Source organism: Chaetodon auriga, chromosome 17, assembly GCF_051107435.1.
Source record: "Chaetodon auriga isolate fChaAug3 chromosome 17, fChaAug3.hap1, whole genome shotgun sequence".
Lineage (NCBI taxonomy): Eukaryota > Metazoa > Chordata > Actinopteri > Chaetodontiformes > Chaetodontidae > Chaetodon > Chaetodon auriga.
Window position 1 is genome coordinate 21,595,922 of NC_135090.1, and position 60,735 is coordinate 21,656,656.

The 60,735-nt window shown below is 45.7% G+C and overlaps 3 protein-coding genes across 7 annotated transcripts; 1 reads left to right on the forward strand and 2 right to left on the reverse strand.

Annotated features, from left to right (window-relative positions):
- The first annotated feature begins 7,552 nt into the window (after positions 1-7,552).
- On the forward strand, positions 7,553-34,235 carry chd4a (chromodomain helicase DNA binding protein 4a). 4 transcript variants are annotated; one of them, XM_076753864.1, is made up of 41 exons: positions 7,553-7,818; positions 8,365-8,521; positions 10,992-11,101; positions 11,675-11,917; positions 15,078-15,196; positions 15,414-15,679; positions 15,868-15,998; positions 16,090-16,228; positions 17,270-17,439; positions 18,256-18,489; positions 18,905-19,108; positions 19,190-19,398; positions 19,999-20,130; positions 20,214-20,313; positions 20,407-20,598; positions 21,775-21,975; positions 22,097-22,234; positions 22,397-22,518; positions 22,642-22,815; positions 22,943-23,084; positions 23,324-23,455; positions 23,573-23,690; positions 23,984-24,108; positions 24,300-24,392; positions 24,641-24,779; positions 24,856-25,025; positions 25,204-25,381; positions 26,106-26,195; positions 26,441-26,532; positions 26,643-26,776; positions 27,173-27,317; positions 27,659-27,809; positions 27,983-28,089; positions 28,195-28,447; positions 28,845-28,898; positions 29,015-29,224; positions 29,326-29,434; positions 29,548-29,680; positions 30,039-30,234; positions 30,413-30,603; positions 33,919-34,235. In XM_076753864.1, exons 2-41 carry the CDS (start codon positions 8,461-8,463, stop codon positions 33,931-33,933), a joined length of 5,922 nt encoding a protein of 1,973 aa, XP_076609979.1. In that variant the 5' UTR covers positions 7,553-7,818; positions 8,365-8,460; the 3' UTR covers positions 33,934-34,235. The 4 variants fall into 4 exon arrangements, with proteins under 4 accessions (XP_076609979.1, XP_076609981.1, XP_076609980.1 ...); XM_076753866.1 differs by having other exon boundaries at positions 28,848-28,898; XM_076753865.1 differs by having other exon boundaries at positions 17,273-17,439.
- A 95-nt stretch (positions 34,236-34,330) lies between these two features.
- Positions 34,331-42,571, reverse strand: LOC143334899 (vesicle-associated membrane protein 3-like). Its single transcript, XM_076753890.1, has 5 exons — positions 41,498-42,571; positions 40,278-40,407; positions 39,444-39,602; positions 36,310-36,361; positions 34,331-35,931 (listed from the first exon to the last, which is right to left on the reverse strand). Coding segments are annotated over exons 1-5 (360 nt in total). The 5' UTR covers positions 41,500-42,571; the 3' UTR covers positions 34,331-35,914.
- Positions 42,572-44,018: 1,447 nt separating this feature from the next.
- iffo1a (intermediate filament family orphan 1a) lies at positions 44,019-59,504 on the reverse strand. Of its 2 annotated transcripts, none has more exons than XM_076753869.1 (10): positions 59,388-59,504; positions 57,930-59,059; positions 50,935-50,995; positions 49,996-50,091; positions 49,785-49,925; positions 49,527-49,711; positions 49,282-49,399; positions 48,689-48,781; positions 48,336-48,466; positions 44,019-47,080 (listed from the first exon to the last, which is right to left on the reverse strand). In XM_076753869.1, the coding sequence occupies exons 2-10, from the start codon at positions 58,910-58,912 to the stop codon at positions 46,927-46,929; spliced, it is 1,962 nt and encodes a 653-aa protein (XP_076609984.1). In that variant the 5' UTR covers positions 58,913-59,059; positions 59,388-59,504; the 3' UTR covers positions 44,019-46,926. The 2 variants fall into 2 exon arrangements, with proteins under 2 accessions (XP_076609984.1, XP_076609983.1); XM_076753868.1 differs by having other exon boundaries at positions 48,689-48,778; positions 59,388-59,490.
- Positions 59,505-60,735: the final 1,231 nt, after the last annotated feature.

Below are 60,735 nucleotides of genomic sequence, written 5' to 3' on the forward strand. Positions count from 1 at the left end.
CTCCTCCCAACCGCAGACAATTAACAAGAATTTTCTTGCATTTTTCACCCTCATGAACAAAACTTTTGGTAACTGATAAAAGCTCCTTGTGGTTTCTAGGTTTGATCAATTTTAGCAACCGGAAACAACACAAAACATAGACATTTTGAGTGTGTGTGTTATAGTGCTTCCTATGCAGACAATCACTTCCTGCCCTCCATCTGCAGTTCACGCCACTACAAAAGAGTAACGTGACGTCATGTGCAAACAACCTATTCCACAACAAGGGTTCATGAGTATAACCAGGTCTCAGAGCTTTCATTCAACAATAGAACAATGGTGCTGCAACATGACGCTCTACTGTAGCACTAAAATTCCAACTTCCAGGCTTAAATGCATCTGCTTATTGTAGGTTAACATAAAAACTACAAAATATATTTGAACAACAAGAAGAAGAAGAAGAATCAGGGGGAGACATTCCCCTTTATTGTCACACACGCGCGCACAGCATACGGAGGTGAAATTTGTCTTCCGCTTTTGACCCATCCTGGTCGTCCTTCCTCCGCGGCAGACCAGGAGCGGTGGGCAGCCAGACCGGCGCCCGGGGACCCATTCTTCTGTCACCATTGGTCAGGTGGTGATCTTCTTGCATGTTTTTAGTGGGGGTATATTTTACGGAGGATACCCCAGGTGAACACGGGGAGAACATGCAAACTCCACACAGAAAGGCCCTCCTCGAGCAGCAGGCACCGAAGCATGGTGGAGGACACACCCAGTGCCCGCAGCGAGATTCGAACCCGGGACCTTCTTGCTGTGAGGCGACAGTGTTGCCACTGTGCCACCGTGCCACCCACAAATGGAAAAGCATCACTGAACCCACCAAATCTAGGATTTACTAATCTGAACACAGGGGTTCCCAGCCAGTGTGAGACTCCTGTGGATGTGAGTTGTAAGCAGCTCAACCAAAAAGTGATTTTTCCCTCACAGATTATCTCAACTGAATGATTTTTAGAGGCCTGAAAGGTGCAGATATGCAGTGTTTTGCAAGAATTAAGCAATCCATTCGAGAAAGGTCAAAAATAAACAATCTGTGTAACAGATTTCTATTCTTTCTTCTCCCTTTAATCATCTCGTGACCTCTCAGGTTGATCTTGGGACCTGTAGAGGGTCGACACCAATCCGGGATCGACGCCTTTGGTGACCGTATTAAGTGAATCTGGTGTCCGGTTGGACTTACTAATAACCAAACCATGGAAAATACAACAAGATTAACTCTGCTTGTGGTTCAGAGTGAGTAAACAGGCCATATCTCATATCTATTTGAGAGAGAGAGAGAGCGAGAGAGAGAGAGACCTCTGGGTTGGTGAAGTGCAATGAAGACGTCACAGATAGGAAGGTTGGCTTTTTGAGCCTCTTTAAGTGGCTTCTGTTTGGGGAGACATACTGTACTCGGCACTTCAGGAACCTATAACACAGGAAATGATGGCGGCGGTGGTGCACGCGGGGGGGGGGTGGGGGGGGTGAAAGAGAAAGAGGAGGCGAATTAGAAGTGTGATTATTATGGAGAGGCAGGCCAAGCAGAGAAGAAAGGAGGAGGAGGCGATGATGGGGGGGGGGGGGGGGGGGCACGCACATGATTATTATGGGATGTCTGTGTTGTCAGGTGGGGGGAGGGGCAGAGGCGGTGAAGTAAGGGGGGGGAGTATTATGGTCTGGCCTAGGCCTGTTTTTGTGCGCGGCGGCTCGCCCACCTCCCTCCTCCCAGTCCATACAGGCTTTGTGCATGTGTGTGTGCGTGCACAGCTCGACATGCACAGACTGTGATGTATATCAGGGAAATCGTATCTGTCTTCAGGTGCAGATGACTCACATACAAGAAGGTAGTGAGACCCGGAGACGAGGCAGCACGGTGACACACAGGCAGGATGGCAGCTGGGAATTCATCAAAAAACTTCACCGGCAAACTATGTGAACAGCACACTGAGCACAATACACTCCCTGTCCCCTGTAATGTAAATTATTGAAGCAGCGATGGAGCCATGAATGCGTTTATGTGCGGCGGTTTGCCTTCTTTACCACCCAAACTACTGTAGAGCCTTTGCAGTGTCCTTTTGTGCTGGCAAAAACATCCAGCTTCTCTTGAAATTCATTATATTTGCCGCAGTTAGCCGTGAAATCAGTTTAGATATACAGTACACAAGGGCATTTTTTTGTAACCTGATATGGAAGCTTGACCAACATCGATTCCAAACTGCACAAAAAATGGGTGAAAAATCATTGTTACAGACAACACAACTGGATTTTGGCTTTTGGCCCAGCTGACGGCTGGTCCCACAGTGTCTGCAGTGGGACCAGTCACAGTGGAACTGGGAGGGACAAGGGTGCTTCAGCCATGACAGACAAACATTACAACAGACTGCAATTAAGCAACAAATGCCTGGAGATATTCAGTTTCTAACTATATAAAACAAAGAAAAGCAGCACATTTTTATATCTGAGAAGCTGGAATGAGTGAGTGTTTGGCATTTTCAGCCACAGCACCAGGGTGGCTTCATGACCGTACGGTCACACTTCTCAGTTAGCGCCACCAGCAGGTCGGAGCTTTCACTTCTCCAGTGAAAGATCTCAGCACCCACCAGAGGGATTGGCATAACATTTTCTACAGACATTCAGGACGAATCCTACTGATTTTGGTCATCGGCTGACTTTTCTTCTAGCGCCACCATGCGGTTGGAATATGTGGCTTTAAGCTAAGATAAGATAAGATTAGCCTCACTGATTCCCAGAGGGCACATTCAGGTAAGAACAGATAAGACCGGAGAAAGAGAAAAATAAAATGATAATAATTACATGATGTATAAAAATCAAAAACATCAGACTCTCATTCAGTTTAGTTCACACATTCATGTCGGGATCAACTGAAATAACTGTGGTGACCCCCTGACTTTTCATTGTGCGCCACCTGAAGGTCAAAATATGAATTTGTGCAATACTTTGGTTTAATATTTTGTGTTTAATGCTAACTGCCAAATTTTAGCATGCTAACACGCCAAGCTAAGATGGTGGACATAGTAAACATTATACCTGACAAACATCAGCGTGTTAGCTATGTCACTGTGAGCATGACAACATGCTAAAGTTAGCATCGAGCTAAAAGGACTGCTGTCCCAAAGCACAGCCTCACAGGGCTGCTAGCATTGCTGAAGTCTCTCAAACCGGGCAGACGCTGGGTGGATTAAGCCTAACTTTAACCCAAAACTGCTGGGCCCTGACTAATCTTAGGATGGGTTCAATTTCTGCCTGATTGGTCGTCATTTGACGTGCACAACGCCTGAAATCAACCAATCAACAGTCAGCTGTGACACCATTGGCTGGATTTCTGGTCACAGATTTTGGTGGGCTGTCTTTAGTTTGAGCAGATCTACAGTCAGATGTCTAGCGGCTGTCAGAGATCTGCTTCTTTTACATGTCGCGGCTTCAGTGGACATAAGACTGAACTTCACTGTAGAGCTTTCGTCTTACTTTCTGCTGCTTTGGCAAAGTAACGCTGCCTTTCTCTCTTTTAGTCAAGACTGTTATGGATGCTACTGTCTTGCCTGAATTAACTCTACTGGAATTGCAACAAATTGGACAGAACGACAGTTGATTTGTAGAGTTTAAGCATAGAAATCGCAGATCCATGCAGATCAAGATGTGTTGTGTGGTAGGGTTAATGCAACGTACACGATTAGCAAAAGCGCACCGTGGCTGCGCAGATTAAGTCGTCTTATTATCAGCATTGCCTTTTAGTTTTCGGTGGACTGATTGTTTTATCACTAATCCAGAGATGGTACAGATAAGAAAGGTGACGGACGAAAAGGTCACGACGCAGCAGATTTGAACTCCTCAACATCAGCGGAGCCATGTGGACAACCTCGATGCACCAATCTATTTTCTCCCCCTTCTTTTTTTGGGGTTTTCTCCATCTGTCATCCGCCGCTGTGCGTTATCTCATGTGGCAGACATGTTGGGTCTGATCAAATCCATTTGCACTTTGTTATGTGGTGCAGCGTCAGAGCGTGCACTGTGGGGCAGGATAGGTGGAGCGGAGATGGTGTCTGAGCGGGGGGAGGGGAGGGGGGCAGTCAAGAAGTATTATGGTATGCATTTTGACTTACATGATAATCTGACCCGCCTGTAACCCTCCTCCACCACTGACACCACCACCCCTTTGCTTATCTCCATGGCGACAAGCAGCACAGGAGCACTATTATGGTCTGTAGTCTCCCCCCACCTCCCTCCCCCACCTCCTCCTTTCTTCCTTTTTGCCTCAGAAATGATATTATTATCATTATGTGATATGCAATTCTGCGAGTGTGGTGGGGTGGGAGGGGCGTCGAGAGCCGTGCACGAGGTTTCTATGACAACTGCCCCCAGTATCCTTCTGATTGGTGATTATGGGATGTCCCCCCACCACCACCAACCCCTCATCCTACACCCCCTCCTCCCCTCCACCTCCCCAAATGCACACATGAACACTGTGTCCACAGTCAAGGAAAGGAGAAGTGTGGGGGAGGGGGGCAAAGATGCAAACCGAGGGAGAGAGGAAGAGGAAGAAATGGAGAGAAAAGAAAGACAGAGAAGTTGTTTTCTGAAGTCGCTCTCTGCGAGGAAAGCCGCTCTCGGCGGTGGGACAAAGGAAAGGCCAGAGGAGAAAGAAAAGGTGCGCTGGGTCAGAGCCGACTGGTGATCCACTGGAAGAAAAGAGGCCATGAGGAGAGAGGCCTTTAGCTCCAGCCAGAGGGGAGGGGGACAGCTTGAAGGGGGTTAAAAGCCAAAGTGTCAGGGCACTGCAACAATATGCTGACATGAATAATTTGTTAGTGGATTCATAAATCCTCCGTGGATTAAAACGATCTGAAAACCGGTGCTAATGTCCCAGTTTCGCAGGAAATATGACGTTTGTGCGCATTGCAATGTAATGATTAATCTTTATGTGGCGGTCGCTGCTGGACAAGAGGCTGGTACTTCTTCTGCACAACAAGTCATTCATTATGAGTGAATAATGCACACTCATCTCAGGAAATTACCATCAGCTGTCGTCTTATCTTACAAGTTTCCCTCCAAACCAGATTCTCCGTTATATTCAACAACACACACTATATGGACAAAAGTAAGTGGACACCCTGTGGGTGGATGTCTGAGGCTATTTAGGGAAGGTTCTTTCATGTTTCAACACGACATGACCCACGTGCACAAAGCCAGGTCCATAAAGAGGACGAACTTGACTGGCGTGTACCATCCAGCACCTTTGGGATGAATGAGAATACCAACTGTGAGCCACACCTTATCATCAAACATCAGCAGGCAACTTCATGAATAAGGTCGAGTTTAAACCCACAACAACGCTGTGAGTTAAAAAAAAAAAAAAAAAAAAACCTGCCTCCTTCACTCATGTCACCGTCTGGGTCCTAAAAATGAGGCGCACCTATCCTAATTTTGATAACTAAGCCTGATTAGCATTCAATGCATAGATCTATATCAAACATATCACATGCACTCACTTTCCAGTTAATTAGGAACACCTAACTAAAACTAGTGCAGTCTCATCCAACAGCCCTGCAATGCAATACAGTTCACCAGCACCACAGCCTGCAGTCTCCACGATGATCCACTCTGACACAGTTTCAACAAAACTGGACACTATAACCTTCATAAAGGGAGGATTCAGTGCAGGTCGGTTGTAGACTGTTTTTATTTTCACCTAAGTAGAGCAATTTAATAGGAATGCGAAATTGTTTGCATTTGATTGGGCAGCACAGCATGTTTTCGGGTGACACTGCAGCAAACGCTGAGCTGGGTTCAACGTTTTTACTGGATTGAGTAGTTTTTTTGGATGGAGCCCCTGTGTCGGGACCCCAGTGGTGTGACTGAAATGAATGAAAAAGGCCGTTTTTCCACACAGCGTGGTTGTGGGACTGATAAGATCTGGCTCACAGTCTGCGTTTCAGTTCATCCCAAAGGTGTTGGATGGGGTTGAGATGCAGGCCAGTCACATTCTTCCACACCAAACTGGGAGCAAACTCTTCTTTATGGACCTGGCTTTGTGCACAGGGCACTGACGTGTTGAAACAGTAAAAGTATATCAAAAATACCATGAATACATCGAAAATGTCTTATGAAAGATGTACTGATGTATTACTACCTTTGTGCTCCCACCCCACACTTTGGGATATGTTCTCCTTATTTTGAGATCATGCAGGACGGGTTAGATGGTTAACCACACCTGTCATATTATCTTATCAGCCAATAGGTGTACACAACATATGAGTTTTGACCTGATGAAGAGGCTACTGGAATCATTTGAATCTTTTGGAGTCACTGTGCAGATGTTGCTGTGTCCACATACTTTTGGCTATATAGCGCACTTTGGCTGGCGAGACAGCTGTTGAATTTGGGCCTTTTTGCAGACTTGTGAGTGACATCAGGAGAGTACATGTGTGCAGTGCTACAATAACAATGCATAACTCCTCCTGATGCTTCACAGGCCCCAAATACAGAACTACACCGTGGATTTCCCACGCGGTAAAACACCGTTCAGACACTTCTCTGCCACACTAAACACAAACAGTTCTGCATTTTGCTGCACAGTCTAAATGTACTACAGTCAATGGTGGGAAAAAACTGTCTAGGACCCAGACGTTTTTCCCACCATTGACTGCAATGCATTTCCAGGCAGCCTGTGGAGCAAGTGTGTGTGTGTGAGTGTGTGTGTGTGTGTGTGTGTGTGTGTGTGTGTGTGCAGACAGCTTAACTCAGCTGTTGGTTTGGCTCTTGTACTTCTGGACTCCCTGTTTCTTGTTCTGGGGGGATCTTGAAGCAGCAGACCTGAAGGTTTTTGACTACAGCTTGACCTCTGTGACCTCCTCCCTGGAGGGCCGTGCATGCAGCCTGACTTTTCCACCTCATGCCAACCCGTTCGCAAGACTTTTTATTCCCAAAGTTAACCTATTTTCTCGGGCCCCTTGTGCTGATGAAAACATTGCCTTGATGCTGAGCCACACACATAAAGAAATCATATATTGTGACTCATAATGGCTCATATAGGGGTTACGCCCGGGTCACCCGGTGTCACCCCACTTTTGGTGACCCTAGGGTGCTTTAAAGGTGATTATCGGCCTTGCATTGCATCTATATCCTGTGCAGTCCTTAGCAGCCAGGCTCATATACAGTACAGTGCCTGCGCATACATGCAAACATGCACACTCAAGTTAAGCAGTCATGTGGCACACACAGTTGCCATGTGACGGCTTTTCGTCCCCCCCCCTCCTTTCTCCTATCTCTCTCTTTTTGGAGTTATGCTCATTGAGGGATGTCAGTGACTGCGCTCATTACTATTATGGGATGCCGCACGGGGTGGGAGGGGGGTGAGTGTCTCCATGGTAACCCTGGTTGCTAAGGGGGGGGTGCATGGAGGAATGGGGAAGAGACTGTAGGAGAGGGAGGGGTGAGTTGACTATTATGGTCTGTACGTTGCAAGGTAACTATGCAGAGTGGGGGAGGGGTGACTGAAGTGTGTGTGTGTGTGTGTGTCTCTCTCTCTGTGTGTGTGGATGGGGGGGATATTATGGGATGCCTGCCCCCTGATCTCTTTGTATGTGTGTGCGCGCGCGCGGGGTGTGTGTAGTGTGCGAGGGAGAGAAAGAGGAGACGGCGTCGTGCGCACACGCTGCCACAAAAACACGGAAATATATTTAAATTGTATGTATACCGTTACCTTAACAAAAAGAGCTTCCAAGTATTGACTGATAGACAAAGTGAGCCCGGAGTTACTGTTTTGGAAGCTGTGTGAATCAAGTTGTGAGTATCTCAGTTTTTGATTGTATTGTTTGTAAATTTACTTGAGTCAGGGCAAGATGGTCGGGGTAAGATAGCCTCGGATGCCGGCTTGTTGCGGAGATAATTTGTGATCAACGCTAGATATTAGTGTGTGTGTGAGAGTGTGTGTGTGTGTATGAGTGGTGCGGCTCGTTTCTTTAGTTCGTCTCAAATCTGAACCTGGCCGCCGGTCAAGCTCGGCTAGCACGCATGCTAATGGTACGGAAACTAACGATAGTGGCAAGATGGCATGTCAGCTGAACGCAGAGATGGAATGAGTGAGGGTGCTAATCTTCGTGGGCTGTCCAACTTCATGGACAGATAAAGTTGGATTTATTGTCCAAGAAGAAGTCCATGCGGTGGCTGTTTATGCTGCTCGGTGTTTTACCGGGTGCTGTGTTTTCAAAGCTCTTTGCTGCTAAATATTCACTTCCGTTTTCTTTTTTTGTTCTTATTTCCCTTGTCGAAACCTGGCCGGCTGCCCTCTCCTAACTACACGATACACACCACGACTTGGACCGACGCAAGACTGAGTCAGAACTCTGGATTATCCGACAAACAAATAACTTTATTTAGTTAGCTAAACTGTTAGCTAACTAAATAGAAAGTTTTCTGCTGTCCGCTATGTCTGGAAGCGAGGATGACAGAGATGATTATGGAGCCCCCGACGACCGGTTAATGCACGGTAAGACAAGGCTCATTTGTTAGCTCGGGTTGCTAATGTTCACACTGGTTGTAGGCTAGCATGAGCAGATGTTTTGTGACATTCATATCAATCATGTTTCGTTAGCAAAATGCTCGCTAGTCAATGCTGCTAACTGCCGGGTAGCTAATGCTAGCTGCAATATTAGCAAAGTCGCTCCTTTCCGCGGCTGCACTTTTGATCGACACCTTTAAAAGTCACTCTGCTTCACCCCGACCACAGCCAGGTGCGGCGTGGCTGATAGATGCTTTGTCGTGAAGTCACGCCGACTGACCGGCATGTTCCCGGGGCCTAACGCTAGCCAGCTACCGGTATTTTTTTTACGTGTCGATGACAAGATGGAGGCAGCCAGTTAGCTTGGAAGCTGGCGGATGACGTTCCGAAGCGTTCCCCTCCTCATGGCCGGCGCCTTCGGTTTGAGTGTGGGAAAAAGTAAAAGTAATTCTGTTTAGTAAAAAATCTATATAACATCTTACCTAACCGTTTATCTTCTCTAATATTGAGCTGCTGGTTTAGACAGGCTGCTGCGACCGAAGAACGTTTTGTTTACAGTCGGTATTATTCCGATGAGCACGCGCGTGCACGCTGGAACCATTGAGAACAAATAGTCCTACAAGTAGCCGCAAGTGCTAAAATCGAGTCAAAAGCCGCATTTCCTTCATCAAATAGCGCCTTTTTTAAAAGAATCTGACAAGTGATGCTGTGTAAACAACATGCTGTGCAGTCAGAAACAGAAGCCTGCAGAAAGCTGCGGACGTACTTTACGTTTTCTGATACAAATGCACGTTTTTGCTCTTATGAACAAGCAACTTAAATTTGATTTCGATGCAAGTCGTGTTTGTTTTGTCAGGTTATGATCTCAGACAATGGAAATGCACATGGACTCAGGTAGAAGCCTGCACTGAAGGAAGTTCAAGTCACAAGCTAAAGCTGCAGCTGATTCTGATCATTATTGATGAATCATCGAGGCTATAAATTGTCAGGTTTCCCGGAGTTGATCATGTTTCTGTCAAAGATGATCATTTTACAATCATATAAAAGACTGAACTGAAACCAGAAAATGATTCATGTCTGCTTAAAAAAACTTCACAGATTCTGAAAATAGCTGGATTAATTTTCCGATGCTTCAAATTATAGATTCATTGATATGTTTCAGCTCTCGTTTTCGTAGGCAAATTGCAAATCAGTTGCATGTGTTGACCTTTAAGATTAGCTTTTACTGCTTTTTGAGCAGCGTTGAGTAGTTCCTCATCAGTTCCCCATTAACTTGTTTTCTTTATTGTTCTGAGTCAAAACTTGAGACTTGAATTGATTTATTTTATTTTAAGCTCTGAAGTGCCATTTCAAGTCTGCAGGAAATCAAATCTGAAGGAGGAATCCAGGTTGCCCCTGTTCCTTATTTTAAGGCTGATATGATCTCACACCCACTGTCAGTCTCTGGGCTTTAATAAGCTTATGGGCAAATTTATATTTCCCAAACTTTCAACCAATACAAAGCACCATCACATTGCTTACAGGGAGCCTCAGTGTGACTCTGGGTTTCTTTTAACAGTCCTTAAACATGGATTTCTTTCCCCCACTTGAATTTACCGTTGTGCACACGGCCTGGTCTCCTTTATCTGACCTAAAAAGCTCATCACATTACAGCGTCTTCCATACCAGGTACATCTTAATGGCAGCTTGCCATTTACTTTTTACCATAGTCAATTACATTAATAGGCTCAGAGCGCCATACTGCTTCGCTTTGGAGCCGCTGAGGTGCTGCCAAACTCTGGACTGAGGTCCTCTCTGTCATAAGGCCTGCAGGGGTGTGTAGTAAATCGTAATGACTAATCAGTAGTAAATGACAGTCTGAACCACTGCAGCAAACTGCTTTGACTCACCCACCCCAAGGGCAACATGTAGAACAGGGTGGTAACCCAAACCACTCGCTTTACTAGTCCTGGTTCTGAGTCCCCTGTTGGTTTTTAATCACAGACCACTTTGATATCACTTCACACCAGGTGAATGTGGTTGCAGCCCGGCAGGGGTGGAGAGAGGCCTTAATTATCCTGCTCAAGTAAAAACTCTGTGCACTGTTGAAAACAGGAAAGTAACAGTTGATCACTGCAAAGGGGGAAATGTGGCGTCCGGGTGGTGTTAACTAAAGTATGAGCCCCAACAATCAGTCCGTCACTTCCTTCCATCACAATATAGATACTTATCTAAATACAAGTACATGAGAGAAATGGCTCGATACATCAGTTGTTTACCTGCTGAATCAGCAAATTCAGTACCGGCGTGGGGTTTGTGTTTTATTTCCGGCCGAACATGCAAGTGTCTGCCGATGTGAAGCATCTTCACGTCTTTCTGTTCGGTAATGTTACCAGACGGCCCAAATAGGCCGACGCACAGCCGAGCCGCCCCTCTGTATGTCTTAACCATGAAATGTCTCCGCTGGCCTGATTTGTAGACGATGAGGAAGAGGAGATCTCGGAGACTGAGACTCCGAAGGTGAAGAAGAAGAAGAAGGCCAAGAAGAGCAGAGAGAGCAAGGGCAGCAAGAGGCGGTCACGCAGAGAGGTGAGGATGCAGGTTATTGTGTGTGTGTGTGTGTGTGTGTGTGTGTGTGTGTGTTGAGCTGTTTAACCCCATGTCCAACGTGATGTGTTAAACTGAAACTGAGAACAATAAAATGTTCATTAAGCTTCACTCACAATCAAAAGCACGACTGTCTGCAGACTGTGATGATCCTCTCATGTCGCCAAAACGGCCAATCAAATCCAATTTGATGGCAAGTAGTTATGATTGTAAAAGACTTCCTGCCCTCATATGCTAAAATTTAGCAGACATATCTTTTTATTTACTCTTAAACTTTCTGTATTTTACACGACATGTTTAACATTTAGACATTCCAAACAAATGTAATCTGTTTATGTCTCATCTTTTTCAAGTTGACAACCGTTCAGTCTTTTTTTAAAGTCACTCCCATCAAAACATCCTTGTAGAACAGATTTTTATCTCGCAGTGTTTCATGCTCTTGTAAGAAAATCTCGTCCAATTCCAGGAAGAAATCTGCTCCGTGTCCATTTCCCTTTATCCTTGAATATTGTGTTCTCAGTTTGCTGACTGCTGTCTTTGCCCTCCTTGTTCCAGGAGCTTCCCATCAGCTCCCCAGAGCCCATGGACATGGGCGGGGCGGAGGAGCCCGAAGATGGCGTCCCTGCCCAGCGCTCTGACAGCGAGGGCAGCGACTACACTCCGGGACGCAAGAAGAAGAAGAGAGGCAGCAGCGGGAAAGAAAAGAAGAGGAGCAGCGCCGGGGCCGAGAGGAGCGCCTCCAAGAAGAAAGACCCGGAGCCCGAGGAAGACGAGGATGAAGACGATGACGATGGCTTGGTGAGTAAGACCACGCAGGGTGTTTCAGGGGAGAAAGTAACGTGTTATCGCAAAGTTTCTCAACTCATAAATCAGCTTAATCCTTAACTCTCTGAACATTTTCGAGCCAAAGAATCAGGCAGGGAGAGTTCGTCTGTTCTCAGGGCAGAAAAGCATCAGACACAGCATCTGCACCATAATCAGGCGTGAAAAATCTCCTCCGAACATCCAAAAACTCAATAATTGTAATGAGTTATAGGAATTCGTTTGAACCAGGTTTCATGCGTACTTGTGTGGAATCTAATTAAAAAGCTAAATTACAGTCAGCTCAAGCTGCAGGCTTCCCCAAATATAGCGTGTGTAGCATTGATCAGTTCTACAATAAACGTTGAATCAGTCAAACTTCATCGCGTCAGGTGGCCGACGGGCAGCAATAAAAGTGAGATTTAGGACATGAGAAGTGAGGGATTCATCTCGGATTGAAGATTTTGCCCACCGGATCGCCTGTTATGTTTCTGATTGCTGCACTGGTTTGATTCTGTGTGCAGGAATAATCTTAAAGGACCACACTAGTGTTTTTGCACGTGTTTCAAATCATTTAAACTTAACGTTTTTGGCGGCCGGCCTCAGTGCTTTTTACTGTGTGTTTAAATTAAATTTGCATTATTTTTTATCATTGTCACATTGCTGCCTCCTGTATGTCACCTCATATTGATAATGTCACTTCTGAGGGTCTGCTGATGGATTACCATCAAATCAATGGACACCAGTGTGCTTCTGATCTGCAAAGAAGTGCACTAAAATTTCAGAAACACAACAGTGTCTTCTGCTAAATACTCAGCTGTAGTGTGAAGTGTATGTAAGTTGTTGTTAACGGGCCAAAACACTGATCTGGTCCTTTTAAAGTGTGCCGTGTGACCGTCAAACCAAACAATGCAGACACAACGTGCAGCTGTGGTGTGGCACCCATGCAGCTGGGGCAGGGTCCAGGTACCTTTTTTTGGCTTAAAATGTTGAGCATCTAATTCCCATCAACCAGATGTCTTTGTTTTTGGAGTGTAACTTTTGTGACAGGCCGCTCTTTGCACCGCGATGAGCACCTATGGGCTGCGTACCTGTAATGGAGTCTGATGTGAGAGATGGTTAAACAAAGAGCTGTGTCTGCTGGACTCGCAGCCCGGCGGCCAATAGGGGGCCTTGTAGTTAATGACACTTATGCAAGGGGTGGCGTGGGGTGGGTGTGTGTGTGTGTGTGTGTGTGTGTGTGTGTGTGTGTGTGTGTGTGTGTGTGTGTGTGTGTGTCTGGGGCGGGTTTGTAAGGCATATATGCTGTTACCATGGTAACCCCGCCTGGCGCCGCTCTGCACTGCGCTCGTGACCCTTTTCTTTTTGGTTAGATAAACACATTTTAATTCACCGGCAGAGCCGCCCTCAGTCCGGTCTGCAGCGCCTTCTGCAAGGCAGCGAAACGGGAAGCGCCGTTGGTGAGCGGCCAGTGGAGGAGGAGGAGGAGGAGGAGAAGGAGGAGGAAGGCACAGTTTGCATCAGAGATGAAGAGCAGAAACCACTGCTCACCTGCTCAGGGCCTTTAAACGTCAGGGGATGAGCTCCAATCTGCAAGAAGTCGGTTTTACTGGCCGAAATATTCCCAGTCTCAGCAGGCGACCGCTCCGAGGTGTTTCTGACCCCGAGCTGAAACGATTCGTTTAGACTCCCAATTAACAAAAAAATCAACAAGCATCTGGTTTGATGATTGATTTGTTTCTCATTTTTCAAAGAGGCCAAAGATTTTGTGGCTAAAATCTGAGGTTTCGCTGCTTTTCTTTGTCTGTTGTGATAATAAACAGAATATGTTTGTGGTTTTGAGCTATGAGTGATACAAAGGAAGTGATGTGAGTCTCTGAAGTTATGATTGTGAAACCAGGGCTGCAACAGATGTTTTCTCTTTTTTTGTGTTTGACTTGTCCATTTATGTCAAATTTTATGGCGACAAAAAAAAATCCTGAGCAAAATCCTCCATTTGAATAAAGCAATTTGAAGGTTTAAATTAAATCACCCTTCTTTGATGAATGTACTTCATCAGGTCCTCAGCATAAATACATAAAAGCTTTAAGAATGAAGCTTCAAACTGTGTTTTATGGAGCAAGACCAGCTGATCAAGAAAATAATGAGCACGTTTATCTATAAAGAAATAATTGTTAGTTTCAGCCTGAGTTTGCTTCGATGTGAGCGGCTGTCAATCAGCAGTTTGACAGCTGGGACGAAGTTTAGCGGCAGGTAAATCTACTAAATCTACTTATTAGATATTTTCATGGTGTCTGTTTGCTAGTTTCAGACGCTCTTCATCAGCTGCTTAAACCCCATAACCACACAAGTACACTCTGGTAAAGACAATTAGGTCAAAGTTAACCAAAAAAAAAATCTCCATTAATTCCAGATGGAAGTCTGTCGTTGTGTAAAGACTCAGATAACCTGAGCACCTGTGGCATGATCATTTTTTTCATTGTGAGGTACGATAATGGCTTTCCAGGGCAGCAACAAAGGTGTTTTTGTCAGAGGTGGAAGCTTTGGCTTTTGTGATGGACAAAAACACAACAGCACTCTTCAAGAACTCTTAAAAAACGCCACCGCCGCTCCCACGCGCCTGTCACTCGGTCAGAGCGTGATCAGCCGCGCCGCCATCGTCCAGCAGGAGCTTCTTACGTAAAATTTGTTTGTTGTGAATAATAAACGTTCAGAAATGCACTCGGCACCTCGTCTGGTCTCTTTAGCACACATTGAATTATGGGAAGAACAGCTTTGCACATTTTGGGGCTCGTCTGCTAAACCAGGCTGTCCTCCACACTCCGGTTATCTAATCAGTTGATCAGATTGGTATTGACGACTCCTCACACAAACAGGCTGTGCAGAGTTTTCATGTTCTGGTGTTTGTACAGGAAGTCTTTCGTCACTCATGACTGTTGACGGCATCTTCCAGCTGCTGTGTAACGTTACGTGAAGTTTTTACCCACGAGGCTCTCTGTCATCAGTGTGTTCACAGGTGTTTTACCTGCTGGTGTGATTGTAACAGCTCAGACTCTCTTTTTTAATGGGCTTTGTGCAGCTTTGGTTATGTTTTTATATTCCTTTGAACCTGTCGCTCTGACGCTAATGAAGCTTCTGTTGTTGTTGTTTCCTGTAGGAGCCGAAGTCGTCAGCCCAGCTGCTCGACGACTGGGGCATGGAGGACATCGACCACATCTTCACTGAGGAAGACTATCGCTCCCTGACCAACTACAAGGCCTTCAGCCAATTCGTCAGGTAGCTGGATACACTCACACAGAGCTGACAGTGGGTCACAGACCACTGGTGGATGGTACCAAGTGTTCACACGTCTTAAGAAATATGAACGTTGGCATTAATGTGTGGCACACCGGATACTTGTCCTGCTCCTGTGACCAGATTTGGAAGGAAAATGAGCTGAAATTGCCCAATGATTTCTAAAAACTTTAAATTGTTTTATTTCCCTCACCTCCAGGCCCCTCATCGCAGCCAAGAACCCCAAGATCGCCGTGTCCAAGATGATGATGGTTCTGGGCGCCAAGTGGCGCGAGTTCAGCACCAACAACCCTCTGAGAGGAGCCGCTGCTGCCAACGCCGCCCTGGCCACCGCCAACGTACCGGCTGCCGTCGACAACATGGTGGCGGAGGTCGCCCCGGCTGCTGCAGCGCCGCCGGCCCCAGCGGAGCCTCAGCAGCCCCCGCCGCCGCCTCTACGCAAGGCTAAGACAAAGGAAGGCAAAGGTACAGTGGAGATGAGGAGTGAATGAAATAACATGCTGGGTTTGGATTTCCCAACCAGGCATCAGAGCAAGTGTCTCTTTTAAGGAAATCGCTGTTCTGATAGCTGTTGGTTGTTTAGTCACCCAGTTTGTGGGTCTGAGGCTGCTCTGTGCGTGACTGACCCCCGCCTTTCTGGTTTGTGTGGGCAGGTCCCAACGCCCGCAAGAAGTCAAAGTCTACACCGAAACCACAAGAGAAGAAGAATAATGCCAAGACCAAAAAAGTGGCCCCTCTCAAAATCAAACTGGGAGGCTTCAACAGCAAGCGGAAACGCTCGTCGGTACGACCCGTCCGTCCTCTCCGACCCTTCCTTACTGAGACGTTACAGCAAAGTGCCTTTAAATATGCCGTTTGTCTCCTGTGTCGCGCAGAGCGAGGAGGATGAGCCTGACGTGGACAGCGATTTCGAGGACGGCAGCATGAACAGCGTCTCCGTCTCAGAGGGATCCAACAGCCGCAGCAGCCGCAGCAAAAAGAAGCCGTCCAAGAGCAAACCCAAGAAGAAGAAAGGTACGCCTTCGCTCCCTGGGTGCATGAGCCGATACGCAATTCAGTTTTCCCTCCTTTCACCTTTTTTTCTTCCCGCTCTTACTGTTTATTGGCCTGGGTTGGATGTGCAGTAGTTTTTGTGGACCCTGTGGGAGCCCGTCACCCCGGCTCTACCTGTTGAGCTGTGAACGGCTGCAGATGCAGCCTGCAGATCGCAGATTAAGCAAACAGTGGTGAATGGTAATGACTTCACGCCGAGCACAGCATTAAAAGTCTTTGGAATGCATAACAACATGAGGAGGTGTACACACACACACACACACACACACACACACATACACACATACATTAGTCACTGTGACTGACTCAGCAGAGTTTGGTAAATTTAGAAGACGACATCTTGGTCTTGGTTGTTGCCCACTGATGCATCCTCTGTAGCTGCTGTCACAGGACCGAAGCGGCGCTCAGACAACGTCACGGCTGAATTCAGATCAGCATCTGAAAGAGGTCAACAAGTCGTCATCGAGACACGGCTGCTCCGGAGTGGAAATCCCTCCAAACTGCAGTTGTGGGGTTTGGTTTGGTCTCTGGGGACCTGAGGTGAAAGGTTAGGGCTATTTGCTGAACATGTAGTCCTTGAAATCTGACAGATTGCACACACAGGATGTTGTGTTTCTTTCTGAAATGTCAAACACGTTAAGAAACGCCACAACTCCTCTGACAAAATGTCAAACTCTTCACTGTGAGTTTTAGTTTTATTTAGCCCTGCGTCATATTTAGTAAATATGGAGGAATGAGCATTAAAAAGCAGATTTGCCCGTCAAAGTGGATATTTCTATTTCCCCCGTGAAACCCTTCAGTCGCAGTCTGTTGATGCTGTGGAGGAAATGGGTTGTCGAGGGGGGAAAATGACTCACCAAGTGGGTTTTCCTCTGACAAACAACATAAACACACAGCAGAAAGTCATAACTGCTGAGCCTGGATGGCAGCACACATCACATCCTGTGGTAAATATCAGAATGTCAGGAGGCGTTTTGGTGAACGTGTTCTCTGTTAAACCAGAAGCAGAGGACGGTGACGGCTACGAGACGGACCACCAGGACTACTGCGAGGTGTGCCAGCAGGGCGGAGAGATCATCCTGTGCGACACCTGTCCCAGAGCGTACCACATGGTCTGCCTGGACCCCGACATGGAGAAAGCCCCCGAGGGCACCTGGAGCTGCCCGCACTGTGTAAGCAACGTGCTCGTTTAACCACATGACTCAGGTTCAACCACTCAAAGGAAAACATAACATCATCTTCCTGAAACAATGGAAGTGACAGTGAATTCAGAGACTCCTCAAACCTCTCCTGCAGTATAATCCACTTCTTTTGCCGTTGATAGTTGTCTCCAAACACTCAAACATGATGAGAACAAACTCAATCTAAGCATCCTCTGAAGAGTCAAAGTCCTTTTATTCTTCTCATTGTAAGAAAGCTGCTTACAATGGCTCTGCTTCTTTTCTCAGAGCTTGTCTGTGTTGTATTTATTTCATATTGTGTGTCGATTTATAGATAAATACACCACTGTCTGTTATTTAGCTTCTGTTATTTATTACCAAAGTCATGACTTGTTTGGAATATTCTGAGCACGCAGATGAACAGTGGAGAAGAGGATTATGCTGCAGGAGTATCTCATGTGGCTCATTTGATGCATTTCTTGCAATAAAACTGAGGGAGTTTACTGTGGCAAGTCTGACAACAGCAGTTCCTTTGTGAAGCCCAAACTCAAAAAGCGAGCACTGCTTTTGCTTAAGCATAACTTGTGTCTGATGCGCAAAAGTTAGATTTTTAGTGGAGTAAGTGCAAGAGTAGACTGATTCTTCCTAAAGAGGGCTCAGCAGATGGTCTCTGCAGGTCTGAGAGATGGTCTCAGTGTGAGGAGAATGAAACATCAGGCTTTACGAGACTGTTTCCGTGTTCAACACAGATTAAAACCTTCAAATCAAGATTTTTTTCAGCAGGACAGAAACTTAAAATATAAAACCTGAATTTTCCCTCAATTCCAGGAGAAGGAGGGCATCCAGTGGGAGGCCCGGGAGGAGGGCTCAGACGCCGACGAGGACAACGGCGAGGCTGGAGAGATGGAGGAGGACGACCACCACATGGAGTTCTGCAGGGTGTGCAAAGACGGAGGAGAGCTCCTCTGCTGCGACTCGTGCCCCTCGTCCTACCACATCCACTGCCTCAACCCGCCGCTCCCAGAGATCCCCAACGGGGAGTGGATCTGCCCCCGCTGCACGGTGAGCCGCCGACGGTCGGGGTCAAGCTGGGTGATTGACGAGAAGTGTGAGCCGTCAGAGCAGTGACGGCTGAGGCGAGACGACGTGCAGCAAAGTTTACTCATTGATCCAGTGGACTTTTCTGCTCGGCGCTGCTTGATTGGAAGAAGTATTTCATTGATCCGGGAGGTGTTTTCTGTGCTTGTTCGGGTCAGCACGGTTTGATTAGTGGTTAAAAAAACAGTCATGGTCTCAATCCACAACCACCTCAAGAGACCGAAAAACATCAGTGAAGACTTACAATAATCACTCAAGAGAATAGGAGGACAGGTCTGCTGATTGTCTTCTTGAAAAATGTCCATCACAGTTTCCTGGAGCCAAACGTGACGTCTTTAAATGCGTCTCATATTTTTTTCCCCTCTTTCTTCTCCTCCAGTGTCCACCCATGAAGGGGAAGGTCCAGAAGATCCTGACGTGGCGGTGGGGAGACCCTCCTGCCCCCACGCCAGTCCCCCGCCCTCCAGACCTTCCGGCCGACGCCCCCGATCCCGCCCCGCTGGCAGGGCGGCCGGAGAGGGAGTTCTTCGCCAAGTGGTCCAACATGTCGTACTGGCACTGCTCCTGGGTCACCGAGCTCCAGGTGTGTGGAATACACACATGTACGCACACACGCACACACACACGCACACACTCTAACCTTCTTCTTCTCTCTCCCGTCTAGCTCGAGCTCCACTGTCAGGTGATGTTCAGAAACTACCAGAGGAAGAACGACATGGACGAGCCGCCTCCCATCGACTTTGGCGATGGAGAGGAGGACAAGAGCGTTAAGAGGAAGAACAAGGACCCCATGTACGCACAGCTGGAGGAGAAATACCTCCGCTTTGGCATCAAGATGGAGTGGCTGATGATCCACCGCATCCTCAACCACAGGTAGAAGTTTTTGAACTGCAGTACTTTCTCATAGAAAACAAGAGACTGCGTTTATGTGAAGCCTTTTCATTTTACTAATAATGAAGTAAGCAGCCAATCAGAATAGAGCTGCTTTAGAATATACCAGAATAGCACGTCTGGTCCTGAATGGAGTTTCTAAAAACCTTTTCATCGAATTTTGTTCCAATTACTTTCTATTCATGATATCTAAAGTCTCTGCCTGTAAGATGTTCCCTTGACAAGATGCACCACTCAGTCTAATGTTTCTGCCCTTGTCTTTCATTTTTTATCCTTTTATTTAACAAGAACAGTCTCTCGAGTTTGGCCTTTCCCCTTTTTTACAAGCACTCTTTGGCACAGGTTTCTCTTTTTTGAAGGTCGTATAAATAAAGAGATTTAAACTGGTTTTTATTACATATTTCACCCAATTACAGGAACATTTTGCTCGACATTGACAAGCCATTGCTTTATCAGTTAATATACGCCAGGAATGGTACATTTGTTAAACATAATGTGAAATTTAACGCTGCCTAATCAAACCAAACATGAAGAAAGCTTGAATTAAAGTGAATTTTTCCTTTGCTTTGCTGTGTTTTCCAGTGTGGACAGGAAGAATAACGTCCACTATCTGATCAAGTGGAGAGAGCTGCCGTACGACCAGGCGACCTGGGAGGCCGAGGACATGGACGTCCCTGACTTTGACACCTACAAGGTGCAGTACTGGAACCACAGGTAAGACAGACTGACCCCGACACACACTAACACACACTGTCAACCGACAGTACTCCTTTACTAACTGTGTGTGTGTGTGTCAGAGAGCTGATGATGGGAGAGGAGGGGAAACCCGGGAAGAAGATCAAGTTGAAAGGAAGAGTGAAGCGGCCCGACAGACCTCCGGAGAACCCCGTGGTCGACGTAAGTCTGCAGAACTTCTTCACTGAACTGACCATGACGGACTTCATCCAGTGTGCTCTGTTAAGCCTAACACCGACAACATCTTTTTTCCAGCCGACCATAAAGTTCGAGCGTCAGCCGGAGTACCTGGACAGCACGGGGGGGACGCTGCACCCCTACCAGCTGGAGGGGCTCAACTGGCTGCGCTTCTCCTGGGCTCAGGGCACCGACACCATCCTGGCTGACGAGATGGGTTTGGGAAAGACGGTCCAGACCGCTGTCTTCCTGTACTCGCTCTATAAGGAGGTGGGTGGCTGTGAGATAGTGTTTGTCTGCTGTGAAGATGTGTGTTTCGCTCCTTCGGGGGCCACACACACTGAAACTGTATACACTGGTTTTGTGGTGAAATGCTTTGGGAATGTTTCCTCTCAACCGCTTTGCTGCAAACATGAGCTGCGACATGAACTCAGAGCTGAGTTTTGACTTAATTTTGTCCTCTTCATGGTCCTTTATTACATTTGTTCCATATTTAGTTTAAAACTAATGAATTTGACCTTTTTTTAACTCAATCCTGGCTGAGCAGTCATTGCTGAGCCTTCCTGCATGTCACTGCGTAGCTGGCGTCCTATTGGACGGGAGCCATCCAGCCATTTTGTATAAGTCAAGTGAAATCTGACGACATGAAGTTCGATCTCAAACAGTAAACATTCAGACACTGATCATGTGTGCGGCTGCTGCCACCTAAAGGTGGGAGGTCAGAATACACTTCCTGCCAGAGCAGCAGGAGCTCCATGAAGGTCCTAAACACTCTTTCAGACCGCAGATGTTTTATGTTTTCACCCTTTCTGTTATACTTTGTTTTAAATGTGTTTTTCAGAGGTAGAGGAGATGTCGTGTCACAAATGACTCGAATCCACGATACAGTATCAGGATGTTTGTCGAGAGTTTTCAGTCTTTCATGTGTAAAAATTACACCAAACATAAAACTGGAACTTTCTCAATAATCAATTAACCGTTTAAGTTGTTGACTAAAATTGCCAGAAATGTACAGATATACGCAGGTGTTTTACTCCTCTGTCATAGTAAATTGAATATCTTTAGGTTCTGGACTGAAAAGTCAGCGTTGGCGCTTGGTGAAAGTTGGACGTTTATTTGCTGTTTTTGACTAAATAACAAAAGATTCATCAAGACAAATGAACAAAGAAGCTAATCGTCGGATTAATTGTTTTTAATTCATTGTTAGTTTTGGCTCATGTGGAAAGTTCAACATTATCAAAGATCTGATCCAGTCAGTTGTGTTTTGAGTCTCCTGGTGCCTCGAAGGTTTGAGTCAGCTGCAAAGTGAAACAGACAAATCTCAGAACTGAATGGAGACTCGTTTGTCTTGTGACAGTGATGCTAACTCGCACAGGCATTATTACATAAAACCCAGGACCTCTGGTCTGTGTCACATGGTAAACTGACCTCCCCTCTCCACCCCAGGGCCACTCTAAGGGGCCCTTCCTGGTTAGCGCCCCGCTGTCCACCATCATCAACTGGGAGAGAGAGTTTGAGATGTGGGCCCCCGACATGTACGTGGTGACGTACGTGGGAGACAAAGACAGCAGAGCCGTCATCAGAGAGAACGAGTTCTCCTTCGAGGACAACGCCATCCGCGGGGGGAAGAAGGCCTCCAGGATGAAGGTGAGAGGAGGCGCCACCGAATGAAGACATTTAATAGAAACGTTCAGAGAAACCAAGTGACATTTCAGAATTAGGTTGAAAGTCTTACTTTAACACCTTTTGCGTCGATGTGCTCCAACAGAAAGACTCGTCGATCAAGTTCCACGTCCTGCTGACCTCCTACGAGCTGATCACCATCGACATGGCCATCCTGGGCTCCATAGACTGGGCCTGCCTGGTGGTGGACGAGGCCCACAGACTGAAAAACAACCAGTCCAAGGTACGGACAGGCATGCCGACACATGGGATTCATTGTGGTCGAACTGTCCTTTAAAGAGACTGTCAGTGATTTCTTATTAACAGCTGGAATAAACGCGTTTGCAGAAGTTTCTCTGAAGCTGAAGCTGCTGTAAAAATGCTTTCTTTGTTTCCTCTGCTGTAGTTTTTCCGGGTGTTGAACAACTACCCTCTGCAGCACAAACTGCTGCTGACTGGAACTCCTCTGCAGAACAACCTGGAGGAGCTTTTTCACCTGCTCAACTTCCTCACACCTGAGAGGTTCAGGTAGGCTGCGGACTCTGTTCTGTCACATGTTCATTTTCAGGCCCTGTAGTCTTTGAACAGTAATACATGGATGCCGATGAAGGTGCAGAATCAGCAGCTGTCATTCGCCCTCTGTGTTCGCAGTAAACTGGAGATCTTCCTGGAGGAGTTCGCCGACATCGCGAAGGAGGACCAGATCAAGAAGCTGCACGACATGCTGGGTCCGCACATGCTCAGGAGGCTGAAGGCCGACGTCTTCAAACACATGCCCTCCAAGACCGAGCTCATCGTCAGAGTGGAGCTCAGCCCCATGCAGAAGTGAGTCAGGAGGGAGGGGGCGATGGCGGGGGTTATTTTTGGTTTTTCTCAGCGTCGATCTCTCCAAAAGATCAGACTTCTGCACAAATAGAGGCCTAAACTAAATGTGCGTGTCGTCTGGTTGCAGGAAGTACTACAAATTTATCCTGACGAAAAACTTTGAGGCTCTGAACACCAAAGGAGGAGGAAACCAGGTGTCTCTGCTCAACGTCGTCATGGACCTCAAGAAATGCTGCAACCACCCCTACCTCTTCCCCGCGGCTGCCATTGTAAGAGCCAAACATCAGGTGGTTTGTTGTAGAAGAGAAGTTTGTGTTTCAGCCAGACGGTGGAAACATTTTGATCCCTGTGGAGGCAAATCGGTCTATCGGTCTACTTTAGATTTAATTGGTTTTGTGAAGAATTCTTCCGAAAATACAACTTCTTTCGGGAGCCGTCTGTAACCAAACTCTCCGCAGTCATTTCACTGTTTACAAAACCGAAACGTTTGATTGGTCGCCCCAAACAGGAAGCTCCAAAGATGCCCAATGGGATGTATGATGGCAGCGCTCTCACAAAGGCTGCTGGAAAACTGCTGTTACTGCAGAAGATGATGAGGAAGCTGAAGGAGGGAGGACACCGAGTGCTCGTCTTCTCTCAGGTAAGAGACCAGAGAAGCGTCTTCTGCTCCACCTTCAGGCTCTGAAGGAACAGTGAAATCATCCTTTCTCCCAATTTTAAAGTCTCACCCCCTTTCCTCTCCCGTGTTTCGCTGCAGATGACCAAGATGTTGGACTTGCTCGAGGACTTCCTGGAGAACGAGGGCTACAAGTACGAGAGGATTGACGGAGGGATCACTGGAGGGATGAGACAGGAAGCCATCGATCGCTTCAACGGTGAGACTGAGAGCGCAGACGCCGCCGCTTTGTTTTCTTTAGTGGTTCATCTTCAGCCTTTTCTGCGTCTTCCCTCTTTGAATCCTGCTTTCTTTTTCATTTGTCTTTCTTGTGCTTTAACTGCAGACTCTTAACCCAGCTCCTCACAGCGTAACCTTGAATACTTACTCTGCAGTTTTAAATAGCTTTTTACTCGATCTCTTCTCATTAATGCAGAAGCTGCTGATTAACACACACCTGTAGAACTGCTCTAAAGAGACCTTTTTCTCTCTCTCCATCGTTTTTTGCCTCAGCTCCTGGCGCTCAGCAGTTCGCCTTCCTGCTGTCGACGAGGGCCGGAGGTCTGGGTATCAACCTGGCCACCGCTGACACCGTCATCATCTACGACTCTGACTGGAACCCCCACAACGACATCCAGGTACAGACGGAGCCCCGCCGCCATCTCTGCTCCTTCTGATTAGTTTAGTGTTTTCATGTTCATTTTAGTATAAAAGTGGGTTTTATTTTACTGTCATTCATTTAAAACTTCTAGAAACAGCTTGTTGAAAAGGTCAGCAGCTCTTTTTAAAGCTCTTAACTCGACTGTTTGTGTTACTCCTCCGTTTCCAGGCCTTCAGCAGAGCTCATCGTATCGGTCAGAACAAGAAGGTGATGATCTACCGCTTCGTCACCAAGGCCTCTGTGGAGGAGAGGATTACTCAGGTAAACAGGACAGCTGCAGCACATCTGCTACATTAATGCTACCAAAGAGGAGCAGTACGTTTCTAGCTGAAGTCGTCATTTTCTAAGACCTTTACCTCGAGACTGAGCAAAACTACACGAGCTACATGTAAAAACTGATTGTGTAGCTGGTTTAAAACCTGATTTGTGTCACACTTTCAATTCATTTAATATAATAACAAATCCCCCTCTTTCTTCTCCGCTGCCTCCACCTTTCCTTTTCTTTCCAGGTTGCTAAGAAAAAGATGATGCTGACTCATCTGGTGGTCCGACCTGGTCTCGGATCCAAGACGGGCTCCATGTCCAAGCAGGAACTGGACGACATCCTCAAGTTTGGAACAGAGGAGCTCTTCAAGGACGAGGGAGAAGGTGAGAGCAGAGACCGTACAGGTCTGCAGGGACGGAGTTACATGGAGGTGATGTATTAACTGATGCGTGTTTTCAGGTGAGAACAAGGAGGAGGACAGCAGCGTCATTCACTACGACGACAAGGCCATCGACCGTCTGCTGGACAGGAACCAGGACGCCACCGATGACACGGAGCTGCAGAGCATGAACGAGTACCTGAGCTCCTTCAAGGTGGCTCAGTATGTGGTCAAAGACGAGGAGGAGGAGGTGAGTTTCTTTTAGGAGCAATGAGCCAGTCTCAGTGCTCCTGGTGATGTATTTTGTTGGGTGTAGTTAGTGTAATCAGTGGAGGACGGATAAAAAGAAATGAGCATCATCTGAACAAAGGCAAACTTAAGTACCCACAGCGTTCACAGTTTCCACGTCTCTCCATCGTTTCTTTCAGGAGGAGGAGGTGCAGCGGGAGATCATCAAGCAGGAGGAGAGCGTGGATCCAGACTACTGGGAGAAGCTGCTGCGTCACCATTACGAGCAGCAGCAGGAGGATCTGGCTCGCAACCTGGGCAAAGGCAAACGCATCCGCAAGCAGGTCAACTACAACGACGGCTCTCAGGAGGACAGAGGTGAGAGCGGAGGACAGAGTTTGGAAAATGTTTGTTCACAATCCGAGTCCGTAAATTCTCGAGTGTTTACTGTCTGAACACACAGATTATTTCACTTCATGCGAAATCACGTCGATCTCACGCACATCTGTGTGCATTTCCAGTTGTGGCGCTTTGAGCAGAAGGTGATGCACGATCGCACCGAGCTACGCTCAGCGTTTACGTTTGACAAAGGGAGGATTGTGTGTCTTCAATCATGAGACCACATTACCCATAATGCACGGCACACAACTGCCATGATCTTAGTCTGTTGAGCAGAAGCAGGAAAATGCCGGAGCCGCCCACACACACACACACACACACACACACACTCAGACACTTTGGGCCACAGGAAACAGACTGTGGGGACAGTTTATGACACAGCAGCAGAGACGTTTGTGTTCACGAACGTAAGCAGCGAAGATTTCTACCACAGCTTCATCGGAGCAGACGTCGAGCTGATCTGAGGGTTTGCAGTTGTTCCAAACGGTCACACACACTAATCATTAAATATGTTAATAACTGTTCAGGCGGTCTGTCCTGGAAGACCTTTGTGTTTGTCTGTTGTTCACGTGTGAAGTGGCAGGAATAGAAAGAAGTTCAAACCCAGCTCACACTGCGAATGTTGGAGATTGCAGGTCTTGACTTGTTGTGTTGAAATCTTCCTGGGCTGCGGATTAAAAAGTATTTCATTTTTCTCTCAAAGCCGATTGGCAGGATGACCAATCTGACGGCCAATCAGATTACTCCGTGGCGTCTGAGGAGGGAGATGAGGACTTTGATGAGCGAACAGAAGGTAAGAACCAGTTTCATTTGGTGGTGTTGTGTCACATATGCGGAAAGATGTTGCTTCTAGATTTCATCTGGAAGCCTTTTTTTTTTTTAAAGGCCAAATGAACAAATACCTTTCATCAGAAGACTCAGGATTAGCGGAGTCATGGCTACACACCAAAAATAAAGATATAATTAATGCAGCTTACCTGCCTCCCTGCAGAGCTTCAGTCATTATCTGTATAATCACCATCTGTTTCCTCTCTGCAGCCAACTCCCGCAGGCCGAACAGGAAGGGCCTGAGGAACGACAAAGACAAACCGCTGCCCCCCCTGCTGGCCAGGGTGGGAGGCAACATCGAGGTGAGCAGCTCGGCTCGTCCGGGACCGTCTGTTTCAAACGGATCCTCGTGGTTCAGAGGCAGTGAAGTGTTTCGTTTCTGTAATCCAAGCTTGACGCTTTCTGTTCCCAGGTGTTGGGTTTCAACTCTCGGCAGAGGAAGGCCTTCCTGAACGCAGTGATGCGTTATGGGATGCCTCCCCAGGATGCCTTCACCACCCAGTGGCTGGTCCGAGACCTTCGAGGGAAATCTGAGAAAGAGTTCAAGTAAGAAACGTCTCACACCAAAAACCAATGTGTGGACATCAGTGAGACTCTAAAGACCACGAAGTTTCAGACTTTGTTTATTAAAATGTGAATTTGATCATATGAATCATATTATTTTGAAATCATCCACTTAATGTATGCGGACCCTGTCTGGCTTCTTTGTTTCTCGTGTTCTTCTTCTACCATTATTGGCAGTTTTTGCCAACCTTTTTTTAATTAAACTTCACTTAAATTCATATGTAGAGAAAGAAAATTAAGAAATTTCCGATTCATAATCAGCTGTGAGACTTAAGGAAGGATGATTTTCAGCTGTTTATTACATTAAACAACTCTTTTATTTCCTTCATATCATTTTTTCGTGCCTCCTCCGTTGACCCTTTGCTCTCCCTCTCTCAGGGCCTACGTCTCCCTGTTCATGCGTCACCTCTGCGAGCCCGGCGCTGACGGGGCCGAGACCTTCGCAGACGGCGTCCCCAGAGAAGGCTTGTCGCGGCAACACGTCCTCACTCGCATCGGCGTCATGTCGCTCATTCGCAAGAAGGTATTGAACGCAGCTTCGTCTCTCTTGGACTTGACTTTTTTCATAATAGAGGAAGCAGAAGCAGAAAAGGAAACTGTTCAGTGGTTCCAGCTACAGTATTTAGTCTCTAAGAGAGTTGTTTGATTTGTTAACTTTATTACCCACGAAGGGAAATTGATTTGCAGTGAAGGTACAAAGAGATAAAAAGATAAATGAATGTTATTTGCTGCCTGAGTGCTGCAGCAGATATGCTCCTTCAGCAGTGACACGTTGAGCGCTGACAAGTCGCCGTCGCTATGACGAGTCGCCGTTGTCCCGACGAGTCGCCGTCACTCTGACCGTGTCTGCTTTGCCTTTTCCAGGTTCAGGAGTTCGAGCATGTGAACGGTCAGTGGTCGATGCCCTGGATGGCCGAGCTGGAGGAGAGCAAAAAGGCAGCCCAGCCAGAGTCCCCTGGAAAAACCCCGTCCACCGGCACCCCCGCCGACACGCAGCCCAACACACCTGCTCCAGGTAACGCACGCACACACACACACACACACACACACACACTCTCTTAGATTTCAGTGCATTACACTAACTGTGGTAGTCACTTACTGTAAATACAATAAATCTTCCTTTCCTGAGGAAGGTTTTTACAAAGTACATTAAAGTAACATAATAAATGAGTGTGTTTTTCTCTGCAGTTGACGACTCTTCGTCAAAGAATGACGACACAGAGAAGGAGGTGAAGAAGGAGAAGGAGGCCGAGGTGGAGAAGAACGGCAAAGAGCCGGCAAAGGCCAGCGACGAGGTACAGACACAACATGTCTGAGTGTCCGGGATAAAAGCAGCCTCTCTGGATTCTGGACATTTTTATTTTTCCAGGATGTGTCACAACATTGAACTTTCCCTGCAGGTGATCGCCATCCCGGACGACGACGAGAAGAGTCCGGCGGTGGAGCAGGAGAGCAAGAAGAACGGCGAGGAGCCGATGGAGACGGACAAGCCGAGCAACGGCGAGGCGGAGAGCGTGAAAGAGAAGGAGGAGGGGAAAGAGAAGGAGGGAGAGAGCGAGAAGAAGAGTTCAGAGGGAGGAGAGGAAACCAAGTCGCCTTCAGAGGCCAAGACAGAGGGTTCAGAGGTCAAAGCTGAGGACCCCGAGGTCAAAGGTAAAACTGTTTTGTTTTAGTTTTCGTGTATGTGACGACATTTAAATTATTCTTTATTAAAAGAAAACCAGAAGCAAATCAAAGCAGGTAGAACAGTGATCAGAAGGAGGGAGCTTCAGCCATTGAGTCCCATCACCTCATCAAACCAATGTTTAACATTCATTTATTTGTCTTTGAAAACTGTATTGAACGTAACACGTTTCAGTTCATCCAGTACAGAAGTTTTTTAAGTGTACACATTTCTTTAAGGTTGTTCTCACTTTCCAAACGTATGAATTTCAGGATTCACATTCTGTGAATCTGAGCTGCAGTCAGACGTCGTCTCTGAAAGTCACCACTGAAAGAGTGACATCCTGTGTTTTCATCTTTAAAATCTCTGTTTCACTCTGTTCTGCAGCAGAAGAAAAGACAGAAAAGATGGACACCACTCCTCCTGCAGACGAAAAGAAAGGTAAATATATATAATATTTCATCATAATAAACAGGAAAATGACTTGAGAGCATAAACAGTTTTGCTCTCAGTGCGTCTCAGCTATAATAGAGTCTATTCTCATGTTTCCTTTTAAGCTCCTGCTGCAGATCTGAAGGAGGATAAGGAGGCGGTGAAGCCGGAGGAGGCGACCAAACTGCAGAACGGAGACAGCAACAAGGAGAGCGGAGCCTCAGCCGCCGCCGCTGCCCCCGCCGCCGCTGCTGCCGCCACCGGAGCAGCCAGCGAGGAGAAGAAGAAGGCCAAGACCAGATTCATGTTCAACATCGCTGACGGAGGATTCACAGGTGAGCACAGACACACACACACACTCACACACACACACACACACACACACAGAAGAGTTTAAAGCTCTTTTTCTAATTTTTTTCTAATCTTCTCCTCTCAGAGCTTCACTCTCTGTGGCAGAACGAGGAGCGCGCCGCCACCGTTACGAAGAAAACCAACGAGATCTGGCACCGGCGTCATGACTACTGGCTGCTGGCTGGCATCATCCAGTATCCTTTTCCCACTTGTGATTGGCTCTCGCTGGGGTGGGGGTGTAACCGGGAACTCTTTGGTGTTGTTTCTTAGTTGTTTCGTTGTTCCCCTTGACCGTGGCGCCCTCCAGACACGGCTACGCCCGCTGGCAGGACATCCAGAACGACGTGAAGTTCGCCATCCTCAATGAGCCTTTTAAGGGAGAGATGAACCGAGGCAACTTCCTGGAAATCAAGAACAAGTTCCTCGCCAGGAGGTTCAAGGTAGGTTGACCTTCACCGACGGAGCGAAACACTGAAACTTTACGTCAGTATTGTTAGTTTGAGTCCTCCTGGTTCCTCTTGTGTCATTGCAGCTCTGTATGCTCGTTCCTGGTTAAGCCTGAAAATGTTACGGTTTAGAATTCCAGGAATCCAGGAGTTAATCGTTTTAATAGATCAGTGAAAATATATTGAATTAATGTAATTGGATGAAAGCCTTCTGCAAACGTCAGCCATCATCTGCACGAGTTCTCCTGAGCTCTCTGTTCTACGACCAACCAGGACGCTCTCAGTTGTTCAGCGATGCTTACGTTGACCTTTCGTTAACGTTGACGCCCCCTCCTCCTCTCCCCCCCTCCAGCTGTTGGAGCAGGCGCTGGTGATCGAGGAGCAGCTGCGTCGCGCCGCCTACCTCAACATGTCAGAGGACCCCTCCCACCCCTCCATGGCGCTCAACACCCGCTTCAGCGAGGTGGAGTGTCTGGCCGAGTCCCACCAGCACCTCAGCAAGGAGTCCATGTCCGGGAACAAACCGGCCAACGCCGTCCTGCACAAAGGTGAGGCGGAGCGCAGGAAGTGGGACATCTCAGGGCTTTTTCACACATGAAGATCAGATTAACTGTTTCACACCAGTGTGTTCCACTTTTCTCTCCTGACAATCATAATAATATTAATGATAATAATCCTAAAATGGGTCTTTCTCTCTCTCTCTCTCTCTCTCTCTCTCTCTCTCAGTGCTGAAGCAGCTGGAGGAGCTGCTGAGTGACATGAAGGCGGATGTCACCCGCCTCCCGGCAACTATCGCCCGGATACCACCGGTTGCCGTGCGACTGCAGATGTCAGAGAGGAACATCCTGAGCCGGCTGGCGAGCCGAGGACCAGAGACACAGACACAGGCACAGACACAACAGGTACACACACTACAGGTACAAGTAGAGGCACAGACACTAGTACACATGTTGTAGGTAGAGGCACAGACTATAGTACAGATACTAGTACACATGTTGTAGGTAGAGGCACAGACTCTAGTACAGATACTAGTACACATGCTATAGGTAGAGGCACAGACACTAGTACACATGCTGTAGGTAGAGGCACAGACTATAGTACAGATACTAGTACACATGCTGTAGGTAGAGGCACAGACTCTAGTACACATGTTGTAGGTAGAGGCACAGACTATAGTACAGATACTAGTACACATGTTGTAGATAGAGGCACAGACTATAGTACAGATACTAGTACACATGCTGTAGGTAGAGGCACAGTCTATAGTACAGATACTAGTACACATGTTGTAGATAGAGGCACAGACACTAGTACACATGCTGTAGGTAGAGGCACAGATACTAGTACACATGTTGTACGTAGAGGCACAGTCTATAGTACAGATACTAGTACACGTGTTGTAGATAGAGGCACAGACTATAGTACAGATACTAGTACACATGCTATAGGTAGAGGCACAGACTCTAGTACAGATACTAGTACACATGCTGTAGGTAGAGGCACAGACTATAGTACAGATACTAGTACACATGTTGTAGATAGAGGCACAGACTATAGCACAGATACTAGTACACATGCTGTAGGTAGAGGCACAGACTATAGTACAGATACTAGTACACATGCTATAGGTAGAGGCACAGATACTAGTACACATGCTGTAGGTAGAGGCATAGACTGTAGTACAGATACTAGTACACATGCTGTAGGTAGAGGCACAGATACTAGTACACATGTTGTAGGTAGAGGCACAGACTAGAGTACAGATACTAGTACACATGTTGTAGGTAGAGGCACAGACTATAGTACAGATACTAGTACACATGCTGTAGGTAGAGGCATAGACTATAGTACAGATACTAGTACACATGCTGTAGGTAGAGGCATAGATTATAGTACAGATACTAGTACACATGCTGTAGGTAGAGGCATAGACTATAGTACAGATACTAGTACACATGCTGTAGGTAGAGGCACAGATACTAGTACACATGTTGTAGGTAGAGGCATAGACTATAGTACAGATACTAGTACACATGTTGTAGGTAGAGGCACAGACTATAGTACAGATACTAGTACACATGCTGTAGGTAGAGGCACAGACTATAGTACAGATACTAGTACACATGCTGTAGGTAGAGGCACAGTCTATAGTACAGATACTAGTACACATGTTGCAGGTAGAGGCACAGACTATAGTACAGATACTAGTACACATGTTGTAGATAGAGGCACAGATACTAGTACACATGTTGTAGGTAGAGGCACAGACTATAGTACAGATACTAGTACACATGCTGTAGGTAGAGGCATAGACTATAGTACAGATACTAGTACACATGTTGTAGGTAGAGGCATAGACTATAGTACAGATACTAGTACACATGCTGTAGGTAGAGGCACAGTCTATAGTACAGATACTAGTACACATGTTGCAGGTAGAGGCACAGACTATAGTAGATACTAGTACACATGTTGTAGATAGAGGCACAGATACTAGTACACATGTTGTAGGTAGAGTCACAGACTATAGTACAGATACTAGTACACATGCTGTAGGTAGAGGCACAGATACTAGTACACATGTTGTAGATAGAGGCACAGACTATAGTACAGATACTAGTACACATGCTGTAGGTAGAGGCACAGATACTAGTACACATGTTGTATGTAGAGGCACAGACTATAGTACAGATACTAGTACACATGCTGTAGGTAGAGTCACAGACTATACTACAGATACTAGTACACATGTTGTAGGTAGAGGCACAGACTATACTACAGATACTAGTACACATGTTGTAGGTAGAGGCACAGACTATGGTACAGATAGTAGTACACATGCTGTAGGTAGAGGCACAGACTCTTGTACAGATACTAGTACACATGTTGTAGGTAGAGGCACAGACTACAGTACAGATACTAGTACACATGCTGTAGGTAGAGGCACAGACTATAGTACAGATATTAGTACACATGTTGTAGGTAGAGACACAGACTATAGTACAGATACTAGTACACATGCTGTAGGTAGAGGCACAGATACTAGTACACATGTTGTATGTAGAGGCACAGACTTTAGTACAGATACTAGTACACATGCTGTAGGTAGAGACACAGACTTTAGTACAGATACTAGTACACATGCTGTAGGTAGAGGCACAGATACTAGTACACATGTTGTAGATAGAGGCACAGACTATAGTACAGATACTAGTACACATGCTGTAGGTAGAGGCACAGATACTAGTACACATGTTGTATGTAGAGGCACAGACTATAGTACAGATACTAGTACACATGCTGTAGGTAGAGTCACAGACTATACTACAGATACTAGTACACATGTTGTAGGTAGAGGCACAGACTATAGTACAGATACTAGTACACATGCTGTAGGTAGAGGCACAGACTATGGTACAGATAGTAGTACACATGCTGTAGGTAGAGGCACAGACTCTTGTACAGATACTAGTACACATGTTGTAGGTAGAGGCACAGACTACGGTACAGATACTAGTACACATGCTGTAGGTAGAGGCACAGACTATAGTACAGATATTAGTACACATGTTGTAGGTAGAGACACAGACTATAGTACAGATACTAGTACACATGCTGTAGGTAGAGGCACAGATACTAGTACACATGTTGTATGTAGAGGCACAGACTTTAGTACAGATACTAGTACACATGCTGTAGGTAGAGACACAGACTTTAGTACAGATACTAGTACACATGCTGTAGGTAGAGGCACAGGCACTGACTTGGTGTATAAACCTACTGACACGTCAAGCTGTTATCTTATCTTGTACACACTGTCAAACAAGCTTCCTGCACGTGTCATTTAAATAATGTCAAAATTAATGTTTAACTTTTAAGAAATAAAGCAGATTTTTTTTTTGCTTTTTCTCAGAACTATCACAGATTCACACACAGCTTCTCAGAGCTGCTTGTTGAAACTCTTCTTCACTTTCTTGCTGATGCTAAGACAGTTATCTTATTTTGGCTTCGCTTAGCTTAGCTTAGCATAAAGACTGGAAGAAGAGGGAAACTGTTAGCCTGCGTCTGTCCAATTGTATAAATTAACACTGTGTTAATTAGTGAGCCTTGTTTCCAGACTTAATGCTCAGCTAACGCCTGCTGCCTGTTGTCTTGTGGATTTTCAGCTAACTCGTTGAAAACGTGTTGTTGTAAGCAAAACTAACGTCCTTGTTTGTGTTTCCCTCCTTCAGATGTCGCAGCAGTAGACTGACACTCTGCTCTTTACCTCGAAAACCACCCCCTGCCTCACCTCGACATTCCTGATTGGTGCACAGCAGACTAACGGAGAGCGCGCTCAAGCTTGAAGCCACGCCCAGTTCACTTTTTTCCCTAAACAGACTTTACAGAGTTTTTCTGGAGGATCGAATCCCTTCCCGAAACCCAAGTTTGAGGCTGTGGACAGAAAAGCTATTTTATTTTTTTTCCTCCTTTTTTCAATTTCTGTATTAATATTATTGATATAATGTTATTATGATGGTTTTTTGGGACCTAAATAAAAAAATGTAATGAATAACTTGTTTGTGTCAGTTGGGGAGACGAAGCTTTCTTCTTACTTACACTTCCTGTTTGTCACCAGCAGGCAGAAAAAGACACAAGCCGACATTTCTGCTGCAAACATGAATTTATTTGAAACCCACATTCAGAAGTGAACACAGTGGGATTAATACTCAGCTTCACCCGTTGACAGTTTTAAAGGTGATCGTTTATCCTTACATTTTAATATCTGCTGTGTTACACCACTCAAAGCCTTTGTACAGAAGAATCACATTCAAGCAAGTTCAGAACAAAGAGACGTTCAAAACACGAGTCGGGTTGGTTCACAAGACAGTAAGAATAAAAACAAGACTGATGCTGGACAGACGGACAGAGAACTAAAAGAGTCGAAACTGATCCTGAATTTCTCCAGGATATGAAATTTCTGCTTAAAAGTGGAAAAACAGCAGTAGTAGTACCAATGCTGACAGCAAGGGGGCAGCGTGCCTGAAGAACACTGCAGCGGTACAGAGGACAGAGAGGGGAAGGCAGGATCCATTGACCCAGAGTTCAAAGACTGTTCAGTGCTTTCGTTCCTCAGCATCAGGATGTCTGAAACTCTGAAAATCTTTTTACAAACACTCACATCTCCGTCTGTATTTCTACATCTTTACACACCTGGTTTCTAATGGGAATTACCTCCAGACCTGAGGAGATGAGAAGCAGCTGATTAATGCCTCCAGTTACTCACCAGCTCGTTAAAACTCGGTTTCCGCCTGTTTAGGAACAAAAACTCCACCAGCGACATCCTGTTTTAAAGCCCAGCAACGAATGAACGAGTAAGCAAACAGTGCAGGAAAGTAACTAAGTACATCTACTGAAACACTGTACTTAAGTACAAATTTGAGGCACTTGTACTTTGAGTATTTCCATGTTAGGCTATTTTATACTTCCACTCAAACACTGAACCTTTATATGTCTGTCTGTCTCGTATAACTATCTCACGTCATAATAACATGTCAGTCACAGGAGACATTTTACTACAGAACAAGTACTTTGATACTTCAAGTACATTTTACTGATGCTGTACTTTTTTAAATAGGTGAAATGATTTTCATAATAATGATTTTCAGATCACTTCCTGTCCCTTTTCTCTGTCCTGCACATACATGAGAAAACAAACTAACATGATCCACAGAGCTTTACTCACATCACATGATGTATAAGATGCTTTCAGCTTCACGGCGAACACGTCTGATGAGCAAACCTGGGTCAACGGATTTTAAACCTGCAGCAAACACTGTTTTAAAATAAGAATTTCTGTTTGTGTTCAATCTCTTGGCTACAAGGATTTTCATGTTTCACAGGACAAAACAGCAAGAACCAGGAAGAAAGCATCAGTTTAGTCTATTTTCTGCTAAATGAACTTGAATCGAAGCTGCCCTGATGCAGTGAAGGTTCCCTGTGGTTCTCCCAGCAGGGTCACATGAAAAGAACATTACATCCATCTGTGGTTCCACTCAGGATTCCTGCCTGGAGAGACGTTTCCCACGAGGAGCAGAGAGAAAGAGAGGAGGCACCGGAGCACATTACAGACCATGCACGGGAGTTTCTGAGGAAGGCATCGGCGAGGAAGAGGAGGATGAAGAGCAGGCTCGGTGGCGTTGGTGCAGACTCGTCCTGCGACTTCTGTGTCCATCCCTGAAGACCAGCTCAGTAGAAGAAATACACTGAGGAGGAAGAGCAGAGGAAGGATCGTGGAATATTCAGGAAACAGGAAGTCCTGACGTGCTCAGAAAAATGGGAATTTCAACAATTCTGACATTTTATGAAACATTTTCTCTGATTAGATTTGGTGTCTTTGCTCAGTGATCGTGTCCTGCGTGAAAAATGTTAAAAATCTTAAAAACGAATGTCTTCTGCCTGTAATCTGGACTAACAAACCAAAGCTCAAGGCGACAGCAGACCTTCCTGAGGGGGGCACCAGAGGAAAGGTCACCTGAGATTTTCTTCAAAACAAACCGAAAACTCAAAGAAATTTACAAAAAATACCATAAAACAAAAATGTCTTTGACAAATGTTTGTGTGTGTGATTGTGGATTACTCACAGAAGACGACTCCAACACATATAATGCCGATAACTGCCATGATGATCATCATCTGGAGGGAAAACAAGAACCACGAAGTCACAACAAAAACTACAGTAACAATACTTTGAAATGTAAAGTAACTCCAGCCGTCAGGCAAATGTAGTGGAGTAAAAAAAGAAGCCATATTTCCCCCTGAAAGGTAGTGGAGTAGAAGTATAAACTAGCATACAATTGAAATATTCAAGTAAAGTAAAAGAACCTCAAAATTGTACTTAGGTACAGTACTCTTACTATTTAGCAGTTAGTGTAACAGTGTGTGTATGTTTTTGTCACCCAAAGCACAAAATATGTACGGTTACACAACACGAATACAGTCAGGTGGTAAGTGTGTGTGTGTGTGTGTGGACCAAAATACTGCATAAATAAATCCACATGATGACATGAGAGTCGGAGCTGCTGACAGACAGGAAATCACATCGCCTCTGATGGGGGAGGGCGAGAGAGATTAACAACAACAAAGGGATGGAGAGAGAGAGAGATTGGTACTGGCTTGTGTGTGTGTGTGTGTGTGTGTGTGTGTGTGTGTGTGTGTGTGTGTGTGTGTGTGTGGAGAGAGAAAAGAGAGAAACCAGATGTTTGTGGACTGATTGTGAGACTGTTTGTGTGTGAAAATGAATGAATTTCATGATTAGGTTTATTCTACATGTTTTGTTTTTGTTGACAAATCCACAGTTTCATGTTCATAAAAGTTCATTAATTTCCTAAAACAGCAGGAAAACAGGGACTATTTTCAGTGGCGAATTAATTACACATTTGTGGTAGTGAGTGTTTGGCAGCAGGACGGTGTGTGTGGGTTCAGTTAAAGTAAATTTGTGGCTCATTGGTGTGTTTTAATAGTTTTTGGATGACAGTGGAGCTCTACGCACAAAGGAAGAGGATCTATCAGTCAGTGTTATTAGTGATACACTCGCTGCTGGTTTGAGTCTTTTCATGGGATTTTTATATACTGTATACATCACCGGCTTTATACCTCTAATCCCCCCAAAACACTAGAAATAACACAAACTTTGGATTAATATGAGAGACTAGTAAATGCATTGTGTCAGTGAGGGTCCTCACAAGTGTATAAGTATGTAAATGTGTGTACTTGTGTGTACTGGGGGTAGGTGGGGTTACGTCACAGATCACAGCTGTCTTTTTAATCCCTGACTGTCACTGTAATCCAGATTGGGATTTCTGTCTCTGACTTCCTGGTCGCTGTCAGTCAAACTCTCCTCTAATGTAATCTCTAACGGCAGTTTCTGATTGGCTGCTCTGGAACGGCAGCATCCGCCCGTCGGAGGCCGGATGAGCTGATGCCGAGCTCAAAGCGGATTGGCGGTCGAGGTCGGAGGGATGGATGAACGGTGGACAGTGCGGTGATGGAGGTGAATGAAGGTTAAAGATGGCGGCTGATCGAGGAGTCAGACTGAACGTTGTTTTATGACACAGTGTGACCACAGCCAGAGGACAGGCAGCCAGAGCACAGGCAGCCAGAGGACGAGCAGCCAGAGGACAGGCAGCCAGAGGACAGGCAGCCAGAGGACGAGCAGCCAGAGCACAGGCAGCCAGAGCACAGGCAGCCACAGGACAGGCAGCCAGAGCACAGGCAGCCAGAGCACAGGCAGCCAGAACACAGGCAGCCAGAGGACAGGCAGCCAGAGCACGAGCAGGCAGAGGACAGGCAGCCAGAGCACAGGCAGCCACAGGACGAGCAGCCAGAGGACAGGCAGCCAGAGGACGAGCAGCCAGAGCACAGGCAGCCAGAGCACAGGCAGCCAGAGGACAGGCAGCCAGAGGACGAGCAGCCAGAGGACAGGCAGCCAGAGCACAGGCAGGCAGAGCACAAGCAGCCAGAGCACAGGCAGCCAGAACACAGGCAGCCAGAGTACAGGCAGCCAGAGGACGAGCAGCCAGAGTACAGGCAGCCAGAGCACAGGCAGCCAGAGTACAGGCAGCCAGAGCACAGGCAGCCAGAGGACGAGCAGCCAGAGCACAGGCAGCCAGAGCACAGGCAGCCAGAGCACAGGCAGGCAGAGCACTGGCAGGCAGAGCACAAGAGTATGCATAACTTTAAAAATTTAACATCTTAAATGAGTGAGTTCTCTAAAAACTGACCCTCTGTACAGTCGTCACGAACGGGGAAATTAGCTAAAGAGAACGTTGTTTTGGAGGGGTCTATGGGCAATGACTCACTTTTGGAACCAGCCTCAAGTGGCCAATCGAGGAACTGCAGTTTTTGGCACTTCCTGTTGGCTTCATTTTTTCTGCTTACGATCTGGCACCTGGGGCACGTTCAATCTGCAAACGGTGTGCGCGTTTGGCAATGGTTTCCTGATTGAACGACAGGTTTTCCAAGGCACCAACGCTTCCTTTAATTAAATGTTTTGCTACGTTTTGTCCGGGCTGAATGCACCCCAGGTCACTACCTTCTTATAGAGTCCCGCCTCACACGCTGTTATTAGCCAATTACCCCAAAGTTGACGCCCACAAACACAACGGAAAATACACAGACACTAGGCTAGGGCATCATAAGAGATGATCGAGAAGGATTACGTTTTGAAGTGAATGAAATGCTACGATGAGACAAGACAAAATACAGAACTGTAGGTTTGTTTGCACTCAGGCGAGAAGGATGTTATTAAGACCTTTTTAATTTGTCTTACATTTAATTTGGTAACAGGAAATGGTCTCTCCTGTTTCCTTCAGGCTTGTTTTCTAACTGTTGTCTCTCACTGTGCAACGCTCACGTTCCTCTCCGTGTGTCACCTCAAACACTGAAAGCTAAAGCAGAATCAAATCACATTACTATCAGCAGATTAACTCAATCTAATCTATGAGTAAAGTTACAGGAAGGCGGCAAGCAGTGAAGCGCACTTCCTGTGTCTGAGGCGGCCTGAGCACGCAGCTCTGTTCGCTAACGATGCTCGGTCACAGCAGCAGCACGAAACTGCAAAGTCAACAACAAAAATCTCATGTTTTCTGCAAAACATGAGAGGGAAATGCTAACGGAGCCGCTGCTAAGACACAAGTGATGTGCTGACTGATGGATGCTATAATCTCAGGACTGAAGCATGATGGGAAACACGCACACACACACCAAACATGCTCACCTTGCAGTTTTTCCACCAGTACTTGTTCTTGAGTTTGGCGGCGCTGCTCTCGAACTGCGAGGCTCCGGCCTGCAGGGCGTCGGCCCGGTCGTCCAGCTCCGACAGCTTCTGGTCTCTCTCCAGGACTTTGTCCACGTTCACACGCATGATGTCCACCACCTGACAGACGAAGGTGCAATGTGTCAGATTTTATGTCATCGAATCGTGACCATGTGATTTAATGACTTCAGAAAAGAACCAATAGGAGCACTCTAACCAAGTTAGCTCCAGCAGTTAGCCTAGCTTGACTGATCAGGTATCATCAGGAATGATTAAAAAACATCTGGCCAGTTTCATGCTTTCTCATATTAACTGGAATTACTGTATGTGGAGGATTATTTAAGAAAAGAAAAATAAAATAAACATTTCTTTCTTTCACTTTCACTCTTGAATTGTCATTTTCTATGCAGTCTATAGTTTTGTTCATTTCATGTATTTGCACATTTAATCTGTATCCTGTCCCACCTTCCACTGTGACCTGCTTCTGTTCCTGGATGCAAACGTTTCAAATTATCTGATAAATCTAAGATGAAGTTTTCTGTTTGAGTTTCTTTTTCTTTTGAATGTTTAATTATAGTCGGGTTATTTTCAGTATTAGAGTGAAATTCTGATTCATTCACCATTTTAATTTGATTTTGGGGTGAAATGATCCTCAATATTAAACTCATGTTGACATTGAACTCAACAGCAGCTCAGTGAAAACACAAGTATGTATGTGTGTGTGTGTGTGTGTGTGTGTGTGTGTGTGTGTGTGTGTGTGTGCAGCTGATGTGTTCATGGAAGCTGTTTCCTCACCTCGTCCACCTGCGCCTGCGTCTGCTGCAGCCGTCTGTTGCTGGTGAGGTTCGGGGCCGGAGCCGGAGGGCCCCCCTCGCCGTCCGGGCCCCCAGGACCTCCTGCAGTGCCTGCTGCCTCTGGAGTCGACCTGCAGACCGAGAGCGCACGTGAGAAACGGAGAGAAGACGATGATGATCAAAGTGACGAGTTCAGAAGAATTTAAAGCGATCTGTGGTCAAATTCAGGCTCCATCGCTTCATAACTTCAAAGGCAGACATGATTTAGTCTGTTATCGTGTTTTAATGGACCAAAGGTGCATTTTATTCTTAGAAACGTAACTTTTCATTTGTAAGACTCAACAGCTTTAGTTCCTGGTTACTTTACAAATTAGCATCATTAAAAATTAAACTGAACCTACAAATAATTCTGCATTTTGACAGATTAAATCCAAATTATCTTCAACTTTAGCAGCTGCAACATTAAAGTGATGAACACATTCATGAATTCATAATTATAACCCAATAATATCATATACATTATTCTGAAATTCTGTATAATTGACTTTTACTTTTGGTGCTTTCAGTGTGTTTGATGCTGCCTCTCTAAGATACTGTAGAGAGTATTTTTACGTCGTGGTGAGTACTTTCACTCTGAATAGGAGATCTGCAGAAGCTGCTCAATACAAACTGAATCTTTGAAACACAAACTCAGTAACTGAAACATGACTCATCAAACTTTTGGGGTCCATATAATCAAAGTATGGAGGCTGCAGCACCTCAAACACTAAAATGACAAAATCCAAAACAGGCTGTTTTTTTGTTTTTTTTTCCAGAAGCAAAATGGAGAAAGATTAGTGCAGCAGCAGAGAAGGCTGGACATGACTGAGGCAGATCAACATGCACGCAATAACACCCTCACCCCCTCCCCCACAACGCAACATCCATGAAACACAACCAGCTCCAGTTTAAGTTCTGCCATGAGAGCATCTACAAAAACAAGCTGAACAAACGTGATAAAACACAGCTGATCACAGTATTGATGGACAGTCTTGGAGGTGAGTCAGCCGGTGAGTCACTGGAGTTTTTCAGCTGCAGCCCAGAAATTTCCAGACTAAGTTTCAGCTCAGCAGAATAAAACACGATGAAACCAACAAAGAGCTGTTATAAATAAATATTCCTGCTCATAGATCTGATTTCTATAGAGTTTAAAAATGAGGGAAATATGTTGGGAGTACTCACATCTCGGCGGCAGGATGATGGAGATAATCTGAGTCTGACAGAGAGAGAGAGAGAGAGGGAGGGAGGGCGAGAGGGAGGGAGAGAGAGAGAGGGAGGGAGAGAGAGAGAGAGAGAGAGAGAGACAGAGAGAGAGAGAGAGAGAGGAAAAGAGAGAGAGAGATGATTATAAATGGAGGATGAGTCGTCTCTCTTCCTGGCTCACTTTTTCTTTCAAGACAAAAAAAACTACAACTGAAGCAACAGATTAAAAATATCTGCGTCACACCCCGCGCGCACGCGCACACAAACACGGTCCCGATCAGAGGCCGTAATGACCACTAATGGAAAATCAGTATTCGTTCCTTTAAATAGCTCTGAGGGTACCGCGCATGCGCACATGGCCGCGGTGCGTGAATAGGTGAAGTTCACCTGCTCAGGTGCGCGGTGAGGCTGCACAGCCGCCGCTCAGCGCCTCTCTGCTCTCTGCTGTTACTGTGGGTCAAAAACCAAAGACTTTTAAAGCGCTTCAGTTAGTTTGGGTGGACTGTTTGAAATGTTTGTGTGATGAGATGATTAGATTTGGGGGGGATCATGGAAAGGAGAGTTTTGTCACGTGACCTGCGCTGACGAATCAAACACACCTGTGAGAATCAAGCGCAGGTGTGCTCCCCGGACTCCTCTTCTCCTGCGTGTTCAGCCGTTTGTTCTGACTCCAGGCTCTTCAGTGAGTACTTCACTCTCTTTCTTCGTGAACTTTGATCTTTTTAAATTATTTTGGGGCTTTTTAACCTTTATGATAACAACAGCTGAAGGTTTGACAGGAAAGAGGGGACAACAGGCAGCAAACGAGCCGCAGGTGGGAGTCGAACCTGCGGCCCCTGCAGAGGACTGACAGCCTCAATACACGGAGCGCACACCACATCAACCGAGCTACAGGGAACTGCGATCCTTCAGATTGTCCAGTTGTTGGTGAAGTTTCTGTGTTATAAACTCAGATTTAGAAAAACTTTATTGATCCCTGCAGCACAAACTGCTGAACACACAGTTAAAAAGAAGGACGAAATAGTTAAAAAGGTGGAAAAAAGGTAGAAATGACAAAGTTACAAACTGCTATAAAGAGGACATCAGAACAACACTCATAATAATGGTGAAAATGTTCAAATGTGCAAATAGTTATTAAAATAATCATTTAAGAGTAATGCTGATTGCAGTAATACTCATAAAAGTTTGTTTTGCAAAGTTCATGAATTCAGAATATTAACGTCTACATGTATTTTCTTATTTCCCTCTGAAATGTAGCAGAACAAAGTACCTCAAAATTGGCCTAAATATGAGGTACTAACTATGTACCACTACTGTGCAGTGTTCATAGAAGAAGTATTTAGGTCAAAAAATATTCTATTACTAGTAAAAGTGCTGACATTTGTGTTAATTGAAAGTACAGAAATATTATCAGCAGCAAAATGTAATTGAAGTATAAAAAGTAAAAGTACTCCTTCTGGAGCAGTGATGCATTAATCTGAGAGCAGTATTTTAAGTATTTTAACGCTGTGGCAGGTGCAGCTGATTGAAATACTTTTAGAAACATTTGAGTAGTAAAATGTGTAAAATATTTGATAAACTGTCAGTCCAGACTTCCTCTGTGGTGTTTTGCAGTAGAAATATATAAAGTATCTACAAACTGTAAAAGTGGAATACTTAGTTACTTAATGAGTATCTTTGTGTATTTGCAGTATTTGAGTATTTGTTGGTCCTGCTGTGTTTGATGAGCTGCAGCAGCTCGTTCTTCTTCTGCTGCTTCGGTGTTTGTTCCTCTTCATTGATTCGCTGCTCAGGTGGAATCAGGACAGGAGCAGCACGAGCGAACTGAGGCTGATCAATACTGATACAACCTGCTAACAGGTGTGATCGATGACCACTGTCACTGCGCTGCTGTGAAATGTTTCCATCTGTGATGGATGAAGTATTTCTACCTGTTAGCAGCAGTATTCAGTAGCTTTCTGTCACTAAAAAATGTGCTGAATAAGGACGCTTTAAAAAGTAAAAATACCCTTAATGCGAAGTTTAATGACAGATAAATTAACCTGTGAATTAGAGGCAGACAAATATTTAACGCAGATATGATGTTTTTCTGCATCTGATAAAATCCAGTTTAATCATAAATGAGACAATGAATAACACTGATGGTCTCATCTGCACATATTTTAAATAAAAAATGCATCAACTAAGTAAATGTCCACCGAACTCAGCTTTGTGAAAAACCTTATGAGTGTAAAATAAGAAGTTTCAGTGGACTCAGCAGACAGAGGACTGAAAGCTTACAGAGTACTAAAAGTACTCAAGCAGGGGAATGAAATAGCTAACTGCTCTCTTTTACTTTAAGTTCACTGAACAAACAATACTCAGATTTACTTTAGTGTTTTTCATGCAGAACTCTTAATCAAGTGTTTCCACAAAGTGGTTTTGCTTCTTTTACTGCAGGAAAGGATCCGAGTCAGATCTGATCTACATTTCCCCCGAAAAAAAGAGCAAAACTCCGACAGACTTTCAGCGTCTTTTATTCTGTGCAGCTCTTCATCAAACATCCAGCTCTGCATCCTGAGAGAGAAAAACCTTAAAGAGCTCATGAAGAGCACAAAGACTCGTTCAGCTCGGCTCCTGAATGGGCTTTCTTCTTCTTTCCTGTTTAATCAGCTTTGATCGCTCTGGTTTCATGAGGCGTTTAAGTCATTTTCTCCCTTTCACACGTTATTTCTTTGTTTTCTCCCCACAGATGTTGTTATTTACAGTCTGATAATATAGATGTCAACAGTTCCGTTAAAGCAGCGTCTGTACAGCCTGATGAGGTGAGTGACGTTTGGATTCAGCTTTGAAGTCTTTTGTACACTTGCAGTTACTTTGTTTCACATTAAAGGAACAAACTGACCTTCTCAGCTTCAGTCCATCAGTAGCAGAGAGTGACTGGACTTCAGGGCTGAAGCTGGAGGTGTTCCTCTGATGACTGTGGTGAACATGGCAGGTTACTGAATAAGCAGACGATCCGTTAATCAAAGACGTGTTCGACGAGGTGCACGGTGACGCGTTCGCTGCAGCATGTCTTCCCTCCACGTGTATGCGTCCTTTAAAAAATAAACTCAGCTTTCAATCACTGCTGCAGGTGTGTTTGCTCTGTAACGTCTGTTTGACGGCTGTGAGGCTTCGGAGACGTTTAATTCAAGTCACACTGGAGCGATAACGATGCTAAAACTAAACGATGCTATAAATGTTGAGCTAAATGTTCATTTACACCATAAGAACGCGACGCTCACAGCGTTATAGTTCAGCGTTATGCACAGCCGCCTTATTATGTACATTACATACAACGTTCAGCCTTTACAAACTGTACATCTTTGAGGACAAACATGTCCCTAAAATAGGTTTTCACTTTTGTAAAAGAAAAACAAAAATGCCCTTAAATGTCAAATGTCTCAAAATCACAAGCTCTCTCATGCTGTTCGTTAGTTTTTAAACAGGAACTTTAATGATTTCCTAATGGATCGGTTTCCATTAGCATCGATAGCATATGCTAACGGGACGTTGGCTTGTGGCTGATGGCGCTTGAATATGACACCTTCCCTTTAAATTTAGAGGAAAAATCCACATCAGCTCTTCAGATTCTTTCAGTAAATTAATTTGTTAGTTGTCACTGAATCGATTAGTTGATGAGCAGAAAATGAGCCTGAATTTCACAGGTTTCAGCTCCTCCAACATGAATATTTGCTTGTTTTAGTCGATCTCTGCTTCTTGATATTGGAAATATTATTAACTTTCTACTTTTTGTTGATATTTTATAGAAAATAATTGCAGGATTAATTTATAATGCAAGTTTTTTTTCTTTGTTGTTTTTAGCCTCTGTGAGGCACTTTGTGTTGCTTTTTAAGTATGAAAAGTGCCATATAAATAAATAAAGTTTGAAGTAATCATTAGTTACAGCCCTAAAATAAATGATTATTTTCGCTCCCAGAGTCTGTGACAGTGACATTCACCTGTCTGAACATCTCAGGCCTCAGTGGCCAGGACTTTAGACATTTTACATTATTTTTATCTACCAGCCTGATGGTTTAAGTCAGTGGTTCCCATCATTTTTGGCTCATGACATCTTTAAATGAAGCCATGTGTACAGACGGCCGTTATCAGAGTGATTCTAGCCTCTCGGGGAGTTTTGTTTCAGTACTTTGTGGAGGCCTGAGGAGCAAAGATTAAAGAAAAAATGAGCATATTTTCCTGTTCAAAAAAACAATTTTATCCAGTCAGTCGTCTCCTGACCCTCTTAGAGGATTTCAAGCTCCAGTTTGGACGTCACGTTAAAGATTTTGACTTATTATGAATATAATAATAATCACCCTTTAGAAACCCATCGTGTGTAATTTGTCAGTAATTGCAGACCACAAACGGCTCCTTAGATCATATTTTTCTCATAAAATTTCCAGAAACTGTATTGAGGATGTTGGTAGCTACAGCCTTGAATGTTATTTAGTGTTTTTATGTTCAGAAATCTGAGTTGCAGTTATCAAACATCTACTTTAAAAATCTTCTTTAAATGAGTTTTGGTTAAATGATAATGTAGTTTCATCTGTGAAGGAAGATTGACACCGTTCAGATGCATCTTCAGGACAGAGAAGGTGTCATATTTACCAAGTGTTGGATATCAGTTTAAGGCAAGTCGGGCTCTGATAGTTGCAGATGTGTGAAGTAGTGACTGTACCTTCAGTCTCATCCCAGAAAATGGCAACTGGGTTTATCATATTTTAGAAATTCAACTTTACCTGCAACATTTTAAAGCTGCTGCACATAATAGGATTACAAATAAAATACAGACTAAAAACAAGCCTTGCATTCTAATAAATAAGTGCAAATCAATTACTGAAGCTGTTCGTCGCTTTCGTGAACAGTTATGTGCAAACTACTTCTTTGTGCGTCACTGCCTCAGTGCACACGTGTGAACCTGCAGCTGGAAGGCATCGTTACAGAATCTGTGCAAATAAGCGGCTCCTGCGCTAGACAGAGACGTCGGTGTGCAAAATTAGATCAACTGTGTGTTTTTCAGCCCGACGGTCGGTCAGTGAGGGTCTTTTAAAGTGCCATTTTGTTCTGGATGACCTTCACTGAGGTGCACTTACAGCTGACGGCCACAGGAGGGCAGCAGCGACACCTTCTGTTGGTGAAGCTCCGATCTTTGACTGACAGCTTTGAAAGGTTTTCTATTGAAGCTCGGTGAGCAAATGATGCTTTTGTGAGGGCGTTAGTGTGAGTTTTCACCTTCTGTGAGCAGCAACGATCAAGAAAATCTAATCTGCTGGTCGTAAAATAATCTACAGTTTCTGCACAACTTGATTTGTTTTCCTGTTCTCAAACAGATCTGGAAGCAGAGAGGAGCATCGGCGTGCACCAGCAGAGTGTGTCGGTGTGTGTTAGGGCTTCCTCCAGGCCAGAGGAGGGATGGCGGCGTTGGCGTCGCAGTAAGAATCGCCGGCCTCCGAGTCGGCGGGGAGAGCCGGCTTTTTCCTCTCCTTCTCCTCGCTGTCCGAGTCGTCCACCATCAGAGTGATGAGCGAGGCGGCCTTCCTGTGGAGGCAGAAAACACGCTCATGTAGCTCGAACGTTTCCTCCACGCTGACCCTGAAGAGGCAGGAAGCTGCAGACAGACCCTGGTGATCTTCAGCGAACAGATTCTGCTGAGCTTTCACTAACACGAGCTTATCTTTTTATTTGTTCAACTTGCTCTTTTTCTACCTTTCTTCCTCTTCACTCTTGCTGTGAATTTCCCCGACGTGGGATCAATTAATTCTCATCTTATTGCTCTCCTTTGATATTTTTCTTATGCTCTGCAAAATGAGCAATAACTTGTGTTAAAAGTGTTAAACATTGGAGTCACAGAGCTCGGTGCTGAGCTCTGGGACGATCCACCAAAAGATCTTTTTCACAGCAGATATTTTGAAAGGTCACAGCAGGAAAAACCAAATCTGGTGCTGTTGGTTCTATCCGGTTAAACAGAGAGGTGTTCCTGTTATTTTGTCCACCCTCTTTATACCAACATGGCACAGAAGATCCAAACAATTAGCACAGTTTCAAGACTAGAGCATCTGACCAAACGGCCACAATCTGCCTTCTTTGAATTTTGTTCAATTTTATTATTATTAATAATAATAATATATATATATATTTTGTCAGTCACACAGTGACGCCTATGGGAGATTTTTTTTATTATTATTATATATTATTATTATTATTATTAGTAGTAGTAGTAGTATTAGTATTACTATTATTTTATTGCTTTAATATTTCTAATTTATCTCCTGTGTTTCCTCATTTCATTTCATTTCTTTTTAATTCAAGGTGGCGTTTCCTCAGTATGTACTTCATCATGATGTAACCTGTTGTTGATGTGTGAGTTTGTGATCTTACGTGTGGCTTTGTGTGGGTGTGTGTGGGTGGGGTAGAGGTGGGGGGTCTTCATTTTATTCATCTTTGACTGTAAAGCACTTTGTGCTACATTTTCCTATGTATGAAAAGTGCTATACAAATAAAATCATTATTATTATCATTATTATTATTATTATTATTATTGTGTTCTGAGTGACGCTGCTGTATAATGGACATCATGATGTCACAGTGAACTTGACCTTTGAAATATAAATTTTATAAATTATAAAATATCCTCACTTCATTTTTATCCTGTAAGACATTTTAAATTTTGTCATGATAAGCGGATGAATTCTTGAGTTATGGTGGAGAATGTGATGGACAGACAGACACAGAGTGTGTGTGTGTGCGTGCGTGTGTGCGTGTGTGCGTGTGTGTGTGTGTGTGTGCGTGTTACCTGTCTCCGCTCTGCGTGATGAGCCTCCTGCAGGTCTCCATCTGGACGTCCAGCCCTCTTTTCATCGAGCACATCTCCATGTACTCGTGCAGGTGACGGTTCATGTCGCTCTTGGCTGTTGCTAGTTCCAGCTGAGCGGGACAGAAAACACAAATCCAGTGACCCTCGTGACACCATTACCTCTAACGACTCCAATTACTCCTGCTGTACAGGTGGGACGAGGGAGGGGCTGCTTTGGCGCCCCTGGTTCCGACAGAAAAACTCCCATAGGCGTCACTGTGTGACTGACAGCTGCGATGGTTCCATCAGCCTGGTTTTTTGGTCACAAACACAAAGCAGACACACAGACTGACCTCTATCTGGTCGATGGTGTCCTGGTACTCCTTCTCTCTGGATTTGAACAGAGACTCCGTGTCTTTAATCACCTCCTCTATGGACTCCTCCTGCTGCGGCAATGAAATGTGAGAACGTCATCAGTATTTTAGATTTAAACCTCAGCGAGAGGAGCCAAAGAACCACATCACAACTTTTCAAGAAAACACCAAATATTAGAGAAACCTCTAAATACGTGCTGACAACTTTGTTTTCTAGAGCTTAAAATAATGATAGTTTACTGGAATAGAAGCTTGCAGCACCGTTAAATTAACAGAAAACTGTGTGAGCGCACTGCAGGCGTGTTAGCATCTTTCTGCTGAGCAGGTTCACATCAGCCAAGTGGGACAAACTGCCCCCGACGGGGAACGCCCATGGCCTCCCTGACGCTGGGAAAACAGATCTGTGGAGCTCCAGGAAGAGCTGCTGATGTCTGCTGCAGCCGGAGAGGCTGTTCACTCAGCCGGCGCCTCTCTAAGACAGCCTCAGTTTCATCGGATGTGCTTTGACATGTGCGTGTGTGTGTGTGTGTGTGTGTGTGTGTGTGTGTGTGTGTGCGCGTGTGTGAACGTACCTCCCCCTGTGTTTCCATTCCCAGCGAGTATCCAGGAAAATCTTCCCAGAGCAGAAGAGTTTCCTCGGTTTCCTCCCAGGCCAGACTGTCGCAGTCATCCTCGAACTCACACTCCCTCCTGGACGAGACACACACACACACACACACACACACACACACACACACACACACACGCACACGCACACACACGTTAACCACATGGATAAACATCAGCATGTTTCCACGCTATTGGCCAAAACACCTACAGCTGATTCAGCATCCTCTGCATCTGCTCGTTGATCTGATTGGCCGACGTGCTGCACGACTCCTCGTCTTTAGCCCCGCCTCCCTCGCCCTCGGACATGCTCAGCTCGTCTCCGTCCCCGCCCTTCGCCGACTGCCCGCTCTGTTTCCTGGCCCGGCCGCTCAGCGTGGAGGGGGGCGTGGCCACCTGTCGGGAGGAGGCGTGTTTACGCGAAGCGAAGGCGGATCATTTGTGGAGTGCGCTTCGCCAGCAAACGTACCTGGAACATGTGAGTCATGTCCTCGCAGTTCCTCTGCTGGGCGACGTCGCAGAGGCGGGCGGTGATGTCGATGCGGCGGCAGATATCCATGTCCACCTTCATGGCCTTCTCCTGGATCTTACTGTCCAGGTCTGACAGGTTCTGATGGAGACAGAAGACATTCAGACAGTTTTTCCCGCTCAGGTAACGAAGCAGCTCAGAGCGGACTTACGTTACTGACGAGTCCTTTGAAGAGAACAAGCTCGGCCTTCAGCTGCTTCACCCTCAGAGCCAGCTCGTCCTGACACACCTCGCTCTCCTGCAGGTCCTGGAGACGCACAGACAGACTGCAGTCAATGTTCTGAACATTAGATCAGATAAACACATTTCAACCTCCAAACAGTATTATTTTACATTAGTTTAAAAACACTGAGGCTGCAGCCACAGATCAGACTCCTGACTGACCTCAATCAAAGTATAAAATGAACATTTGGAGGTTTGCTGTGTTTGCTGTTAAATACAACTTTATGAGAGCTCTTTTTCCAGTTCCTCTGATGTCTGCTAAGTTAAAGGTTTATTCCAACTAAAGCAGAGCTGGCGATTGTTGTGAGGACAAATCAAGATGTTTTGGTGAGTTTTATTTAGTTTCTGTCCAGTTTGATGTTTGAATGATTAAATTACTGTTTCTCTAAATGGTAATTGGTGAGAATGATGTAGCGGCTCTGCAGGAAACCTTCCCATAATGTTATCAGACAGAATGACAGTCTGAGTCCATCAGTGGCAAAAACACCTTTAGTGGACGTACAGTGACGGTTCACTGACACATGGAGGGATTATATTGCAGCCCAAGTTGCTCTTACTGGACCAGTTTCAAAAACTGCTGCCCTCATTAGTCACTCAGACACAGAAACATGGGAAAAGTGTCTATAAACAGATATTTGACCAAAATTTCTCCATTTATCCAGAACAATAAGCCAATGCTCTTCATCCCTTGGATCAGCTGTAATGTTACTAAGAAGAAGAGATGCGACCCGAAGGACTAGAGAAGAAGAGCTGCACTGTAGGTGGGAAGATGTGGCCCCAGTTAAACGCTGACTGCATCTTAAAAAGCTATTTTCTTTAATGGACTTCTGAGCTGGAGCAGTTTGGTAACACAGCATTTGAAACTTACCTCCTCCAGTTCAGCCACCTTCTCCTGCAGGTCCATTCTGGCGGTGTACTCCTCCTCCCATCTGCAACACACACACACACACACACACACACACACGCACACACACACACACACACACACACACACACACACACAAAGCAGTCAGACAATCACATAACATTGACAGCTTTAATCACACAGACTTCAAAAGCTTTAGTGAAGGTATATCTGACTATACTTTTCTTTTGGTATTTCTATTCTTGCATCACACCGAAAGATGCAACAATAATTAATCAATTACAATCCCAGCAGCCAATCACTGCTGAATGTCGGGCCTGGTGGCTTGTTTTCAGGCAGGTGGGGAGTTTCAGGGATGAATCCACCTCCCTCATCTTCCTCTGTGCAGCTTTAAGGTAAATCCCACCGCGGTTACCTGACTGACCTACACAGCATCAAAGCTCCTCCTGCCACCAGCAGCGTTACTCAGCAGGTGTTACATAAGGAGAGACCACGCAGCGTGCATGAGGAGCACAAAGAGCTCGCTGCTACAGTCACTAAGGAGGGAAGACAGAAATAAACAGAGGCTGAGCTCACGCTGCAGCTTCTCTAATGCATCTTGTATGATTTCTGCTAATTGGCCCTCTGTTGTAATGTCATACATCTCAGGCTTTACACAAATATGACCTCACAGCAATATTAAATATAGCAACATTACAAGGAAACACACAGAGGGACTGAATCCTAATTACACTGGAGATGATGCATCAACCCATCTCAGCAGCTCTATTTAAAACCTCCTCTGTTGATGCTAATAGCAACATGCTACATGTACAATGAGTTGGACTTAGCATGCTAAACATTCAAGTTCATCTCAAAGCAGAGCTGAGTACAGCTGAGCCTGACAAGCTGAGTGTGAAATGTCCTAACACGGCCACCGTCCATCACTGACACCCTTTCCACTGCTGCACCTTCAGGCCAAACTGTCTCATTTATGCTGTTAGTGTTGAGGATCTAAGAGCAGCAACGTAAAAACAAATTTTGATCTATCAAATTCTTTTATTTTCTGCTGCTTCTGCTCGTTCAAACGTTTCATCTGAACTGATGCATTTCATCTCATCTCAGCTGTTCTGGCCTCTTTCCATTGTTACGTCCTTTTTGTCCTTCACACGGCACTCAGCTGAGCTGCTGTAGCACTGAAATGACGCCGTCACGTCTCTGATTGCCAACAGGGATCATTTCCCTTGAGTGCTCTGGTACAAGTCACATGTAGGTTACATGCATGGCGTGAAAGCAGGTTCATTTCAGCTGCAGAGAGCAGAGGCAGAAACACTCTGACATGATAAACAGAGGAGACGTTGCTCTGATCTGTTTGTCAGTCCCAACACGTGGCTCTGCAGTGAGGCTGCTGGGTGTCACTCTGTCTGACTGGATACACAGAAGCCGCTTTTGCTGTCCGACTGATCGTGACTGCAGGGTGACGCTGAAGCTCGTTAAAAGGCATCTGAATCATAAACCGTGCTGTTTCATCTGAGGCTTGACTCTGTAGAATGAGGCCGAGCTGCTGTGCCGCACTCCTGAGCTGTGATGTCAGGAAACCGGAGAGAACGGCGTGAAGTTAAAGTGTCCTCTTTGTAAAACTGCATCAGTCATCAAGACACAACCTCCAGTTCTGTCTGCCAACAGACAGCTTTAGCTGGCTTTAATGTTATAGCTCAATGTCGTAGGATTCACTTTCCTGTTGATGAGAACATCGACGGCGCTCTCATGTCTGCCGGGAGGCAGTTAGAGCAGCTTCAGGGAATCGGCCGGGGTTGAGATCAAACAGACGGTGAGCTTTGAGGTGCTGATAGGTGCATCTGGACGTCTGATGGCTGAAGTAGACGGAGCACGGACGCTACACTTCACGTTAGCAGGCGGAGAGTTTTCTTTCAGTCTCTGCAGCATGTGGTTGCGTGTCAGCAGTGTTTTCTGAGGAGATTTTAAGTGACTCTCCACCCTCCCAACAAAGATGCATCCCTCCTGCTGGCTGCACTGCCAGTATTTTTCCACACAGATGATTGTGGACGGCTTTTAAACAGTTCTGTGCAGTTTAAACTAACTTTGTTGGAGCACCATGTAAAAATAGAGATGAGCAGCACAAACAGTGTCTGTGGTCAGCACAGCAGCTTCATTTGATTATAATGGATGTGTTCCACCACATCCGTGCATGTACTCTGGCCGTCAGTGAGGATATTCACGTCCTGGCTTTGTTGTCAGTATTCAGGCCTTAGAGAAGCTTGTCATCTATCTCACAGTAACACATCTCTGACCACTAAATCACTAAATATTCACTACTGTGGAAATGAAATGAAGTGAAGCCAGTAGCTGCCTGCAGGGAAGGAAATCAGTCTGAAAACTTTTGTTCTGTTTCAGAAAATACTGCAGCTAATGGGCTGAAACCCAACAGTATGCAAAACCAGTGTGTGTTACTTTTCATGGCCAAGTACCTTCAACAAGCAGCCTGGGTGGCCTGTTTGTGTCTATGCACAAGGTGACGCTGTTGTTTTCCACTTTTATCTCTCTCTCTATTCACACACACACACACACACACACACACACACACACACACACACACACACACACACACACAATGACTCACTGCATCCTCACAGTGCATCCATTATGAGGTGATATTGGAAAGGTGAGAGAGTTGACATTTAGACTGAGCGTTTAAGCCTGTAGAGACAAAGCAAGCATGTGTAGAAATGCAACAGGGCCAAAAGTATGTGGACACACATTTGGTCTCTATACCAGTGACGGCAGATCTTCATGCTGCAACACACGATGACACTCTTGACAACGCTGTGCCAACAGTTTGTGTTTGTCCCTTTCCTGTTAAGCACGAGAGTCCCTCTGTGCATGAAAGTCTTCATAGTTTGCTGTGCAAGAACTTGACTGATCTGCACACAGAGAGCCTGAACCTCAACCTCATCAAGCACTGCTGGAATGAACATGAACACAGACTGAGGTCTTATCACTTCAAACATCTGATGGGCAATCATCCCAGAAGAGCAGAAGCTTGAACAGCTGCAGATGAATGCATGTGGTTTTGGAACCACATGCTCCACAATCACATATGTGTACAGTGTTTTGTTGTCCACATATTTTTGGCCATGTAGTCTATATTGTTTGGCAACATGTTCAGCTTCATTGAACTGAATTATGAGAGCAAGAGAAAAAGAAAAGCAAAGGGGGGAGGTGTGGTTTGGGATGAAGACGTTAATGATGATGCCAGCGCCAGCCTGACGCTGCAGAGGCTCACGTGGGACAGAAGAGGGTGAAACGAGGCGGAGATGGAAGAGGAGTCAGCAGGGACAGCAGCACACAATGGAAGAGAAAACAGAGAGGCCATAAAAGAAGGAGAGGGAGAAACGTGATGAGAGACTCATGCAGAGAGACAGAAAGAGACAGTGAGAGGGAGGCAGAGGAGCGATGGCAGACCGGGTGACATCACTGCTGGCGGTCACAGGCCAGTGCTGCATTGCAGGTGCCAGAACTAACCCCAGCAGGGAGGAGGAGGAGGAGGAGGAAGGAAAGAAGGAGGAAGAGGCAGAAAGAGACAGAACAAAGAGGCCCAGAAAGGAGAGGAAGATCACGTGAGCGAAAAACAACTCCTCACATTAAACTTTCCCCTGACAAACATCTACAGAGAGATCAAAGCACAACTCCTTCAGCTGTGTGGGAAGACGGGAGCCGCCGCTGCTTCTGGGAAGTATTTTTACCTCACTGCGACTTCCTGTTTCAAAAGTCTCTGAACGATATCTTCAGCATTCCTCAGCACACACAGCACTCATGTCCTCAGAATCAGAAACGATAGTCTAACAGTAAATTAAATATTTAAAACAATCAAATCAAATATTAAATACAAAAAAAGTCCTGGTCACAGTCGTCAGAGGGCGGTGGTGGGGGGTGTTTCGGGGGGGCTGCTGGCTACAACCCTGTCAGCCAGTCGGATGCATAAATTACAGATTATGTTTTGTCAGGTTTCTAGGAATTAGGGTGAATTAAGCTCTCTGATTGGACGTTTCTTACTGAAATGCACCATGGGAGCTCATCTTTCCTCACACAGTTTATCATCTTATGGAAGCCTGGATGGCCCAAATCAACCTCCCACTTTGCGACTCTGCAGTGACCTCATGTTGTGAAATAAAAACTCCAGCAGTGTGCAAAACACACGCACATCTTCAGGACGCCATCTTTAAAATACTTTACATTTCTTGCATTTAGAAAAATAGATTTAAAGCTCTTGTTCCAGTGCAGAGGTGAAAAGAAAGGAGCAGTCAACTAAAAACTACAAACATTAAGAGCATCAGAGGTTTTGAAGTCTTTCCTGCTCTACTTAACTGATGAACCTGTGTTTTGCACTTGTGGATCAAACACTTCTGTGAAATCACATCAGGACGCCCTCAAACATCTGAATCATCATCATCAGTTTCACAGCTTTCAAACCTGAAAAACATGAATGCAGTTTGGTGCTGCACTAAAATGGAAATGATGATGAGCGCAGGAACACGCAGGTCAGAGAGTGAGTTGTTGCTCTCCGGTAAAACATCCTGCTGCTTCTGAAATCGATGTGACTGAAGGTCTGTCCTGCAGCGGCGTCCTGCCTCAGCAGGCTGAAGCACAGAGTACTGAGGTCAGTGCTTTTTAGCATAAAGCAGCAGTGGGTGAGTGTGTTAATGTGTGTCAGCGTATGAGTGTGGGACAGGTCGGTGCACAAAGAAACACAAGCTGCATGCTGAGCAAAGCCTCCTGCAGACAAAATGGACGTTTAAAGAGCATTTCTACACGTCAGGCACTAATTCCTCCACTGAAAAGCAACACAAGTGCTGCAAATTCACGAGAAATTCTATTAATTTGTTGCATTCATCTGTATCATCCGGCTGTGCACAAGTAATTAGATTTCCTGAGGCTAAATGTTGCGTAAAACCCATTAAGATTCTGCTGTGAAACAGATGAGTCAGAAGGTGACGAGTGATGAAGAATTCAACATCTCCAGGTCGAAACACTTCTCACACTCATGACTCATCGAGAGCACGTCCAGTTTTTGATGACACTGGACCAAATCAATGCCAGTTAATGTAAAAACATCTTGTCGTTGAACTGTCCGCCTCAGTGATTTGCTGCACTGGCCTCGATTACCCAACACAACCGGAGACATTCAGGAGATCACTGCCTCTGCACAGCTACACGCTTAAATCCCTCATTTCTGCACAATGCAAGCATGAACCCTCTGTGACGTCACCCACTGGTTGGTGGACTACGGTTTTGAGGCCTTGGGTTTAACATTACAGCCGTCGCCATCTTGGTTTTTTGAAGTGACCATGTTTGGACGAGTGGGTGGGGCTCCCATGGATACGCATTGCTATGCCTCCATCCTGATTGGATCCTGCCGTGGTAGCAGCTCGTCAATCACAAGGTAGCTATGCCCTAAAGCACACCCTCCTCGTACCCTTCATCATGCACTTCTAGAGACTGTAGAGTACATCATGAGTCACACCTCCAAACATAATGCACATCACTCAGGTTCAGCAGCATCATTGGAACACCATATCTCTGCATTTTCAGGCTTTGAGGTGATGCACAGGCTCGTTTATCAGCAGAACCAAACAACCATTAAACAAACAGTCAACACAGGAGGACCGACTCCTCGGATCAAGACTCCACCTGAAAGCCAAGGGGCACTCACTGTGTCTCCCACCTGCTATACTGTCCTTTCACCCCACGAGGTTCAGCAGCTTTTCGCGGTTGACCTCACTGACCTCACTGACCGCAACGACTGACAGTAGGAGCACGAATGAACCAGGTGGTTTCACTGACCTTGACAGTGACCCCACAGAGGTTAAATACCTCGGAGTCCCCATCAGTCAGACAGAGCTGAAGAAGCCTCTTGGAAGGGAGGCGAAATCTTCCCCTGTTGCCCCTGATTCAGCTCTCCTTGGATAAACCGCAGAGCAGCAGATTGAGTCAGAATCGAGAAGTCAGCAGCTCTTAGTTAATGAAAAACTGGAAGTATCAGCGCACTCTGATTTATGATAAGCACGTGAAGAGATGTAGATCATTTCATAATGTCACAGTTGCGATGCTAATTTCTGTTAGCGCATTAATGGCAATTCCCCTTTAAGTGTTAGCATTGAGCTAGTGCTATACAGCTTTTTAGGCTATTCATCTATATTATGCAAATGTTTTTGTATTTCCTGATGCAGTGACACTTGACATCATACGTCTACATCCAGAGGTTAGTATTTACTTTGTTTACCACTTTGCTGTTAGATTGGAGGCAGGTGTTGCAGGTGTGCACACACACCCTCTGCTTGATGCTGCCATCCAATACAAATCAATACTTCTTAGTCTGACTGGTGGTTTAAGCCAGTATGATTCCCAGAAAAGGAGCTGCACATTTCCTGCGTAATGCTTTTATCTTTTACAACCCCCTGAAGTCTTCGTCCCTCGGTGCAACAGAACGTCCATAATGATATGATGACCCTCAGACAGTGATGCAGTCAAACACTTCGGTTTGCTGCTTTTTCCTGCAGAAAACTCCTCACATGTTTGACACAGCACAGACCACAAGATCAGTTTCCTAATTATATATCAGTGACTGCATGTACTATGATAAATCATAACTGACTGCAGCTTTACATGAATGATTTCAAGCACACTGTTTGACTTTAATTCAAGAAACAAAATAAAGTTATGAAAAGCCTGTTTAACATGTGTTAGAGTTTTTCTGATGTGCAGCAGAACAACAGCTCACTGTATTGAAGTTAATGATTTGATTTATGAAATTTTCCACATTATAATGTATACCAAGACTGTTAAAATATTCATATTATTTTGATACTGATGTCAGCTGTGTCCACCAGCTTTGGGACAGTCTGCCAGCCAAAATGTCTTCCTGATAACTGATGATCCAAACCACGCGGCCATGTTAGATCTTTGAAGCAGCTCTGGGATCAAAGTGTGAGCAGCCTTACCTTCTCTTGTACTCGTCTCTTTCTCTCTTCACCTTCGCCAGCACATTGTACAGGGCCCTGATCTCAGGCGTGATGGTGTCGATCTGGACCCCGACGCCGTCCGGGTGCGTCCAGGAGACTCCGGGGCCCGTGACGCACGACTCCCTCCCGGTGCCAAATCGGCGGGTATGGTTGAAGGACCAGATCGTGCCGGGGAGGAAGCGCGGGGGAGGAGGGAGGGTGCTGTTGGTGTTCGTCCCGGTGTGAGAGGCGTATTTCTCGTTGATGTTGGTGATGGTTTTGGACGGGTCGGTGGGACTCAGGGCCGGACTGATGGAGAAACCGGATGTGGTGAGGTTGGAGTTTGAATCCGTGGAGACCGGCATCGGGTTGAGGTTGGTCCCCAGCAGGCATTTATTGTCAAAAAGCGGAGGGGGGTTCAGGGTTGGAGAGAGGAGGCCGCCGGGCAGGTAGGCCGAGTTGTTGGCGTTGTGGAGCGGGATGAGGCCCGGTCTGCCTGGAATAGGCCCAATAAATCCGGTCTGGACCCCCATGTCTTTGGTCAGCGGCTTCTGGTGTCCGTCCCCTCCGCAGTTATCCTCGAGAGCCTGCTGCAGCTGCTTCTCCAGCACCTTGTTCCTGCGCTCCAGCTCGTGAACTTTAGCCAAAAAGCAGCGGAAGCGCAGGTTCAGAGTCTTCAGGACGCTGATGTTGGACCCCAGGTCGTTGCGCAGCGCCGTGGCGGCGGGGGGCACGCGGTGCAGGGGGGTGCTCAGGTGCAGGTACGCGAGGCCCGACGGCGGCAGGGCGCCCAGGTCCAGCCCGGACAACCCGTCAGGCCCGAACCCGCCGTGGTCCCCCAGGAAATAGCCGGGCTCTGGGATGGCGGAGTCGGTCTGGCCCGTCATCTGGTGGTGGTGCTGCTGTGGGGCCAGGAAGCCGCTCTCCCCCAGGACCGGATTCATGCTAGAATAGGAAAATCTGAAGTGCTCGAAATCCGGCATGAACCCAGACTTCTATGTGTTCAACTCGGCAGGTAATTCCGTCTAAAATCGGAGTGTCGCCCCCAACCGCAATCAGGCCCAGCAGCCTCGCTTTGAGTCCTCCTCCTGATGTCACCGATGATCACCTTTACGCAGAGGAGCTGTGTGCTGAAGTCAGATAATGCGGGTTAAAAGGATGCTTCACGGGCCTAAAAACGGCAGCTAAATATCAAACTCCAAACAGAATATTACAATAAACCCCCGCTGATGGACAGTGGGGGATAAAAACAGTATCTAACACAACAAGGTGCCTCTGAACCCGCAGACGCGCAGCTGGTCCCTGCAGCACAATCAGATCAGCGACTTTACTTTTACGCAGGACTGATTTCAGGTCCAGGCATCAGCAGTGACGCGCAGTCACAAAACGTTTATTCTAAGCCTTAGAATAAAGCCAAAAAGACATACTGTAGCCTTAATGAAAGTGGAAGCACCGTACCTGCAAGTCCGAGGAGGAAACACAAACTTCGCACCAGAAAATGAGGTGAAATGAGTCCAAAGCGGAGCGTCGAGCGGCGGTGCGGTACAGCTCAGCAGTAAACACAAGCGAGTGACTGCGGCGTTCAGATACCGTCCACATGGTGGTAGAGGAGCAGCGGGCGGCCTGTCACCGCTACCGTAGTGACCAGAGCAGAGGTGCACCTGCGCTGAAACAGAGCAAACAGGGCCTGAAAACATGCCGGATTCATCCTGAAGAGGTTGAAGTGACATAAACAACAGTGTTTTAAAATGTTCCGTAGTTCAGTTTTCAAAAACAAGAAGAAAAAGACAAATTTCTACCTTCTTTCAGGCAGTTTGTTGCTCACAGTGGTCGATCACAGGTGAATTCATTACTTAAGGTCAATGTGGATTTAAAGGCTGAAAAGAAATATCTAAATACATAAATAATGATATAATTTAAAGCTTAAAAGAGTAGATAACTACAAAATGTAATTCTTCATAAAGCTAGAATTAGATAACAAAATGCTTCTAGAAATGAATAAATAATTTAATGCTTAATAAATATATCATATTTATTCATTTATTTAAGCATTCAGTTATATCACTGTGCATGTGTGTTTAGTTTCAACCCGCTAGCATCAGCTCGTTAACTGCCTCCTCTCTCCTTAGTAATTTATGGTGAGCTAACAGTTTATCAGGCTCCAGTAATGCAACTTGGTTGGAAATACACACACCTCCAGATTAATTAGCCAACATTAGCCAGTTCATCATGGTTAACACTGACTAGCATTACCTCGCCAACTCTCGACTGACGGTGTCAGCATGTCAGAGGACTGATTGGCCAGTTTGTCTGAACGATAAACAAAAACACATTTTGACTTTCTTCATCATACGACAATGAGTGAGACTATAACTCTGCGTTTATCTGAGGTGTCAGATTTCTTCCTGTTAACCCAGAAAACGCTCCACTGTCCTCTCCGTTTACCCCGGCCCTCTCCTCCGGACGCCAAGCTAAAGATTTGATTTTGGCTTTTCTCCCAGAAGCTCATTTCATACTCTGCAGCAAACTCAATGACATCATGTGGGCAGGACTGAAAGCACAGCCTCAAGATTCTGCCTGAAAAATGTGGAAAATCTCAGTTTAAATGACGTATTTGGACCAAATGTGTCAATGCAAAACGGGTTTTCTTCAAAATCTCTGCAGTTAAAAGGTCTATTAAACACATACTGAGACGTCTGTGCAGGAACGTTTAACTCGAGCTGCCCATTAGTCACAGCTTACATCTTTAAATTGTTGTTTGTTGCATTTGGGACATATTAAACTAAATTGACTCCACAAAGATCGT

Bases quoted from the DNA above. Each gene is read 5' to 3' on its own strand.
- LOC143334899 (XM_076753890.1), bottom strand. The intron at 39,603-40,277 runs GTGAGGAAACAG...TTCGTCTGTCAG, and splicing joins CGCAGGCGCAGGTGGACGAG to GTGGTGGACATCATGCGTGT. The intron at 36,362-39,443 runs GTGAGCATGTTT...TTTTCCCTCCAG, and splicing joins ACTGGTGGAAAAACTGCAAG to ATGATGATCATCATGGCAGT.
- iffo1a (XM_076753869.1), bottom strand. From the start codon at position 58,912: ATGCCGGATTTCGAGCACTTCAGATTTTCCTATTCTAGCATGAATCCG. The intron at 49,400-49,526 runs GTAGGTGTTTTG...TGTCTCGTCCAG, and splicing joins CAGAGGATGCTGAATCAGCT to GAGGGAGTGTGAGTTCGAGG. The intron at 48,467-48,688 runs GTCAGTCTGTGT...TGTCCCGCTCAG, and splicing joins ACACCATCGACCAGATAGAG to CTGGAACTAGCAACAGCCAA.
- chd4a (XM_076753864.1), top strand. From the start codon at position 8,461: ATGTCTGGAAGCGAGGATGACAGAGATGATTATGGAGCCCCCGACGAC. The intron at 15,999-16,089 runs GTACGACCCGTC...TGTGTCGCGCAG, and splicing joins GCAAGCGGAAACGCTCGTCG to AGCGAGGAGGATGAGCCTGA. The intron at 24,109-24,299 runs GTACAGACGGAG...CTCCGTTTCCAG, and splicing joins ACCCCCACAACGACATCCAG to GCCTTCAGCAGAGCTCATCG.